The sequence below is a fragment of the Elaeis guineensis genome, chromosome 1 (assembly GCF_000442705.2).
Source record: "Elaeis guineensis isolate ETL-2024a chromosome 1, EG11, whole genome shotgun sequence".
Classification (NCBI taxonomy): domain Eukaryota; kingdom Viridiplantae; phylum Streptophyta; class Magnoliopsida; order Arecales; family Arecaceae; genus Elaeis; species Elaeis guineensis.
In genome coordinates, this window is record NC_025993.2 from 131,049,366 (window position 1) to 131,121,454 (window position 72,089).

Below are 72,089 nucleotides of genomic sequence, written 5' to 3' on the forward strand. Positions count from 1 at the left end.
TTCTAACAAATTTCAAATTTCAAATTTCAAATCTTTTTGAATTTTGAATTTTGAATTTTGAATTTCAAATTTAAACTTATAGATTACACCTTAATCTACGCATGCATATGTATATCATATTCTAGAACCATGCTCTGATACCATTTGAAGCGAAAATTTAGTGCAGAGGCAAAATGGTAATTTTAAAACTTTTTCAAAATTATTATTTTACAGCAGAATTATTAATTAATCTCATTAATTAATACTAATTAACCCTACACTAGGATCTAAATATGATACAACAGCATGCATTTAAATTTGAAATTCAAATTTGAATCAGTAAACGTTTTACAGTACTGTGTTCAGAACACATCACCTTTTGCGGGTAGTCGATCACCGCAATCTGATCACCGTCGGGGGGCTCTAATCATCATGTCGCAGCTACACAAATGTCTGGCCTCTGTGGATCGTCCACACGAAGCTCCCGTCTGATCAGCTCCTCACGAATGCTAGTTCGTGATTTCACCCTTTTGATGACAGATGTTGATCGAACTCCTTCGATCGATGTGTGCCGACTTCTCGGATGCTTCGGATCATCTGCACAGTTGCTTGAGAGGCTGATGGATCTCTTCCTAAAATTTGGTGGACTCACGACACTCGTGGCACACCAATCTCACTTCCCGAACCCTAGGTAGAAACCCTAGGGTACACACCAAAACCCTGCGCCCAATTTTCTCTCTTTTCTTTCTTTTTCTCTCGAAAGGTTTTGGACCTTCACCTTGTGCAGAAGCCTTCCTCACGCCTCAAAGTTTCTCTCCTAAAATTTTTACACACGTCCCACCTTTCTCCTCTTTTTAAAACAACGTCGAACGTGTCTTATCCGCGTGAGAGGATAAAGACAAGAGGTTACACATTTGAATTCAAATCAAATTTGAATTCAAACGAAAACCAACTTATCCCTATCCTTTTGGGCGTGAGAAGAGAAGGGGCGTGGCTCTTTGTGCGTGGAAAATGTTTCACGAGAAACCTTTTCTCGTGTAAGTAATGTGGCGCACAAAATGGATAAGGATGAAAGGGCTAGTGATAAGTTATCCATTCAAATTCAAACATGCTTTGAATTTGAATGGCTAACTAATTATTTTATCCATCCATATGGCGCACAAATGAGGGCATGGGGAAGGGTTTTGCGTGAGAAAAATTTCACGAGAAGTTTCTTCTCGTGAATTCAAATGGGTGCAAGGAAGTTGGGTGTCGCAGGGAATTTAAAACAAGGTGGTTTGATTCAAATTGAGCCAACCTAATCTAAATAGGTTAAGCACAATTAGAATAGATTAAACCCAACATAATTAGGCTTAATTAGGCTCAATAAAATTTTAATTAAATCAGGAATTAACTAAGCCTAACTCCTGATCAAATCAGGGACTAAACCACCTTAGCGATTAGGTCAACATTTAACCTAATCGGGTCAATCCAAACTGAATCAAATTCAATTGGACTTGATCCAAAAATAATTACTCAATCAAATTGAGTTAATTAATGATCAAATCACTAATTAAACCTCTCATAAATATTGAGTCCAAATTCGATGGGCAATCAGGCATCAGAGACCATCAATATGAAACCCTGATCAAAGAGTTCAAATTTCAAATTCAAAATTTGAAATTCAAAATTTTGACCCTGGTACCCAAAATGTGTGGAACTCATGATTAGAGAATCCTAATTCTCAATCATAGAGTCCCAGATAGATAAGACTCATAATCAGCCATCAGATCAGAAAGGAACCTCTAATGTGTGTGACCCCGCAGGTTCGAACCTAAGCCGGTAGTACAGGAACCAATTTCTGTACTAATCGAAGTGACCATCTAGCAATGGTACCCGACGATCGGATAGGTCGAATAATCACAATCGCAACATTCAGAACCTACGTGAATATGGTTACCGTATAATTCATCCCTTTTGACCCCTGTGTTTAGGACGACTCAGGATTAAACTGTCAACCCTGATGATATCATCCGAATCGTGCTCAACTCAATTAGTCCTGTGACTCCTCACTAGGACTACCCTGGCCAAGGTTTTGCTAAATTGAAACACGACTGTACACAGCTCCTAAATTGGAGTGGTCAATCCCATCTTGACACACGCACCGACAAGTCAAGTACTTGACTACACCCAGCAACCTTCCGTCACTGAATTAGAAATTTAGGTAGTCCAGTGCCTAAGTGTAGTGAGTTGCTTGCAAGTCACCGTGGCGGTCTCAGGTCGGAGGGACATTTATACCCATATCCCATCGGAGCAAATCTTGACAGCAGAAATAGCTCCGGAGTTGGTCACGTTCAGTGCAGATGTACCATTACATCTCACCTGTATGCCATACCAGTGTCTCCACACTCTTTGGTTATGAAGACAACCAACCCATATGGCACACAACGACCTATGCTCGATAAACGTTGTCGTCCTTGGTAACAACGTATCATTTGGTCGCGAACATGTTTAAGGACTAAGCGACAAATCCTCCTTTATCGAGTCTAAATAGTCCTAAGGACTTCACCACAACACAGGAGTTCATTAGAAGATGAAACATTTGTGATGAAAAAAATATCAAAATAACTTTTATTTATTTATAATTCATGTACTAATACAAAAAGGAGCACAACCGTCAACAGGCTGACGATTGGCTTTGGGACACTATTCCCAACACTTGACTGTGCCCAAAAGCCTTCCGTCGCTGAATTAAAAATTTAGTTAGTCCAGTACCAAAGCACAGTGAGTTGCTTGCAAGTCACTGAGGTGATCTCAGGTCTAAAGGATATTTATACCTATATCCCATCAGAGATATTCTCGACAGCAGAATGTTCTGAGAATATTCTGGAGTTGGTCACGTTCAATGATGATGTACCCTTACATCTCATCTGTATGCTATACCAGTATCTCCACACTCTTTGGTTAAGAGGACAACCAACCCATATGGCCTACAGCGATCTATGCTCGATAGAAGCTGTCGTCCTTATTAACAGCCTATCATTTGGTTGTGAACAATTTTAGGGACTAATCAATAAATTCTCTTTTTATCGAACCTAAATAGTCCTAAGGACTTTATCACAACAACGGAGTTCATTAGAAGAAAAAATTTATGATGAAAATATCAAAAATATATTTTATTTATTAACAAATCAATTACAATACAAAGTTGCTCAACCGTCAACAGGTTAACGATTGACTTTTGGGACATATTTCTCAACAATCTCCTAGTCAACATGGTGTGTTGTTGTTGGCCACCAATCTAGTGCCATGGCCATGGTCGGGTGAAGAGAAGAAGAGAAAACAGGGGTTTGGTTGCTCTATTTAAAGAAGAACAAGAAGAGAGATAGAGAGAGCCTCTTTTCTCTCACTTTCTTTTTTTTAATTTTTCTCTAACTAGGTTGAGGAAAAGGAAATAATAATTAAATTAAATATATGGAGACTTGGAGTGGACCCCTAGTGAGCTTAAGAGAGTTGAATTAAATAATTCATATTTTATTATTTTAATATTGAGATTGGCTCTATAAGAGAATAGTCTTCCAAACAAGAGATCTTCGAGCAGGTTCCTTTATTATCTGATTCATAAATTGGGGTGTGGATGAATATTAGAAGGTTAATTTATCATCAATAGAGGTAAGGATTCTTGGATATGAACATCAGTGTATATATATATATATATATATATATTCTTGGATATGAACATCAGTGTATATGTATATATATATATATATATATATATATATATATATATATATATATATATATATATATATATATATATATATATTGTGCGGCATGATTTGATTTCTTCTGACTGATATTCATTTTATGAATGTCAATATAGTTATTTGTATATTTTATATCATGTTTTGAATCAAATATCGATGCTTTTGGATTATTTGGGTGATACCGACTCTTGAAAATCTTGAAAAAAAATACTATGGTACATTATCTTTTCTAGTCTAATTAAGAAATGATGATCAAGAAAGGGATATATTTGGACTAGCTACATTAAACTGAGAATAGCCTTGGCACGAGCAGAAATATGGTACTTGAGTTTGCCATCGTGGACTGAATTGCAATATTCTAAGTTTGCCACCATGGGTTGAATCGCAGATATTCTGAGTTTGCCATCATGGGCTGAATTATAGTTAATTTGATTTGTCATCATGGGATAAAGCATGGTTATCATGGATTGCCACCATGGGCTGAAGCATGGTATATAGTTTGCCACTCACGAGCTAAAATGTGATCGTGATTAGTCTGAAACTCTAAAGATAATTGGTTGATCTGAATCAAGTTTATGAGATATGGATAATAAGATATGAAATCACAATTAAGTAAAAAGGAGTTTTACTTAAATACTTACATATGGTAAATTACTTTTGAAAAAGATGGATATATGATGGTATATAATGCATATTTTGCACATATCAATATTATGTTGTACTGGATACTCGACATGAGATTTTGTTACTTTTATTTTCTTTTATACTATTTATATATTATTCTGAAATTATTATCATATACTGGTGTAAGTGTATGGGATTTTTTATTGGACTGTAAAGCTCATCCCCCCTCGATTTTTTTTTCTTTCAGAGTCCAAGAATGCATAGTTGGTCGGGTTGGGCATGAAGTTCGAGAGTTGGATTTGCTAGTTTATTAGTTATTTGAATTTTTGATACTATGAAATATTTCAAATAGTTGTACTTGAATCAGTTGGCTATTTGTGCTGATGGAACTATTTAATTGAGAATGTTTGATTTTTACTTATTAATTTTAAAAAATATTAAATTATATTTTAATTTAAGGCCTTGCATGATATTTAGGGCAATACTTTAGGGTTCATATGGCTGTGTTATATGATCGAGTCAAATGTTGGGTTCGGGGTGTGACAAATACGGCAGCCTATAACAATCTAACCACAATAGACTCATCCCTGGTCTCCACTAGGGATTGCAATAGGTTGGGAGTAGGAGGCTTCAATTGGGTACTCCTCACCCTCTTAGACGAGGACTCCCCATCCAAGGAGGTCATCTTCTTCTTCACCATCAATTTGATGGATGATACAGACAACTTCATTATTTCAGGATAAGGAAAAGAGAATTTTTCTTCGACGACTATAGCAACAAAAGAGCAATTGGTAATTGGATGGTAGAAAATCTAATCGGATGGATTGGCTATTTATATAGACTACCGATGGTATGGATGTGGCCATCGAATTGCCAGATTTCACCATTCGGCCAACCTTGGAAGCAACGAATCTCGTGGCTCTTCATCACATCCTTCTCTCATTGACCAACGTAAGGCAAGCTATAAAGTGTACCTCGGGACTTACCGCCACTTGCCATGTGACAAGTCCCAGCAAGTCCAAAGACACTCCCTAGATTTCTTCTCTCCAGAGAACCATTCTGCATTTCCTTACACTCCCTCTCTAATAATGGCGGCACGGGTCATGACATGATACATCATTAATTTTCAGAAGCTCCTTCAAAACACAATACTACAAATGCATGTGTGAGGTGAACCGGATCGGTGGTTCGACTACCAAGATAATTACTTCTTTAGTCTGAAGTTGTAAGACCACTTTAAACTCAAAAGTGAAGGATCAGTATTGTAGAGAGGTGATCCATGATCGGATCAACCATTCCCATAGTGAGCACCAAATGCGACTTGGTGAAGCCACATCAGATGCGGGCTCAAGATCTAGACCCTACGCTTATTTCAAATTGCCAACTTAACTGGCTATCCGAATGAAGCCCATATAACGAATGCCCACCACTAACAACCTTGATTCTATGATTGGTGGACAAATTTTTCTTCAAACAAATGATCAGAACGTGGTCTAATAGTCTAGAAAATCAGGCCTGGCAAACCTACAGATTCTGGCTAATAGCCAAGGCTCACCCTCCAAATAAAGGAGATATAAAAGAGACTCCAAAAAAGGTAAGCAAGCTAAACTAGGAAGAGAATCAGGAGAAAAGTGTTCTGCTTTCCTGTAACCTCTCTCACTTTTTTCTCTATTGTTCCCAAAGCTCTAGTTGATTTAAGCATCAGAGAGTCTCCTGCTGGAATATCTCCAACCAGTGCGGACTTTCCTTGAAGGTTCCTTTTAGTATCCTAGATCTCCGATGGTGCCTGTCTTCAGCCACATCAGCCATCTTTCAGAGCCTTATGATAATACTATTGATGTAGGGTCTGATCTGGATTAGCTTGAAGCCATCTGGTCTTGGATGATTATGGCAACTGCAAAGCCAATGCAAATACAAAATTTATTTGGGCAGCTGCTGAATTTATTGTTCGGTTTAGGTTGTAGGACTACTAGAAGATTTTCTTTTCTTTTTTGCGCATGTGTTAAATGTTCATAGAACTTAGTTGGAAACCAACAAAATCATCATCATATATGGAGAGACTCTTGAACTCATCAACCTTGTCCTCTTTTTGGCAGTGGAAATTATGAAAGGAACAAAAAAAAGCTGCAGAAAGAAAAGATTCCTACGTTTCTTATTGTTTAAATCATTCGGAGAGAAAAAATTCTGTTGTTTTGAACAGGAGGGGAAGAAAAAAAAAAAACTAATAACCAGTAGAGCAATGATTTCACAAACTAATAAGTATTATGATAAGTTTTTGTGTTATTCGACGAGGAAAATAATACATTATCGCAAGTGGGTGAACTAGTTTTCAATTGTTTTTTTTTTTTTGGGAAATCAGTTCTGCTGCTAGAATATTATTATAAATGAACGTCAAAGCTACTGACTCTAATTCTTATGCTTGAAATGGTTAACTGGCAAGGGAGCTGAACCAAAAGGACTTGTTGAGACAAATATGCACGACAGAAGTGGAGGGGCCACCGGGAAATTTTCTGCTGTCGCCATGAATAGGATTGAGTATTAGCTAGACCGCTGCGTCTACTGCCCGTCACCATCCATCTTTTACAGTGATCCAGCTCCAATCAAATGGTGGATGAACCATGGAGTGGTAACTCCTAAGTGAGAACTAATCATAGCAGGAGTACGGAATCTTTTTCAGTGATCCAGTTCCAATCAAATGGTGGATGAACCATGGAGTGGTAACTCCTAAGTGAGAACTAATCATAGCAGGAGTACAGCATGACGTTTGTCTGTGGCCAGTTTGGAGAGGATTTGGCTGGTCGATACAGTAGCTACTTCTTCAGTTCAGGGACGCTCCAGGGAAAGTGATGATCTCTGCAACAACACATTACGAACCTCTCAATATTCTGGACTTACGTGATCTTTGTCTGAAATTTTCACCGATCGGGGGAAAAAAGGAAAACGGGGACAAAGCAGGAGATACAGAAGCCATATTTTGGTTCTACAACTCCCCAAGGGGAAAAGAAAACTGGAAAACAAAAATTCCTTGTCTTGGAAAAAAAAATTAGACATACAAAATATCAACAAAAATTATCCTGGATGTGCAAAATTTACATAAAATAACCATCATCACCCTTTGATACAACACTACGAACAACTCCAGCTCATGTTCTAAATTTTGCATTTTCCTGTTTCTTAAGAGTTGAAGAAACCCCTTTGGCTGCTGGTGGAGGACTCTAAAGAATCTTCCTTACATGAAACTAAAGCCAAAAAAAAGAAAAAGAGAGAGAAAGCAATGGCTGAGCCCTTAAAACGTTGCCTCCCTTTTATCTCTTTATACCTCTCATTCTACTAGTACACAAACACTAGTGGCTAGCAAACACGGCATGAACGTTGCGGGAGTTTTGATGGATGATGACGCTTGGCTCGTGCTTTATCATCGACGACGCTGACGAAGAAGAGTTGTTGATAGAAGAAGAGGAGGAGGAGAATTTCTTGCGGTTATTCTCCAACGCCTCATCCATCTCTATCTGCTTCTTCCTACACTCGTTGCTACAAAACGGTTCATTCCCTCTGTGACATCCAACCAAAAAAAAAAAAATATATATATATATATTATTTCTGTAAAATTGAGATGTAACAACAACTAGCTTGATAATGTTGAGAGCAATTTTTTTGTTGAATAAATAAAAATTTTTCGTCATGTCCTCTGAAACATTACTTTACAATTATCCCTTAGATGGTGGTTGCTTTGGTTGCACGTCTAACCTGTACATGAAGATGTCTTCGTTGGCAGATATGGGCTTCTTGCAGAGAAAACAGGCGTCAAGGAAGTGGTGAGTGTCACCGCCGCCACCGAAGGATCCAAAAAAGCTGGAGGGTGAGAAGGATGAGGAGGATGACAGGGGGGTGTCCATGTCCATATACACATAGAAGATATCTTCTAAATATTACTTTTGCTTGACGGCTGGATCAGTGGTGGTGGTTGAAGCATATATTGGGGAGGAAGATGGCGAGAGGTTATAAAGAGTGGGAGAAGGGGAGTGGGTTGGGAGAGGGACAAAAGGAGTGAGTAAAGCGTGGCTTAATTTGTTGAACTGTGGGTGGAGGCTGGAAGCTTCAGGAAATCCATTGGCTGCTTACCACCACCAACAGCAAGAGCGGTAACAGCAACAACAAAAGTAATATTTATATTAATTAATTAATTAATAATATAAATAAATAAAGCTAGGAAAATCTGATCTTATCTGGGTTTGGGAGACATTGAAACTTTGCTGAAAACCAAGAGCGGAGAATCTACCATACCATTGTCTTCCTTGAAAGGACAACTTTTTGATTCTTTTGGGACCCATGCCAGGATGAAATCCTTGTTTCAACTACCAAGTATCACGAAGGGATTGAGACTTTGTACTATAGCAACTAGATGCAATGCACCGAGCTATAAGCTGTACCAATTCTCGTACTAGCAATGCAATAATTTTATTGGTAGGACGTCATATTACACTATCTTTTTTCGCTTACTTTGCAAAAGGAGACTAGTTTCAGATAGTAAAATATAATATTTTTATAATAATGTTAGGATTGTCTTTCAATATATCATGAGTCGGAAAGCCATCAGGAAACTGACTAACGGATTGGATGGTAAATTTTGCAGTGGACGACACAAATATCTTTACTTGAATGGAATTTTGTTCATAACTTTTTCTAATTTGAAGAATTATCTATACACTCTTGCTTCGTATGAATTAATGATTGTACCAAAATATATTTTTAAAGTATCTTATTGTATTTCAAATATTAATTTAGTCCGTGGACGACACAAGCATCTTTAGGATGCAATTCATCCCCCCCACCCCCGCGCCCCGCATTATGACCATTTTCATTTCCAGAATTATCTATATACTCTTTCCTGGAATCAATAGTGGGTTGTACCAAAAGATTTTTAAAGCACCTTATTACATTCTAAATATTAATTTCATTATTCTTGGATAAGAGCAATAAACTATTACTAGACCAAACCTCATAATACTGAACCTACCACATTAGCTAGACATTACTGAAACCCTTTAGTTTTATTGGTTTGCGGATGGTGAAACTAGGTTAATTGAATTAAATGGACTAGCTTTAGAGAAAAGTCAAGGGATGACCAATAAATATTAGCCAGTCTCACCCTCCTGGTGTAGTAGTGTTGTCTACGTTTGTTCATGTTAATTGGTTTTAAAGATCTTAATCATTTTTACAACAAATTTAGTAATACCTTTATAATTGTGGTAGAATTATAAAGTTATTCATACCAATGGAGAACAAATTGACATGTTGAGTGACATTACAAAAAGGACAATATAGGTACGAACACAAATCCTCTGGTCCACACACTAGAGAAGATAAAATAGGAGCCTCTTTTTTTTTGCCGCATAATTCTAGCTCAGATCTTGAAGCAGCAACTAAACAGTCGAGATGGGAGGGGACTCCTACTAATTGAGTCCCTCCATCCTGGTATTGAAAAAAAAAAATATGAATATATTTGTCTGTCCTATAGCTCCCCATATTCCTTTTCTTTATCCTTCTTCTGAGGTATCAATCCTAGAATTGATTTTGATGATGTCAAAAGGTATTGGAGTACAAATTATGTTTACTAATGAAATGGTTGAGAATATTTGTAGGTTGCCTCAAAATGCTTGATAATTTTACTCAAAAAGACTATATCCTCAAGAAACTTAAAGACAATATCCTCAAAAAAATCTAAAGGTTATATCCTCAAGAAAACTCAGTTTTCATAGTGTTAAGATCCTCTAAATTGGAAGCAAAAGATGTTTAGCATTTGAAGGGATAAATCTAATCTACATGCACTTGTTAATAAGTATAAATTATATTTAAGAAGATAAGTCTAGCCTAGAAACAAGTTGAATCAGGAAATACTATCTAAAGACAACTCAAGAGGAGGGGGGTAACTTAGGTTTTCAAAAACTTAAACAACTATGTGCTGTCTTCAAAAATAGTGAAGTGAGTAGAAAATTATGCAATAAAGTAGGCTAAGATGAGAAGCAAATGTAAGACGATCAAAGAAGCAAGCAATACACAAATACAACCAGCTTTTATAGTGGTTCGATGCACCCCAGCACCTACATCGACTCCTCAAGCACTCAGAAATTTTCGCTATAATCTATCTAAGATTATAGTCAGATACTTTTTTCGAACTCACTATCTAAAATTCAGTTGATTTTACATGGAACCATCAACCAAAACCTAATCCCAAGCCAATCTCTGGCTTACAATCCAATTTCAAGGTTTGGATAAACCTATCCCCCAGCTTCAATCTCCAATTAAAGTTAGTTACAGTAGAATGATTGAAATAAGAGCAATAAAACTATAAAAAGCTCTTTTAATCAGCTGATGAAGGTTGATAAAGCTCGAAAAATCTCTTTTTCAGAAAGCTTTTTAGATGGTGAGCTTGTCTTCTTGCTAGAAAGGCTCTTGTGAGTTGATATTTCAGATAGTTAAGGAATGATTGAACACACTTCAATATTTTTTGGTCTTTTCTCTTGGTTTCTTGCTTTTTTTTTTTGATTCTCTGTTGTTCTCTAGCTTTTTCAATGTATTTCGTGAGTGGTTTTTACTATTTGGAATGTCAAAAAGTCATTTATGATAATTGGAATTCAAAAGATAGCCATTCTGTAAAGTTTTGAAAATTCTGCGGAGCTGGCTGTTAGACTCCGAGTCGACTCAGATAGGATTCATTGACTCGAATACTATGCGAGTCTACTCAGCCAACGATGAGTCCACTCGAGTCAAATTTTTCAAAAATACGATTTTCTATCTTTTTCTAAGAACTTTGACTCAAATGATTTGAGTCGACTCAAGCTATCATGAGTCCACTCAAATCCTATGAGTCCACTTAGATTTTTTGGTTCTGAAAAAATCTTTTTTATTCTTTTTCTTGAAGTCAACTCAGATGACACTCGAGTTGACTCGAAAGCATGCCAGCTGAAACTCTAGCGCATCAGAACGTTCTTTTCTTTTATTTTTCCACTCGAATAAAATTTGAGTCCACTCAAACAACTTTCAATTGAAAATTTCTAAATAAATTTCTGCATAAATGACTTTTCTGCATAAATGACTTTTTTGCCTTTAACTTTTGGGGGCCTCTTCTATTTTGATTTTTATGACCTTTCATAGCAAGAAAGCTTCCAAGACATCTTGTTTGAGATTTATTTAACCCTTTAAATACCTTCATTTGATATTTTGAAATTTTTTTGAAACATTAATTTTATCAAACTATTAGTTCTATTATATACTCAAATATTTTATTATTCATCAAAATTAATCTTTAGGATCAACAATCTCTTCTTTTTTGATGACGATAAAACTTTAAATATATGAGCAAATAATATAAAATGTGATATATATCAACTTGTATTTCCAAAAATTATGAATCAATGCAAGCATTTTAAAGGATTAATCAAATGCATTTTAATGATTGAATATCAAACCTAAAATGATATAGAGATTGAATATTAGAGCAAAAGTTTAACATCTTTGGAATGTTATCAGAATAAAATGAAGCTTAAATTTTCATTAATAAAATCAGAGAATGATTCCTTTTTGTTTATAGTTCTTGCTCCCTCTTAGTTTGTACTTATTTACTTTGTTAAAATTAGATCAATCTCACACTTAGGTAGAGTTGGAGCAATATAATGAGTATCATGTATCAGAGTAATATGGTAATGAATATCATGTATCATGAGCAATATAGTAATGAGTAATATTATCATTTATAGCTCATATACATAGTCCTCTTTACTCCCCCTTTTTGTCATGAATCAATATATAAGAAAACCATAAGTGAGTGCAACAATAAACCATAAGAGATAAGAAGACAAGATTCATTAGATTAAAATAGAAGTCATACAATGTATCAGCAAAATGAATGTATTGCACAAAATCGTGTAGACAGTACACCAAGATACAGTCATCCAAATACATAAATATGTCTAAAGTTAATACAGAAGCAACACAAGTAAAGATCAGTACATAAGCAGCTCAAGATCCTAACAATCAAGCTAATCGGACCTAAGGCACTAGCTCTACTCCTTATTAGAAGGAACCTCTAAAAGCTCAGAAGAACTAGCCCCAGAGGTGGAAGGTCCGACCCTCCGACTCCTAATCCTACTGGATGGACCAATCACCTAAGGAGTTGGGAACCCTACATCAGCCCTAGTGCAAACTTTGAAGGGTGGTCGGGCCTGATTAGTGGAAGGCTGACTAGTAGTATGGGATGGAGACTGAGTAGAATGAGATATGAATGTTTTAGTTGGTATAGCTATTGCATTTATTGCTGTTGCTGGCACTGCTTCTGGGGCTATCCTGTATATCATACCAATCAAGCTGCCCATGGAGGTATGTACAAAAAGAATCCACTCTTGCTGAGCTTTATCGAGTCCTCAAACAGCCATCTACATCTTAGGACCCCTGGACTCGAGACTCCCCTTGAGTCTAGCAAGCTCTTTGGCCACATCTGATAGGTCAACAGGTGCATCTGGCTTGGACTACCTCTGTTCCATGGCAGTTAGTCTATTAGAGATAGGCCTAATTGGTGGAAGGCTGACTAGTAGTATGGGATGTAGACTAAGTAGAATGAGATATGAATGTTCTAGTTGCTATAGCTATTGCATTTATTGCTGTTGCTAGCACTGCTTCTGGGGCTATCCTATATATCATACCAATCAAGCTGTCCATGGAGGTATGTACAAAAAGAATCCACTCTTGCTGAGCTTTATCAAGTCCTCAAACAGCCATCTACATCTTAGGACCCCTGGACTCGAGACTCCCTCTGAGTCTGGCAAGCTCTTTGGCCATATCTGATACGTCAACAAGTGCATCTGGCTTGGACTGCCTCTATTCCATGGCAGTTAGTCTATTAGAGATAGCTCTTATCTCAATCTGAAGTCCATCAACTTTGTTAGATAAAGCTCTCACATCAGCACTCACTCTCATTGAGATCAAATTAGCTAACCTCTTAAGAAATGATGTGTCAGAAGCTACTAGATTAGGAGTGAAAATCGCAGAAGGTGAAACAGGTGGTGCTACGGGTGATGTAGGTGATGCTGGAGCAGAAGCAGAAATAGATGAAGGTGGAGAGAAGGATAAAGGTGCTGAATGTATGTCCTAGAAGTCAATCTTGACTGATGCATATTATATCTCTAAGACATGATTTTGTACTTTATGGATATTTATATTATCATTCATATTTTATATGTTCACGAATCATCCAAGAGATTAACAAGATGATGACACATATTCTTAAAGAGTTAAGAATTTGAGACATGTGTCATTGATGGTTAATTCTTAAATTACTCTTAGTCATAGGATCATCATAGGGATGGTGATTGATTCAAATAGATCGATGCACGGATCACTTCCTTCGAATAGATGGATCTCGAGTCTATGGTGTAGTAACACTGGAGCCAGAGTGCAGGTGGTTGTTAGAGAACAACTAGCATTGAGCATGACTAACACGAGAAGTTATATGGATGTCTGCTCACTTGTTAGTGACTTTCTCAATGCTGCAGTTGCATGATTGATCTTTTGACCTGCGGTGCTACAGCTACTCCCAGTGAAGCTGCTGGAGTTTGACTGCATATAAACATAGATCTCAATGAGCCTTTGTAGTAAATATTGACGATAGTTGGTCTACTATAGGAGTAGGATATACACCTAGATGGGATCTATCGATCCTAGTAGAAGAAAGTAGTCCTATGAGATTTATAAAGCTGAGTCCTTAAGTCTATTACCATAGCAGTGTGATTGATGGAAAAGAATTTTTATGAGAATCATATATAGATTTGAGCTGATTGAATCTATCATATGATTGATGATGAGATTTGACAATTCATCCATGACCTGCCATCTGGTCGAGACTCACGATAAAGAGACTATATCATACGTTAACTCACCTAAAGTTTATCACCTTTTATTCTACTGAGTTGTCACTACATACTGCTAGGTATCATTGGTAGATTATAAGACTCACAAGCATCATCTTGATGATCGATGATCTTTGATAGATAAAGTTAGAATGGTTCCAATCTATTGAAAAGAGTTTCAATGATATTGTGATAAAAATCACGATATATCTCACTACCAGACAGAATAGAACCTATGGGATCACACATAAAGAGATTTTTATTTGATCAAATGATTGAATTATAATTATGAATCATAATATAATTTGATTATCAATTTGATTGATGATTAATCCAATGCAAAAGTTACAATCAAGTAACTCGCTAAAGAGTTAGTGAGTTATAGGAGGATTAATTGGCAATTGAATTGCTAATTGGCTCAATTTGATTGAGCAATGGAGCTTGCATCAAGTATAATTAAATAAAATTTAACTTAATTTGATATGAATTTGATTTGATCAAACCTAATTGGGTTATAAGATAACCAAATTGGATTGGAGGATAATTCCTAATTGAATTAAGATTTGGATTTGACTCAATTCCTAATTAGACTAGGATGTATAAGTTTCTATTTGAACTAAAAATTCTTATCTTTTTGGATGCATCAAATTTTAATTAGATTAGGATTAAATTAAATTTGACTCAAGCACCAAGAAAGAGTCCAAAAGGATTAGGACTTCTTCTCTAATTATGTGACATCTAATCTAAATAGTTTGGGCTCCAAATCAAATTTGAATTTTCATCTATTTGGATCTAATCAGGTCTTAATATGATTAAGATTGGTTGGAGTTTAAATTAGTTTAAACCTGCCACCTAAATAGGAGTCCTAAGTGGACTAAGATTCTTTCTTTCATGCATCAAAACAGCCCCTACGTTAAACCAGATTTCATGCCACAAATAACCCATGCCCACCAGATTTTTAATTCCATCCTTTCTCCTCTTTTTAGTGTAAAATCTAGGCGCAAAACCTGGTTGTGGGCGGCATAAAAAATTTAAGAGTCCTAAGTTGTTTGGACTCTTATCTCCTACTCAAAATCAAACTCCCCTTTGCCTATTTAAACAAGAGAATTATGGGTCGGTTAGTGTGGCTGATAGAGATCAGATTTGACACCAAAATCAGAGGAGATTTGTGCATGGAAAATTCATAAGGTGCAACATGAGGTTGGAGGGCATGAGGTTTGTTCTTGCTTCATATCCATTCTTTCTTACACAACCAAAAGTTGGTTGTTAGGACAATCTCCTTTCTCTCTTTTATGTATATTTAGATATGGATTTTCTCTTTTTTCTTTATCCAAAAATTGGATAAAAATTCTTTCATCTCTATTATAGAGATTGATGCATGAGTTTTAGAAAGAAAAGAGAAGAAATGGTTCTTCTTATGATCTCTAGCATAGAGATCAACATCCTCCTACTTCTTCTTCTTCTTTAAGAGTATCTTGAGAGAAAAAAAAATTTTCAACCATCAAGATATGATCTCTGTAAGGGAGTTAGCATCCCGATGAGATCAAAAAACTTCTGATCAGATCAAAGTCTCATGTAGATATCCGTAAATATCGGATGCTTGTGTGGCTATAAAGAACTTTTAGAAGACATCCATGATCATCAGTTTATGGTGAAGATCGATCCATGCCATGGTATATTCTAGATTTATTTTTCTCTATTGAATTTCTGTATCTGAATCTTATCTTACATATGATGATCCTGTTTATGGTTTGAAGATTTGATCTTATATATGCTTAGATTAAATTAGATTTAATCTAAAAAATTTTAAAATTTTATTGCATACTCATTTTGAGAAATTTTGCATGTATGAAATCATGAAACTCCAATAGTAGTATCAGAGCCACATCATATGCATACGATTAGGATTTAGATTTAAAATCCATAGAGAAAAATTTCATATCTGAAAGTTTTTTATGTGGTTCTGATATAAGGTTATCCTGGCATAACTTGTTATATTGTATGGTTGTCTTAGAATGATGTTAAAATTTTTAATTAAATTAAAATTTTAGATCTAATTTTTGCAGCATATATGTGATATATGTTTTGTTATTTAGATATGAAAAGAGTTTTGAGGTCTATTTTGATTCGTATATATGATATATGAAAGCATGTTTAGGACTGAAATTTATTTTTATAATCTGAACTTATTCATGTATATGATATATGTTTATATATATGATCTGAAATTATTTCAAGATCAAAACATACTTTTCATGTAAAGAATTTAGATCTAAAAATTTAGATTTAAGATCTAAAATTAGTGTTTATGCATGAAGGATTGGTCATGGGTAGATCAAATTATGTCATGTAATTGGATTACATGTAGGATTTTTGATTTAATCATATTGGGTTTGAATTGATTTAGCAGTTGATCGAACGAGTCAAGTATTGATCAATAAAGCGAGATCAATAGAGCTTAAGATCATACAATTATTGTTGATCGAATCGATTGACATCCATATGTAGAATCGATTAACCTAAGGATCTAATTCAGTTCTATGGCTCGAATTTGATTCACCTAAGCTAACATATTCGGATCAATTAATCAATTGGTGTTTAAGGCAAGTAATTGAAATATGATTATTTAATTGATTTCATTCACTGATCTGGCTAATTTATTGATATTTAAGGAAAACAACGGAGGGACCCCCATCAATCTTCATTTACCTAGCCAATTTGAAAGATTGAGTCACAAATAAGATTGCTTAGTATTTTGATTTAGTCCATACCAATTAGATCAATCATGTGATGACAATTAGATGAGACCTAAACTCAAATCTCTCCATAAATATTAAGTCCAATGATCTTCCATCGTTGTAGATGTGCGGGCGTGCTACCGACGTTGATTATTCTCGGCTGACCATAGTGGTTCAGTTACATCGAAAATATGCAACCACTCTATTAGCAAAGAGTTACTCTAGGATAAAGATAGAGTTGGGCCCAATAACTGTTAGGTGAGGGATCCAATGATGATTTTGCATCTGCTTATGAACAGTGGGTTTGATTTAACTAAGAAGTATGGGCAATAACTGTTAGGTGAGCCTACATGACTTAGAGACCAAGTAGCTGCAACATGCTTAGAGAAGCATCTGGACAAAGAGTTGTCTATGCATCGATGTTTGTTCGTATTATCAATAACTGTTAGGTGAGGTGTACAGTATCGATGGGACTGTAGTACCCATTAGAAACTCAGTTGTCACATTAAAATTTTTGTTTCTTCATCTGAAGAGTGTGGGAGATCTGATAAAATAGTGAAAGTCTCTTTTTGCATCTAAAATTTTTTAAAGTAAATTATCAAATAAGTACAAATATCTAATTAAAATCTTTACTGTCTGCTGTTTATTGTGTCAGCTTCCAACCCTCTAGCTTGAATCCTAGATACCAATCAATTAATTGAAACCAATTATATAGACTAGCTCACAAACCTAAGAATCATTCTTAATTTTAGAAAATTAAGTAATGTTCTCTACCAGGTTATTTTGATGTTAACAATCCATCCAACTTATAGTCAACGAGCACTACTTGATGAGTGGATGGACAATGTCAATAAAGATAGGTGTTATATATTGAAGTCTATGAACTCCAACGTATGCATGAGCACATGTTCATAGTCAATGATATATTGATTCATTTACAAGTGTTGTGAGGTGATCAGAGTCACATAGTGCATGTGATGCATGATGGACAGTCAGTCTATGATCGTTATTTGATAATGATCAAAGACATTAAGAAGCTTAAAAAGCTCGACATGATCATGCACAAAGAATTTCTTGTGAATTTGATCCTGCAATCTTTGATTAATTTATATAAATAGTTTATAGTAGACTTGTTGAAAAATATATCCTAAAGCCAATCATCTAAGTGGTAGATGATTGGAATTAGTATATGAATTATCTAATAATAATAGTTATTTGGCAAATTCATCATAAAAGTTCTATTTTTCTTAAATAAACTCCTAAATTATGATGAAGTCCTTAAAACCACAATCAATCGATAAAGAAAGATTTATCGGATGGTTCTTAAATTATTCACGATCAAATGATAAGTTATTAACAAAGATGATAACTTATCAAGTGTAGGTCGCTGTATGCCATATGCGTTGGTTGTCCTCGTAATCAAGTGGTGTGGAGACACTGGTATGGCATCCAAGTGAGATGTAGGAGTATATCTACACTGAACGTGATCAATGCAATACTCTACTGTCAAAAATAGCTAGCTAAGGCCAATGGGTATAAGTGTCCCTCTGACCTGAGATCACCATGGTGACTTACAAGCAACTCACTGTCCTTTGGTGCTGGACTACCTGTATTTTTAATATAGGTTTGAAAGATTTTTAGGTACAATTAAGTACTTGTGAAGTCGGTGTGTGAGTCAAGATGAGATTGACCACTCCTGATTAACTTCAAGAAGAGAATATCTCGCTGTGTTTCAATTTAGCAAAACCTAGGCCTGGGTAATCCTCGTGAAGAGTCACGAGATTTGTAAAATTTTGAGACACAATAGAAATGATTTGTATAAGTGCTGAAAGCATACTCAAAGTCGTCTTGAGCATTTTTGATCAAAGAGATGAATTATACGGTAACCATGGATCAGGATTCTTAGAATGTTGCTTTGCATACATTCGACCTATCTGGACGTCAGGAACCATTGCTAGATGGTTACTTCGACTGATACAGAAATTAATTTCTGTACTACCGACTTAGGTTCAAACCTATAGGGTCACACACATAAAAGATTGTAACCTAATCAGATGGTTAATCGATGATTGAGAATCATTCTAAGGTTAAATGATCAATGTGATTGATATTTGACCTAATGTAAGTGTTGCAGGAGGATCAATTAGCAATTGAATTTCTAATTGGCTCAATCTGATTGAGCAATTGGGCTGAGATCAAGTCTAATTGAATTTGATTCAATTAGAATTGGTTTGGACTTAATTGGATTAAGTCTAATTGGTTTATTAGATAAGCCAGTTGCAAGGGAGAACAAATTTCTGTTCGACTAGGACTTGTATGCACCTAATTCTTAATTAAGTTAGAATTTAAATCAAAATTAAATATGATTTAATCTAATTTAATTGGGCTCCTAGTTGGACTAGGATCATCCTTAATTAGGATGCAATTAATCTGGATTGGGTTCAAAGAGTTTGACCTAGTCTACATGAGAATCCTAGTTAGACTAGGATTCCATCTTCTCCCTTGCACCACCTAAGAAAGCCCACGCCCACATATTTATTTTAGATATTTTTTTATGATATCCATATCTAAGGAATGTAATCTCACATCACTTATTCTAGAGATTTGAATCAGATTTGATTTGGTTCATTATGGAAAGTGGTTTGGGTTTATTTCCTTTGAAAAAGTCTCTCTTAACAAAAACTCCTCTCCCCTCTCTTGCGCCAACTTTCTCCAGGCCTACCTTTTCTTTTTGTCACCTCTTTTGTGTGTGGTTTTCTGATCTCCATGCAGATAATAAGGAAAGGGGCATCCAAGAGTTGGACGCCCCATGGTTTTCTGTTTGACTAGGTCATTTGACCTAGTCTACCTTATCTAGTGGTGCCTCCTATATGATAGGAGGTGGGAGTCAGAAATCTGTAGTTTTTTCCATAGAAAAGGCATAGAAAAAGAAGATGGCATAGGTGTTTTGAGGTGCCAGTTTTCTTGGAGGAGAGTCTTCTATCAAGACATCAAAAGTTGATGTCTTGTAGAGACAAAAGGTAAGAGAGAAGATTATTTTCTCTTATTATTATTTTTTTAATTTATTTTCTCTTTATTTTTGTGATTTTTATGTGATAAAAATTTGAGAGAGAAAGAGGGATGGCATGGTGGATCTATGCTCCAATGAGTTGGGACATGGTGATCTGATTTTGGACATGATCTAATCATATCCTGATGAGAGAAGAAGAAGAAAAGAAGGTCATCTCTTAAAGTTTCTTTTAGAACCTTTCTTCTCCATCAATCATGAGATTTTTCTATAAGAAAAATCAGATAATATAAGATCTGAAAGTTTATGAAACATTTAGAGAAGAAGGTCTCCTCATATCCTAGCATAGAGATGTTCTCAAGACATCAATCATTGATATCCTGAAAGAGAAGATCTGTCTTCTCTTAGGACCTTTTCTATTATATATTATTTTTGATTTTAGAGAGGTCCAAGGGTTTGACTTCTCCCTTATTCCTCCTCATATTCTTCATCTCTTAGAATGTTCATGAGATCCGAAGAATATTTTTAGATTAACCATCCGAAGGGATCCGCAAGAAGCTAGCACTTCGAGCGAAATTTCGTTCAACAAACCTCTAATTTTGTTGCAGCCTCATGTGGATCTCTTGTAGAGGCCGAATACATGTGCGGCTCCAAAGATAATAAAAAAAATCAACAGCAGAGTTCTTGACCCACGCGAAGGTAAGAGATCAGATCTCTTCTCTTACCTAGATGTGATCTAGGTTTTAGATCTAAAACTGTTTTAGATCTAGGATATTGATTTGATCAATACCAAAGCTTTTATTTTCTAACTTATAAATGCAATATAACATATTATAGATCCTAGTTGTAGGGTTTAGTAATCTGATTACATGCATTTATAGATTAAATTATTTAATTTACATATTCTGTTGCATTACATTTCAAAAATATTTTAAAATTCATGCATGAAACCCTGTACTTTTTCCATCAGTGGTATCAGAGCCAGGTTCTTTTATAACATGTTCATGATTGCATTAAAATAAATTTAAAAAATAAAATAATGATCGCACAGACTGTAGGTTGTCCTGTTATAAGATTTACCCCTTATAATGCAAAGGTTGTCCTGATACGTTGCGATCTAGAAAATTAAAAAAAGTTTAAATAAATCTTGTCATGAATGTTTTAGATTAGGTTATTTTATTTCATGAATTTTTATATAATGTACATAGATTAAAATCAGCCAAGAACAGGATCTTATGAAGGTTTTGTTTGCTGATCGAGCCGGTGCTCTCAAAAATTAGGCTGACTCGACCAGCATGCTAGCTTGAAACTGCATTGTAAAATGCTGTTCGGGCCGGCTCGGTTAGGAAGCGAGCCAGCTCGCCTGAAAATTGGGCCGGCTCGGATAGGATCTGAGCCAGCTCGATTGAAAAATTGGTTGAATTATTTTTCTCACTGATTTTAATTATTTTAACCTACAATTAATGTTTGTTAGTGAAATAAGCCGATCCATTTTTGAAATGAGTCGACCTATTTAGTGAAACAATACTAGATTGTATTAAATCTTTCAAAAGTTGAAAATAATTTTCAAAATGCCGAACCCCAACCCTCAGCCATGAACTTAATTAAAAGAATTAAGTGATTGTTTAGGATCTAGATTTATGATTTAAAGATCCTAAGATAATTTCAAAAAACATGGGTTAAAGGATAATGGTTAGCTTTGATCAGGTCATTAACTGGGTTAGACCTAGGGTTAGATTAAATATGGACTAAGTTAAAAATTGATCAAACCTAATTAAAAGTTAATTAGGATTAAGTCATTTCTATAGATCACTTCAATAGTTGTAGTTGATCAAAGTCCATATATCTAACAAACGGACACTGATCATGGCTCAGCGGCTGAGCTCGAGTCTTTAGGCAGACCAAATCAAAACTGATAAACCAGTTGGTGTCTAAAGTAAACCAAACCGGTGGTTTTTAATTTGCAGCCTGCTTATCTGGCCATTTCTTATGGTGTCTTAGGTAAGCTTTGGCAGACCCTCCCATCAATCATACTTACCTAGCCAATGTGGTTAATTAGGTCTTGATTAAGTTGCTCATTGATTCATGCTAACCCATATCACATAGGAAATCAATGAGTCTGATTTCATTCAGTGAGACTGATTTAGGTGCCCATGAACTAAATTTGATCCTAGTCCTTGTTAATGACTTGAGAAGTCAGTGGGAGGACTTGACTTGGTGAAGTCAATGGGAGCAAACTTATCCATGTCCTTTCTATCCTTAAATCACTAATAATTTTAAATTTTCTAAAATTATTAGGTCCTTAAAATGATAAAGTTATGAAGATAACTGAGTCATAGCCTCCCATTAAGATGTTTGATAATGGGTCCATTAACTCAATAATCATTGCAGACCCAAAGGCCTGGTGCTTGTTGACTAATGAAATTATCACTCATCATATGATGATTTAGAAGTATCTCTCTAATGGTGGTTAGGTTGGCCAACCAAAGTTGGGCTTAATCATTCATTGGTTAGATGCACCAAGTATGGTCATGTTAATGGTTGGACTTAACCGGATCTTTACAGTGGAGGCCAAAGCCTACTGATTAGGTTTCTGGGATAAAATTAAATTATTAGAAGTTGTTTGGAGAAATAATTGGTTAATGAACCTACCCGTAGATGCAGATGGGTTGGCCAACCAAAGTCGGGCTTGTGTGTAGTCTATGTGGATTCTAGTACCTACTAAAAAATTAAAGTAATTCTCTGAATTGGAGGTAGAGGCTATTAATTTGAATAAAATAGTGAGAGAATCTTGAGACTAAAATCTAAGTCTCTAGGCTTAAAATAATTCATATACATTAGGTCATTGTTCTCTTTTCTCAAAATAAGGCTAAACCTTAATTGCTCCAATCGTTGTTAGACATTGATGACTTATGGGATCCAACTTCGATAATTAGTATCAAAAGTTGAATTTGGTTCAGCAGTATGAATGGGTTCGTATTGGGACTTCTTAGTCCAGTCAAAATAATTAGTCCAAAATTGATCCAAATCAGGCATGTTGCTTCTACTGTTAGAAGCAGGGTCATAGGAAGAAGAATTGTCTTGCTTCCCTTGACCATAATAGGCTGAACAAGAGAAAGAAGCAAGAGTTGCTCATCAAGGATGTTATATAATAACACCTTAAAGTTTCTCTATGTAATTCTACTACCTAGGTATTAGAAACCGATAGTCTTATGCAATTTATTGCTAGGACTACAAGTAAGTGGAATGTTTGAAAATGGTGAGAGATTCTTGAATATTAGGGATGGAAGTCTTATTTCAATCCTAAATTTAGGAATTATAGAGTTTATTTTTAAATATTATCATTTAGAGTAATTATTACTATTGTCCATTGTTTATGATGAATGTAATCTTTGTTGGCCTTTTGGCCAAAGATGATCATCATTCATTAATAAAGGAAGATATTATAATATTATTATGAATAATGTTACAATAATACATGGACAATAAGAAAATGACATTTAACATTTACACAGTTTGTTAAGTGTAATGTACACATCCAAGTTAGATAATATCATGGATGTCTATCTTTGGCATTATAGGCTTAGTCACCTTGACAAGAACAGGATAAACAGATTAGCTTGAGAGAAAAATCTTGACATCAATGATTGTGAATCATTGATAGCCTGTGAGTCTTATCTTCTTGAAAAGATGACAAAGTCACCTTTTAATGAAAAAGGTGAAGGAGCTGATAAAGTTTTAAGTCTCATACATAATGATGTATGCGGACCTATGAACTTAAGTGTCAGAGGAAGATATTAACATTTCATTACAGATGACCTATCTAGGCATGGGTGCGTCTGGCCTGAATCATTTGAAATGTTCAAATGATTCAATAATGAAAGATAGAAACAAACTGGATAAGGTGTTAGAACTCTTCGATCAGATCAAGGAGGTGAATACTTATCAGTGAGTTTGTGACATATCTCAGAGAGAATTGGATTCTCTCTCAGTAAATTTCTTTTCGGAACACAGTGTATCTGAAAGGAGAAGTTGAACTTTGTTAGACATGGTTCAATCCGCGATAGGGTTCACTTCTCTGTCTGTTTCAAGATTGGGCTCTTGTGTGACTATCTGTTTTACTCTGAAAATATACTGAGTAAGTCTGTTGTGCAGATTCTATATGAGATATGGATCGGGCATAGACCTAGACTCTCTCACCTTTGGGTTTGGAGTTGATCGACCTATGTCAAAAGTTTGCATACAGATAAACTTGATTCTTGGTCCAATAGATGTTTAAGGGTTACTAATTCTAACATGCTGAAGAACATAAGATGCTCATCAGCAGTAGGGCATTCCTTTTGGAAAGGAGTTCCTTAGAGAAGGAACTGATGCCTATCAAGTTGAACTTGAAAGTTTGACTGGTAGAAAATGAACCGACATAATCTAGTAAACCTACAGAACCGAATTTGATTAGATCAAACTCGAAGCCCATTAAAGTAACACCTTTAAGGAGATCTGGTAGAGTACCGCATTAATCAGATAGACATTTCAGTGTCTAGGTCTGGGATGGCGATCCTGTTGAGCTCGATGAGATTAACAAGGATCCGATCACCTATAGGGATGCAATGCAGTGGCCTAACTCTGAGAAGTGGCTTGGAGCCATTAAATTCAAATTGAAGTTCATGGAAATCAATAGTGTATGGACACTAGATGATTCACCTGAAGGGATAAAACCCATTGGGTGTGAATGGATTTTTTAAAAGGATCAGAGTAGCGCAGATGGAAAGGTGGAGACCTATAAAGCCCATTTCGCTATTATTCCAGAGTTGGAACATACGTTTTGAACATATATCTTTATTATGAACAAAGAGGAACCCTGCATTTATAAGTAGGCAAAATGTTCTATAGTGTTAGTCCTTGTGTTGTCTGTGGATGAAATTCTCTTAATCAAGAATGACATTCCAGCATTGCAAGGAATAAAGGTTTGGGTGTAATCTAATTTCTCCATGTTCAAGATCAGATATGGTATACTGACTAATGGTAGTGAGTAGATACCAGTCTAATCTAAGTAAGAACCACTGGAAGATTGTATAGACAATCCTGAAGTATTTGAAAAATACTAAGGTTCAGTGACTCAAATATGAAAATACTGACTTTAAACATGTGGATGTTTCGATTTCAGTCAGATTAAGATGACAACAAGAAAGTATCAGATCATACCCTAATTATAGGAGCGATCTGCTGGAAAGGTTCCAAGCAGGATACTTTAGCCTACTCAGTTAGTGATGTAGAGTACATCATAGCATATAATGCTGCCATGTAAGCTGTGTAGTTGCTGAGCTTCATTAGCAGGTTGGAGTGGCACCCTCCATCAATGGTCTAGTCCTATCGTAGAACTGGAGCCATAGCTCTGGCTAAAGAACTGAAGGACTAGCATACTCTGTATTGCTATCACTTTTGATTTTAGATTAGGGTGACATCGATCTTTGGAAGATCGATGAAAAAGGAGAATTTGACCGACCCATTTGCTAAGGCCTCGGAACTAAGCAGTTCTACGAACTCAAGTGAAAGATAGAATATTTGATATCATTCTGATTGACGTTAGTACAAGTGGGAGTTATTGAGAAATATATCCTAAAGCCAATCATTCAAGTGGTAGATGATTGGAATTAGTATATGAATTATCTAATAATAATAGTTATTTGATAGGTTCATCATAAAAGTTCTATCTTCCATAAATGAACTCCTAAATTATGATGAAGTTCTTAGAACCATAATCAATCGATAAAAGAAGATTTATCGGATGGTTCTTAAATTATTCACGATCAAATGATAAGTTATTAACAAGGACGATAACCTATCAAGTGTAGGTCACTGTATGTCATATGCGTTGGTTGTCCTCGTAACCAAGTGGTGTGGAGACACTGGTATGGCATCCAGATGAGATGTAGGAGTATATCTACACTGAACGTGACTAATGTAATACTCTACTGTCAAGAGTAGCTAGTTAAGGCTAATGGGTATAAGTATCCCTCCGACCTGAGATCACCATGGTGACTTGCAAGCAACTCACTATACTTTGATACCAGACTGTCTGTATTTTTAATATAGATTCGAAAAATTTTTAGATATAGTCAGGTACTTATGAAATTGGTGTATGAGTCAAGATGGGATTGACCACTCCTGATTAACTTCAGGAAGAGAATGTCTCACTGTGTTTCAATATAGCAAAACCTAGGTCTGGGTAATCCTCGTGAGGAGTCACAGGATTTACAAAATTTTGAGACACAATAGAGATGACTTGTATGAGTGTTGACAGCATACTCAAAGTCATCTTGAGTATTATTGGTCAAAGGGATGAATTATACGGTAACCATGGGTCAGGGTTCTTAGAATGTTGCTTTGCATACATTCGATCTATCTGGACGTCGGGAACCATTGCTAGATGGTTACTTTGACTGGTACAGAAATTAGTTTCTATGCTACCGACTTAGGTTCGAACCTATAGGATCACACACATAAAAGATTGTAACCTAATTAAATGGTTAATCGATGATTGAGAATCATTCTAAGGTTAAACAATCAATGTGATTGATGTTTGACCTAATGCAAGTATTGTAGGAGGATCAATTAGCAATTGAATTGCTAATTGGCTCAATCTGATTGAGCAATTGGGCTGAGATCAAGTCTAATTGAATTTGATTCAACTAGAATTGGTTTGAACTTAATTAGATTAAGTCTAATTGGTTTATTAGATAAGCCAGTTGTAAGGGAGAACACGTTCCTGTTCGACTAGGACTTGTATGCACCTAATTCGTAATTAAGTTAGAATTTAAATCAAAATTAAATATAATTTAATCTAATTTAATTGAGCTCTTAGTTGAACTATGATCACCCTTAATTAGGTTGTAATTAATCTGGATTGGGTTCAAAGAGTTTGACTTAGTCTACATGAGAATCTTAGTTAGACTAGGATTCCATCTTCTCCCTTGCGCCACCTAAGAAAGCCCACGCCCACATATTTATTTTTAGATATTTTTTTTATGATATTCATGTCTAAGGAATGTATTCTCACACCATTTATTCTAGAGATTTGAATCAGATTTGATTTGGTTCATTATGAAAAGTGGTTTGGATTTATTTCCTTTGAAAAAGTCTCTCTTGACAAAAACTCCTCTCCTCTCTCTTGTGCCAACTTTCTCCATGCCTACCTTTTCTTTTTATTCCCTCTTTTGTGCGTGGTTTCCTGATCTCCATGCAGATAATAAGGGAAGGGGCATCCAAGAGTTGGACGCCCCATGGTTTCCTTGTTTGACTAGGTCATTTGACCTAGTCTACCTTATCTAGTGGTGCCTCCTATATGATAGAAGGTGGGAGTCAAAATCTGTGGTTTTTTCCATAGAAAAGGCAGAGAAGAAAAAGGATGGCATGGATGTTTTGAGATGCCAGTTTTCTTGGAGAGTCTTCTATCAAGACATCAAAAGTTGATGTCTTGTAGAGACAAAAGGTAAGAGAGAAGATTGTCTTCTCTTATTATTTTTCTTTTAGTTTATTTTTTTTTATTTTTATGATTTTTATGTGATAAAAATTTGAAAGAGAAAGAAGGATGGCATGGTAGATCTATACTCCAATGAGTTGGGATATGGTGATCTGATTTTGGACATGATCTGATCATGTCCTGATGAGAGAAGAAGAAGAAAAGAAGGTCATCTCTTAAGATTTCTTTTAGAATCCTTCTTCTCCATCAATCATGAGATTTTTCTATGAGAAAAATCAGATAATATAAGATCTGAAAGTTTGAAAAATATCTAGAGAAGAAGGTCTCCTCATGTCCTAGCATAGAGATGTTCTCAGGACATCAATCGTTGATGTCTTGAAAGAAAAAATCTATCTTCTATTTGGATTTTTTTATTATATATTATTTTGATTTTAGGGAGGTCCAAGGGTTTGATTTCTCCCTTATTCCTTCTCATATTCTTCATCTCTTGGAATGTCCAAGAGATCCGAAGAATATTTTTAGATTAACCATTCAGAGGGATCCACAAGAAGCTAGCACTTCGAGCAGATCTTCGTTCGACGAACCTCCGATTTTGTTGCAGCCTCATGTGGATCTCCTGTAGAGGTCGGACGTATGTGCGGCTCCAAAGACAATAAAAAAATCAATCACAGAGTTCTTGACCTACGTGAAGGTAAGAGATCTGATCTCTTCTCTTACCTAGATGTGATCTAAATTTTAGATCTAAAACTGTTTTAGATCTAGGGTATTGATTTGATCAATACCAAAGCTTTTATTTTCTGACTTATAAATGCAATATGACATGTTATAAGTCCTAGTTGTAGGGTTTAGTAATCTAATTACATGTATTTTTAGATTAAATTATTTAATTTACATATTCCACTGCGTTACATTTCAAAAATATTTTGAAATTCATGCATGAAATCCTGTACTTTTTCCATCAAGACTACCATATGAAAGATCATCTTGACATCTTATCTCAATTGGTCAAAGTATTGGTAACAAAAGAACCTTGAAAGAGTTCAGAGATAAATACTTGGAAAGCCTAAAAAAATAAAGACACACCTAGAGTAGACATGTCGAAATTGCTCAATACTATTCTTACAATTTTCTCTTCTCTCAGTTGAGTTATAGACTTTAGTGATTTTATATAGAGTTGATGGAAAGTGGAGGGTTGAGGAAGTAACCCTTAAATTTATAATTGGGCAAGTTGCTGCTGTGACCATGGGTATCTGTCCTTTATGATTATCGTTTAGATTTAGTTCTTAGAGATGGTCTCTATTATTTGTATGGTGATGCATCTGTGAACTTAATTGAGCAAGCAGTGAATACCATTGGATCTGAGAGATCCAAAATTAAGATAAACTTAAGTATATGTAGAACCTTGGGCTAAGTCATATTGGAGAAGAAATCATTAACAAACTAAAGAAATATAGGCTTTTGGGCTCATTAACTATTAAGTCATATCTAGTTTGTGCATCATCTCTTTGAGAAAATATGATCAAGCTATTCTTGTGGAACAAGAAGAAAAAGACTACTGATATACTTATCCTTGTACACATTTGATGTGCGTAGCCCATATGATGTGCTAATAAAGGAGTTATCTCTATTTCGTTGCCTTTATCGATGTTCAGTCATGGTATGGGTAAGTATATGTGATACAAATCTGAAAATTTTGAAAGGTTCAAATAATTCAGATGTAATGTAGAGAAGCAAATCAATAAATTTTTAAAGGTACTTTGATCGGATCGAGGATGCAATATCAATGAAAATTTTTTTTTGATTATTTCATAAAATAGTATTGTTTCATACTGGACTGCTCTTAGTACATCTCAGCTCAATGAGATAATTAAGAAGAGTTATGGGATTATATGTGTTGTGGTCCGATCCATAATGAAATTCACTGATTTATTTTATTTCTTTAAGGACATGCTTTATTTCTATAGAATTGGATTCTCTCTAAATCTATTTCTATCACACTGTATGAGATATGGCACGGTGAGAACTGAATTTTGGTTATTTGAAGATCCAAGGATGTCCAGCCTATGTCAAGGATAACAAATGGATATGTTAGAGGATAGGTCTATAAAGTTCATCCTAAAAGAGTTTGGGATGTTACTTTTCTTCTTAAAGGATTATAATATGATTGTGATCTGACATGCTATTTTAAAAAAATATTTAACTAGGATGAAGCAGTGAAAAAAAAAGTTAAGCTCGAAGAGAGTGGCTCTGAAGAGCAATGAGCCGTAGGACCTAAAGAACCTATTCATGATGAGCCAGTAGATGTATATTTTTTCTTCACCTCGTACATATAGTAGGATCTTCAATCCTCTCGAAAGGTACTTGGGTATGCTTAATGGAGGATGTAGAAAAAATATTTCTCATGAAAGATTGAGAACATAGAGATGATCTCAAAACCTACAATGAGGCAATGTTAGACATCGACTCCAAGAAAGGATATGAATTAGCTTTTCTGACTAGATATCTTTTAAAAATTTTTATATGAAGTAGCTTATGGATTTCACTTCTCGTGATATGAGATTACAAAATCTGTAATAATCTTGGAGTTAAAATATTCATTTCGATGATATGATTAAATTATTTGATCAGAAATGAGAAATTATGTGTTTCTAAAAAGGGTCAGTGGGAGTGTCCAATACTAACATCGGTTAAAATATAGTTGTATATAAATTTTTTCATAAAAAATATAAAGCAGACGTCCTAAAGATCTATAGAGATAGATGCAATTGGATGCTTGTATTTTCATAGAAAAAGTACAGAGACTAGATGCTAAAAGGATTCAGTATAGAAATCTCGGAGAGCGGTCTGCTATCCTCTTGGGCATAGATGTATGCCAAGTAATGTACTTAAACTGATATAGATAATACTGTGAATGTTACGAGTAAATATCAGTTGTATCCTGACTGAGAGCACTAAATTGCTATGAAAACATCCTTAAGCTCTTGAGAAGAACTAAGAATTTATTCTTAATTTGGAGAAGGATTAAAAATAGAAGTGGGATGATACACCAATTTAGATTTTATGTTTGTCGTTGATGGTAGAATGTCTACATTATAGGTATAATCATATCGATATTTTAGAAGGGTTCCAAGCAATCGATCGATGGAAGCTGAGTACACTGTAGATATGTAGGATGCATTCTAACTCTAATATTAGTTGCAGAATTGGATGTCACGCCATCAGATACCATGACACTATACTGTAAAGACAATGGTACCATAGCCCTTGCTAAGAAGCTTAGGTCTCACCAGATATCCAAGCACATAGAGCAGCAGAACATGCGACAATCTCAAGTAGAAATACATAGAGGTGCAGAGAGCAAACCCTATATGAGATATGAATAACCCACTGGTAAGTCACTTGGCTAGCCAATGACTAAAGCCTGTCTTGTAAAGATGGAGCTTGGTACTTGGCAGATTGACTTTAGTACAAATGAAAGATTATTGGATGTATGTCCTAGAAGCCAATCTTGGCTGACGTATATTATATCTCTAGAATATGATTTTATACTTTATGGGCATTTATATTACCATTCATATTTTATGTGTCCATGAATCATCCAAGGGATTAATAAGATGATGACACATATTCTCAAAGAGTTGAGAATTTGAGACATGTGTCATTGATGGTTAATTTTTAAATTGCTCCTGATCATAGGATCATCATAGAGATGGTGATTGATCCAGATAGACCACAACATGGATCGCTTCCTTCGGATAGATGGATCTCGAGTTTGTGATATAGTGACACTGGAATGAGAGTGCAGGTGGTTGTTAGAGAACAACTAGCACTGAGCATGATCAATACGAGAAGTCACATGGATGTCTGCTTACTCGTTAGTGACTTTCTCAATGCTGCAGTTGTATGACTGGTCTTTTGACCTGCAATGCTACAGCTGCTCCAAGTGAGGCTGCTAGAGTTTGACTATATATAAATATAGATCTCAATGAGCCCTTGTAGTGGATGTTGACGATAATTGATCCACTATAGGAGTAGGATGTACACCTAAATAGGATCTATCGACCTTAGCAGAAGGGAGTAGTCCTCTGAGATTTATGAAGCTGAGTCCTTAAGTCTATGGCTATAGCAGTATGATTGATGGAAAAGAGTTTTCATGAGAATTACATATGGACTCAAGCTGATTGAATCTATCATATGACCGATGATGAAGTTTGATAATTTATCCATGACCTGCCATCTGGACAGAACTCACGATAGAGAAATTATATCATACGTTAACTGCACCTAGAGGTTCATCACCTTTTATTCTGTTGGATTGCTACTACATACTGCTAGGTGTTATTGGTGGATTGTGAGACTCACGAGCATCGTCTTGATGATCGATGATCTTTGGTGGCAGAGTAGGAATGGTTTCAATCCATTAAAAAGAGTTTCAATGATATTGTGATAGAGATCACGATATATCTCACTACTAGACAGAATAGAACCTATAGGATCATACACAAAAAGATTTTTGTCTGATCAGATGGTTGAATTATGATTATGAATCGTAATAGGATTTGATTATCAATTTGATTGATGATTAATCTAATGCAAAAGTTATAATCAAGATACTCGCTAAAGAGTTAGCGAATTATAGGAGGATTAATTGAGAATTGGATTACTAATGGACTCAATTTGATTGAGCAATAGGACTTACATCAAGTCTAATTAAATAAAATTTAATTTAATTTGATATGGGTTTGATTTGATCAACCCTAATTGGGTTATAAGATAACCAAATTGAATCAGAGGATAATTCCTAATTGAATTACGATTTGGGTTTGACTCAATTCTTAATTAGAATAGGATGTATGAGTTTCTATTTAGACTAAAAATTCTCATCTTCTTGGGTGTACCAAATTTTAATTGGATTGTGATTAAATTAAATTTGACTCAAGCACCAAGAAAGAGTCCAAAAGGACTAAGACTCCTTCTCTAATTAGGTGACATCTAATCTAAATAGTTTGGGCTCCAAATCAAATTTGAATTTTCATCTATTTGGATCTAATCAGGTCTTAATATAATTAGGATTGGTTGGGGTTTAAATTGGTTTAAACCTGCCACCTAAATAGGAGTCCTAAGTGGACTAAAATTCCTCCTTTCATGCACCAAAACAGCCCCCACGTTAAACCAGATTTCACGCCACAAATAACCCACACCCACCAGATTTTTAATGCCATCCTTTCTCCTCTTTTTAGCATGTAAGAAAATAGAAAATCCCCTCTTTTTTTCATGTAAAATCTGGGTGCAAACCCTAGTTGTGGGCGGCATCAAAAATTTAAGAGTCCTAAGTTGTTTGGACTCTTATCTCCTACTCAAAATTAAACTCCCCTTTGCCTATTTAAACAAGGGACTTATAGGTTGGTTAGTGTGGTTGATAGAGATCAGATTTGACACCAAAACCAGAGTAGATTTGTGCATGGAAAATTCATAGGGAGAGAGGTGTGATGTGAGGGTGGAGGGTGTGAGGTTTGTTCTTGCTTCATATCCCTTCTTTCTTACACAACCAAAAGTTAGTTGTTAGGACAATCTCTTCTCTCTCTTTTGTCCATATTTAGATATAAGTTTTTTTTTTCTCTTTGTCTAAAAGTTGGACAAAAATTCTTACATCTCTATTGTAGAGATTTGATGCATGAATTTTAGGAAGAAAAAAGAAGAAAGGATTCTTCTCATGATCTCTAGCGTAGAGATCATGATCCTTCTACTTCTTCTTCTTCTTCTCTAAGAGTGTCTTAAGAAAAAAAAAATTTCAACTGTCAAGATGTGATCTCTGTAAGGGAGCTAGCACTCCGATGAGATTAAAAAGCTTCTGATCAGATCAGATTCTCATGTAGATACCCATAGAGGTAGGATGCTTGTGCGGCCACAATGGACCTTCGAAAGACATTCATGATTATCAGTTTACGATGAAGATCAATCCATGCCAAGGTATGTTCTCTATTTATTTATTTTTATTTAATTTATATATCTAAATCTTATCTCACATATGATGATCCTGTTTATAATTTTAAGATTTGTTCTTATGCATGCTTAGATTAAATTAGATTTAATCTGAAAAATTTTAAAATTTCACTACATACTTGTTTTGAAAAATTTTGCATGCATGAAACTATGAAACTCCAACAAAAGGTGCTGGAGCAGCAGGAGTAGAAGGCTCTCTAACCTCCTCTGCTCATCGCTCTCACCTCTCCTGACTAGAAACTTTCTTAACCCATCTACTTCCAATTGACTTCTAGCCCATATGATTCAGAGTCTTGTCATCATATCCATCAAATTGGGGTAGCTTCTTACAAGTTTCATTTTCTAGAGAAATTTTCACTTCCAAAAAGACTCGGGTGAGAGGCATTCCATATGGTAGACAGACTTTTTTCTTTACAGCCACCTCCCTCCTTTGATGCATCATGATACAAGGTAGATTTAGGGGCATACCTCAAACAATGTAAGACATAACCATGAGCTTCCTCTCAGATACAAAGTCAAATCAATCAAGTTTAGGAATGAAAATCCTATTGATCATATGATGCAATAACCTCATTTCTAGGGGTAGGGTGTTGGCTAAGACATCTCCTAGAATGTCATCTCTCCCCCCAATAAATCATGCCTCTTCCTTCTGATCAGATAGCCTTTCAAATACAATTCTATCTTTAGATAGTCCAAGAATCTGAGCTAGCCTATCTTTAGAAACATCAAACCAAATTCCTTTAACTGATGAAATAATCTCTCCTGATCCTCTTCTCAAGTTCCCATAGAACTCTCTAACTAGATGGGGATACATAGGTAGATCTAATTTACAAAAATTTCTTCATCCCATGGCTTCAATTCATTGACCCATCAGAAAATCATATCTCTTAAAGAAATTGAAGTAATTTTTTCTCCCCATTGCAATCACCCTGGCTGCCATTTTCTCTATTGGAGAGGGCTGAGAAGGAGGGGTAATGTTATATTGATCGTCAAGTTCACGCTTAGGTTCTCCTTCAGATTTAGCTTCGAGTCAACTCACTTCTGTTGCATGAAAAGAATTCCCTTTTGTTTGAGCCCTAGATAGCCATTCCTCGAATGCCTCAAACAAAGAACACTTCAATTTGTGCACAACCCTCATCCATGGACCCATCCCACTAAATCTAAGAAGGAATCAAGGAACAAAGGACAAATGGAGGGTAAGGATCAAAGGAGACACTATTCCTAGGGTTTGGGAAAAGAAAACGATGGGTTTGGAACTGTGGAACAGAGTTAAGGCATAGAAGAGAAATAGCGGATTCCACCTTAAGAATTGTGGTCTCGACACTTGAGTTGACCTGAATTTTCATTCGAGTTGACCTAAATTTTCATTCGAGTCAACCCGAGCATGAGTCAAGAATATCCTATTTTTTTCAAATAAAAAAAATAGATGCTTAAGGACATCAAGGCTTTTCTAATGAGTTCAAATGAAGATAAATCAAGAAGTTTTGATTGACACGAGAGAGAGAGAGAATGATCTAGTCAATGGGGTTGCAAAATCCTAGCTCCCTCCTAAGCATACTAAATCCATCTTCATTTAAAGGCTTAGTAAAAAATCTATAAATTGACTATCAGTGCTAACAAACTCAAGCATTACATCACCATTATGCGCATGATCTCTTATAAAATTATGTCTTATCTCAATGTGTTTAAATCTTGAGTATTGAATTAGAATTTTAGTTAAGTTAATTGCAATTGTATTGTTACATCTTATGAAAATTTTGTGAAGTTTATTACCAAAATCTTCAAGTTATTACTTAATCTACAAAATTTGAGCATAACAACTTCTGACAATAATATATTCGGCTTCGACCATTGATACTATTATCTTATTTCTTACTAAACCATGAGATTAAGTTAACTCTAAAAAATTGATAAGTTTTATCAGTATCTTTTCTATCTATTTTACAACCAGCAAAATCCGCATCTGAGTATCCAATTAAGTCTATAGATGAAAGCTTAGCATACCATACATCATTATTAAGAGTACTTGATAGATATCTGAAAATCTTTTTAACAGCTAGTAGATGAGATTTCTTAAGATTTACTGATAGGGAAGAAAATAGATTTATAGATGGAATCAAATATGCAATATTTACAGAAAAAAATATTTGGTTATTAGGAAACAATCAATATACTTCTAATGTCGAATTAAGATCAACTAGGACAGAAATAAAGTATTGGATCAAACTCTTCTTTAGCATCAAGGTAATAGCTATGATCTAGCATATATACAAATACTAAATATGATATCCGACCTACTTACAGTAACATAGAATAGTGATCCTATCATATTTGTATGTAATTTAATATCTGCATTCTTACCATATTTATCTTTGTCAAGCTTATATAAGGGACTCATGGGTGTGCCAATTGATTTTGTAGTCTCCATTTCAAAATTTTCAGTATTTTCTTTATATACTTTATTTGGTTGATAAAAATTTTCTCTTCTGTCTAGTTAATTTGGAGTCTAAGAAAGAAATTTAGCTCTTTCATCATGCTCATCTCAAACTCACTCTACATTAATTTAGCAAACTCTTAACAAAGAGAATCATTAGTAGTATCGAAAATGATATCATTTATATAAATTTATAATACTAACAAATCATCATTTCTTCTTTTCAAAAATAAAGTTTTATCAATATTTTTTCTAGTAAATTCATTGTCTAGCAAAAATTTACTTAATCTCTTATACTATACGTGAGGGGGCTGTTTTAAATCATATAAAGCTTTATGCAACTTGTAAACATGGTTAGAAAAAATATGATTTTCAAATCTAGATAGTTGTTCTACATAAACTTCTTCAGTAATGTAATCATTCAAAAATTTACTTTTAATATCCATTTGATAGAGTTTAAAATCCATGAAACATGAAAATGCAAGTAACAATCTTATTATTTCTAATGTAGCTATCAGAGCAAAAGTTTAATCAAAATCAATACCTTCTTCTTGATTATAACTTTTAGCAACTAACCTAGCCTTATTTTTGTCAATAATATCATTTTCATTCAATATATTTTTGAATATCCATTTAGTTTCAATTACAAAAAAATCAATAGATCTATTAACTAAAGTTGAAACTTTATTTCTTTCAAACTGGTTAAGTTCTTCTTGCATTGCATTAATCCAGTTGACATGACTTTCATCTTCTTCTATGGATTTCGAATTTATTTGAGATAAAATGCTAAATGATCATACATGTTTATTAAAGAAGAATGAGTTCTTATCTCTTGAGATGGATCATCAATAATTAAGTCTTTTAGATGACCATGGCATACCTTCACTCTTTGGATAATTCATCTCCTTGTCTTGGAGTAGTTCTTCGAACCTTTTCTTCTTTATCCTCCTTTTGATCTTCTTCATTATTTTGAGAATCATCCTTTAATGTGAGATCATCCATCTTCTTTTTTATATTTTCTACATCATCATCTAATATATCTTTCTTTTTAGAAGATTTATCATTAGATTCATCAAAAACTATATAGATAGATTCTTCAATAATAAGAGTTCATTGTTGAAGACTTTATATGTCTTGTTGGATGTAGAGTATCCCAAAAAGATATCCTCATCTGACTTGGTATCAAATTTATTTAAATTATTTTTTTAATTATTTAAAATAAAATATCAACAACTAAAAAATAAAAATATACTAATACTTGATTTTCTTTCTTTCTAAAGTTCATATGGTATTTTCTTCAAAATCGATCGAATCAAAATATAATTTAAAATATAGTATGCTGTTTAATAGCTTTCATCCAAAAATATCTTGAAAGATCGCTCTCACACAATATGATGTGTGTCATTTCTTCTAAAGTATAATTTTTTTTTTTACTATCCTATTTTGTTGAGGTGCCCTAGGTGTAGAAAAATTATGTTCAATTTTTTTTTCATTGCAAAAACTTTTAAAATAATTATTTTCAAACTTGATTCCATGATCACTATGAATGCATATAATAGACAAGTTTTTCTCATTTAAAATCTTGTGATAAAACTTAGTCAATGTAGAAAATACTTCATCTTTTGTGCTAAAAACATAATCCATGTAAAGTATGAAAAATCATCAATAATTACAAGGTCATATCTTTTACCTCCAAGGCTTGTGATCCTAGTTGGTCTGAATAAATCTATATGAAATAATTTCAAAGATCTAGAAGTTGAAATAACACCTTTCAATTTGAAAGAACTCTTAGTTTGCTTTCCAAATTGATAAGCAACACAAATTCAATTCTTTTTAAATTTTATCTTTGATAAACCTTTAACAAAATCTTTTTTATTAAGTTTTGAAAGTAAATTCTTACTGGCATGACCTAGTCTATGACACCACAACCAACTAATCTCATTAACTTTGGCTTCCATTGCAACAAGATTTTGACCATTCTTCATAGAAAGATCATCTAGATCAACTATATAGATATTGTCATATCTTTATCCAATGAACATAATACCATGGTCATTGAGATTAGAAATAATGCACAATGATCATTCAAAAACAACTCTAAATTCCTTATCACAAAATTGATTAATGCTAAGCAAGTTATATTTTAACCCATCAACCAATAGAATACTTTGAATAAAATTAGAAATGGTGATATGAATGTTACCAATATCGATAATATATCCTTTTCTATTATTCTCAAGGATAACAACTCCCCCATCCTTTGCTTCAATGCCGACATATCATGCACCAACCGAAGAGAGGAAAAGAATAGTTAGAAAAAACAAATAGAAGAAAGGCAAGAGGAAAAAGGGATATTGACTTATGCTGAGGATTGTCAGGTAAACGATGAAAACATATTACACACAGTTTGACTCCTATTCTCTCAGTTTATCGAAAGAGTGCAGCCTCCAAAAGCTACTTAGCCAGCTTCGAATTCTACAAGGCCGACTCCCCAGTAGGTACCCGAATATCACAGTGCTCCATAAAATCTTTCGGAGCATCCTCGATTGGTGCCTTCCCGTGTTCCTAGTAGATGATTGACTGACTGGCACCACCATCCATTCAGGTGTAGATGGCACCTAAGATGGTGACGGCACCCGAGATGTCATCGGTGTTGTTCTTACCGGTGGTGGTTCAGCAATTATGGCATCATCACCACCTATCTGCTTGACTAGCGGAGGCACTTCTAATGGTGGAAGGACCGTCAGCTGGTAGCACTATGATAGAATTAGTGCCGACCTCAGAAACCACCACTGATGCCACCAAAGGAGTTTCGATCCGACTCTTTTTTGGACCCCGAGTTGACCCGCACAGATAGGCCTCTTCCTAGCTGCAACCTGTCGAATCTTATAGCTGATAGTCTCATGTCTATTAAAGAGATGACAATGACTTAGCTACAAAGTTTTGAAGTCAAATAAAAAAAAAGAGCCGAAGCACATTATGCTATACCTATGGAATGTGCCCAACTAAGTTTGGCATCATACAGGTTCTGCTTCTTTAGTAGCTTCCATTATGGAGGGACTTTCATATCTTTCAGATGCAGAAAATCTTTTCAATCGATGACATCGACTCGATTATTTTTATTTGGGCCCAATCTAGATGCACCCTAAGAAGTTGAAAAATTTTAAGCCGAAAAAGAAAAAGCAAAAAAGAACTGATTCTTCCATCCATGAATGGAAGAAGGGAGAACGGTGATGAAAGATAGATTTTGTCTCGGGCCAAAAAATCACCACCCCTTGGCCTTAAGGTGTGGGCAAAGAATGAAGAAAGCACAAAAGAGAGACAGTCAAGGATTGGTCAAATCATATGACACAACAAGGGAAAGCTGATGATGAACTGAATGGAGTTCGGGGCTAATTGGGTAGGACAAATCCTATAATAATCAAGAAGATTCCGAACAAAGTCTGGAATCAAAAAGCAAAGACTGGCTGAAGGTCCCCTACATAGATCGCTACCTGATCAAAAGGAGGAGAATTCATCCAACCATCCGGACCAAGTACAAAAAGCTGAAATCACTTCAAGATGCAATATTGCTCTTGGAGCTGAAAGACATTGGGTTCAGACAAGGAAGAAGCTTCCACGTTCAGATTTGAAAGAGAATCATCAACCAGACCAGCCGGTCAACTACCTCGAGTGGTTCAAGGCTAGAAATTTGGTCTACAGGTCTATCCTCTTCTCTAACCTTAGTTTTGCCCTTTCTACTGCTACTAGCCATTGATAATGGTGGAAAAGAAACTAAAAGAAAGAAAAAAGGAAATGAGAGAAGGACAAAAGGCCAACCTGAAATCCTAAAAATCACAAAGATGGGGAAGAAGAAGATGAAGCTCTCAACACCCAAGGGAAAACTCTTGATTATAGAATGGTTGTAGACAGTTGAGTGGAAGATCGAAAGAGGAGAAAGCGACCTTATATATATAGAACCCATCGATGGCCGGCTAGGTTTGCTCAAATCAAGATTGTCCCAGATTCTAATGCATGGCAACATTCAAACTGACCATTGTTCGGATCTTTCAACGCACCTATCGCCTGATCAAGACACATCGGCATGATCTGCATTAATAGTCAGGAGCCAATGATCGTTGGATGTGTGGCAACATCCGATTGGCCAAAATCAAATCAATCGAATCGTCCGACTGTCTAATCGACTGCAATATTAATAACCATTTCCTTGACTAGTCATCCTAATGATGATTGCATGACCATCGAAATAATAAAACAGCTGGAGACTTTTGATTTTCAAGGAGATCATTAATGTCTGCAGCTGAAATAGTTGCAGAATCGGAGCTCGAAATGACACTCCCATCATCCAGTGTGTCAAGCCACCTTGGACTTGGGAGTGAAGGACAACTGTTGGGGCAATCAAACTTGCTTCCCTCCCTGATTCAACGATAGCTCCCCCAACTTGTGGTCAGTCAATCCAACTCAGTGTCAGGAACAGGTGATGGACCAACAAAATGAGATCTTCAAAAAAGTTACCGATTCGACTGTAGCATTTACATGATTCATCATCCGACTTTCTATCAACATCGTAGAATATAGATAGCCGACTATCAATCGATAAGCCAATTGCTTATCGATAATTCCTGACCACCTTCCCAGGCAATAGCAATCCATCTCAATGGCCTGTACAATCAATGGCCAGTTGGTTTATCAGAACTACCGATCGATGGCTAGTCGGTACACCAAAAGCGCTGATATACAGTCGGTACATTTAGATTATCGACATCCAATCGATATCAGAATCTACAATTATAACATTACAATCATGGATAATTGCTCTAGACCACGATCATTAGTAGGTACAAACCACCCACTAACTCCATGATCATGACCCGATAATAGAGATTAACTACCCTATCATGCCACAATAAATGGAGCTCCACGTATTCGATGGTTATGTCCGAAATGCTTATAAAAGGGAGGTAAGGAGACAACAGTGTTAAGAGGCTTTTTGACTGGGCAAAACTCTACCAAATTCCATTCTTAATTCTACTGTTCATCACTCTCTGTTGATTTAAGCATCAGAAGATCTCCGTTGGACATAATTTCGGTTAGTGTGGACTTATTTTGTGGGTCGCTCATCACCAGACTCAGGCATACTCGAGGATTGACTGCAACAAGCTCTATTTCTCTTGAAGCTTAAAAGTACTTATTTGAAAATTTGATTAAAAAATTATATTCATTCAAAAAGAAGGAGATCATTGGTATGTGAATTCAAGTTGATTTTTGAAAAAAAAAAAGATATTTTAAGCATATTTTGAATCAAAAGATAAGTTTCTTTGAAGGGGAGATAATTCATTTGAATCGATCTGAATTTGATACATCTTTGATTTTGATACATTTTTGTTGATTTTGATGATTCATTTTAAATTATTTCCCATAAACTTTTTAATGCTGTCAAAAAGGGAGAGAGATAGGATGAGTATATGCTAAAAATGCCTGAAATGCTCTTAAATTGATTGATATACTCATGTACTTACTTGAAATCATATAAACGAGTATTTTGATATTAAATGTGTACTTCGAATGAAGCATTCATAAAGTGTGCATTCATGCATTTATTCTATTATTTCATGATACATATTAGCAAAATATATTGAAGCATATTATTTATTTTTAATTATGCATATACTCAAAATTTTACCATCATAAAAAAGGAAGAGATTGTTGATCCTATGATTGATTTTGATGATTATCAAATTTTGAGTAATTATGATTCAAATCATATATTTCAAGATTAGAGTAGGATTTTTTAAGTATTGAAAATGAAAAATTTATCTTAAGAAGAAATCCTTTTAAGATACCATGCCAAAACACTTAAAAAAACAAATTCACATAAGTTTGGATGGATCGATAAGAAGAAAGCAAGATTAGAAAAAGAGAAAATGAAATTGAAGGAAGCAAATATATTTAGATAAGATTGGGGTCAAAAAATTTAAATTTGAAAGATAAAAAATTTAAAAAAATAATATTAAAAAAATTTGAATCAACTCTAGAAAATTTTGAGTCAATTTCGGTATGTTGGCATACTTGGCACGCTAGCTGAGTCGACTCAGTCTCAGAAGGCAGCAAAAGATAGAAAGCTGAATTTTCTGACAATAGTAACTAAACTAACTCAGTAAAAAGTTGAGTCGATCTAGTGACTGTAACGACTAATTTTGAGCCGACTCAAAGAAAAGTTGAGTTGACCCGATGACTGTAATGGCTAGTTTTTCGGAACTGCAGTTTTTTGCCCCCAATCACTCCCAACGGCTATTTTTTTCACTCCAATTATCCAAACTCATTCTTCAACTATTATTAAATCTATTTAAAGGTGAAGAATCAAAAGAAAAAAAAAAGAGATGAGTGGATTTACAAAGAAAAATCTTCAAATTTATGAGAGCTCCATTGAATATCCAAGAGAAAGAGAAAAGAGATTAATCTGAGCATCATTTCAGAGAGCACTCAAGAGCATTCTTCGACAATATCTTCAACACTCTCTCAGCCTTTAAAGAAGAGTGATCAAACTTTCAAAGATCAATTTTCAACCTCTTCTTCACACATTATAAGAGTTTCTTTTATTTTTATTTTATGCTGAATTTATTTATCTTTGTATTTTGATTTCTTTACAAGTTTCTTTAAGAAAAGAAACTTGAGATTAAGGCTCGTCCAAGCCCGTAATTGGATGTTGTAAGTTTTGGTTGGTTGGCCTGAAAAATTAATTAGATTTAATTATGATCCTAGAAAATAATTATATAAGATTTTAGTTAGTGAGTCCGAAAAATCAACTGGATTGATCGTGAGCTAGAAAAACTATCGATGTAAAATTATGGTTGAAAATCTTGAAAAATTAACTAGATTTGTTTGTGAGCCCAAAAAAATAAACATATTGTAATTAGAGGGATTATAGTAAAATTTTCAAGGAGAACTTAGGGAGTGGATGTAAATGCAGGGTTATATCGAGCCACTATAAATCTTTGTGTGTTTGTGTTGTACTTTAGCTTCTTATTTGTTTTATTTTCTTAGCTTGTATTCATTAAGTTATTTCCATTGCTACATATTGTAATCACCATACAATCACTCAAGTTAGGTTTAAATTGAAGTACATAATTACCTTAGAGTTTAATTTGGCTAAAAGATTTAAAGAACTCAATTCATCCCCCCGAGTTGCTATCTCTGGGCAACACTTGATTTCTCGAGCACATATGCACGAGTTATTCATGGGCTTTCTTTGGATTTGCGTCGAGACCATAATAGGTGCATCTCGATTTTTGGGTGTCTGTCTCTTCTCCTCCTCTCCTGGTCCACCGCTTCTGAAAATTATCTCTTTGCTCATCCCGACTATGGTAATTCTTTTCAGCAATTTACTTTTACCTTCCAGAGGTTTGCAAATTCATATGGTAATTTTGTTCTCCGAGTCGAAACTAAAACTAGTTGAGTTCGTGTAAGTTGTGTTCAAAGCTTAGGATCCCTAGTTAATTCTTGACCATACTATATCTCTGTTATCGCCTACCTTCTCCTTTATCCACTTCAAACATAAAACATCGGCCAGACCATACTTCAAGTTGCATTCTTTTCTTTTATCTTCTTTTTTCTTAAAAAAAAAAAAAAAAACTTTAGTTTTTTTGTTGAAAGGTGAACATACTCAGCTGGCATTGTATCACTGTTTGGGTAATCAGTATCATGTGGAAATAGTTTAAGTTCAGACATTGGAGATGATTGTCAAATTTTTAAGTCAATACGCCCCAGCTAGTGAAATTGCTTGTGCTGTTGCGCAGGCCTTGTGACAGTTCAGGCGTTTACTAGAACCTATGGAATAAACTATGGCAGAATTGCTGATAACATTCTTCCACCTGAAACTGTTGTGGCATATTTGAAAGAAGCAAAGATAAAGAATGCTAGAATCTATGATGCAGATCACAGTGTTCTGGAGGCATTTAAAGGATCCGGGCTTGAACTGGTGGTGGTAATTCCCAATGAATATCTTAAAATATGAGTACGAATGAAGACCAAGCTGTCAACTGGATTGAGGAAAACGTGCAAGCATATTTGCCTCATGACACACATATCAGAGGGATCGCTGTAGGGAATGAAGTGCTGGGAGGATCAGATCAGGATCTGGCAGAAGCTCTTTATGGTGCTACTAGAAACGCATATAATGCTCTGAGTGAGCTTCAACTGACAGATGTCATCGAAGTCTTGACTCCACACTCTCAGGCAGTGTTTGATAATCCTATCCTCCATCGTCATGTACTTTCAAGGAGAACGTTCTCTAATACATGAAACCAATCTTGGATTTATTCTCAAAGGCTGGATCTCCCTTCTTTATCAACACATATCCATTTTTGTCTTACCAAAGTGACCCCAATAATATAGATATTAATTATGCTCTTTTCCTGCCAAATCGTAGAGTGTATGGTGCAAAGGCTGGTTTGCACTACGACAATATGTTTGTTGCTCAGATAAATGCAGCATATGCTGCTTTGGAAGCAGCAGGGTATGAGGAGATGGAAATCCGGGTTTCTGAGACAGGTTGCTTCGAAAGGGGATGAAGATGAAACAGGAGCTACCGCTCAGAATGCAAGAACTTATAATTATAATTTGCTCAAGAGGCTAGACAAGAAGAAAGGGACTCCACGCAGACCAAAGATGGTGGTTTGGAGATTGGAAACCTCATTGAAGAGAGGACGGCGGAAGGATGATGGAAGGATGGGTTTGCATGACTGGGTTGTCTAGAATTCGTCGGAGAAAGGATGACAGAAGGACAGAAACCCAACTACAAAATTTTGGAATGGGAGGGACGTGGGCGAAATCCATTTCAAACGGTCTCCATAAGGGAGGTATTTTTGTCCATTGTAACGAAAAGCAATACCGTCAGTGGTTAAGTGACCATCCGGTTTTTCAAAATTTTGAAAATTTTAAAAATTTATTTGATACTTTTTAAAGTACAAAAGGTGTAAGTATAACTGACCTAAACTTAAGGGGTATTAGTGTAATTTACCCAAAAATAAAAGTGAATAACATGAGATCATGCTAAGGAATGCACTATAAAAAAAAAGACTATTAGTGATGGCTAATTATCTCGCTAATGGTCAGTTTTCTATTAGCGACAGACTCTTATCGCTAAAAATCAGACGAAATAATCTCATTGCTAATTACCATTATTAGTGAAGGTAAATCCATCATCGCTAATGAAGATAATTAGTGACAGCATTAGCGATAAAATTTCATTGCTAATAATTTTAATTTTTTTAATTAAATTATTAGAAAATTATTAGTGACAGTAGTTTCGTTGAAACTATTAGCGATGGTAGTTTGCATCGCTAATACCGTCACTAATAATTTTTTATTTTTTTTAAAAAATTATAATTAAATATTTTAAAATATACTTTAATCACAGTAATAAGCAATAATATTTTTTAAAATTTATTATAAATAAATAATAATTATGTAACACAATCATAAATATAAAATTAATTATATTATATTAAAATATAAATTATATAATTTTACATATAGATACGTTTTACAAGTATCAAAATTACATACATATCAAAAAAAAAATCATATACGATCCTCCTCGTCATCTTTCTCATCCTCTTCCTACTCCTGTATATCCTCTTCAGCAACTGGTGGATGAGAGTCGGATGTCTCAGTATCCTATAACAGAAAAAATAAAGTATTATTAATAAATTTTGATACGAAAGAGTATATATCGATGCAAAGACGTATATTTTGATATACTATTTTGATTCTGAAACAGATTATTTCTACACATTTCATTCGATGATATGGAGCTATAGACACTCTCGGCCCATCATTTAGATGGTTAGATTAATTTTTATCCCTTAGATCTTCTTTCCGAACTTAAGTCTAAACATGTGAAGCTTTTAAATATAAAAATTTAAAATAAGTAAAAAAAATTATTAATAGACTTATCTACTATGATGGCTATGACAACAAACCCAGCTGACTGTGTAGATACGGATTTCAAAGAATCTCAACGACCATATCGCAAATGATTTCTCGAAAGTTTGAGGTCGCTGGCTCAAAAGCCTCTACATGACCTCCACATATGCGTCAGCCCATGCCTGGGTCGTTGAGCCTTGAGAGGAGGACGTTGATGAAATCCTCTAGCTGGTGGAGGGTCGAAGCTGTGGTCGAATCCTATGACCCGACTCCTACTCACCCTTTCGTGGCTCTAAGCCATCCCTCGAGATCAAGAAGGGGCTGAAAGGATGGATCATCGCTGTGCTGCGATATAAGAGACTCCGTATAATCCATCTATATAGTTTAAAAATTTATTAATCTATATATATCAGTATATATAAAATTTAATAAATAATATTTTAAATTATTATCGTGATCTATCGAAAATGAATAAGTAATCACTAGTCCTCCTAGACTCGTGTGTGGCTTCCATATCTATAGCTGTCCTGGTGCACAGCCTAGCTACCTATCTATTATAAATAAATAATAAAATTAAATTAATCAAAATATATATATGATCAATTCAATATGAAATTAATTTAAGGATAGAATTTTTACCAATCTGTCAGCCATAACATATGTGCCAATAGAGCCGCTAGTGTGCTTGATCAGATGCTGCTGGGTAGATCGATTCTACCTTGCCCTCTACCGCCTATCAGAATACTTCTCAGTACTCCATTGATCGCAGAGGATCTCCCATATATCCGTCTGTATTAGTGACCTGTGTAAGACATCCAATCTGATGGTGACTTGAAACTGGAGTGCTATTTGGCAGACTATCTAAGACTGTATAGCCCATCTCAGAATCTACTGGTGGCCACCTTCTCGAAGATCCAACGACCAGCCTCCTCATCTTGAGGAGTCTCAAATCGATATCCTACCAGCTTCTGGATTGTCCTCCATATTGACATCAAATTCAAGACTAGCCGCATTCATAATCATGTCTACCATTCTATCTATGTTCCTGTCCTACTGATCACTTCTAATCTTGCAATTGTCTCCCACGTCTCTCCATATAGGTACCAATACTTGTAGTTTGACATAAATCTACTTTTATATAAATGGATAATTATTGTATCCCCATCAAGCATTTCTCTATTAGCACATCTCTTATAAGGACAATGAGTTCATCCTTGAACTAAGAGCGCAGTATTTTCAAAATCATAATCACAGAAGTACTTGACACCTTTCGTATATTCAGCAGAAGTCACCCCGTCTACTCGATAGTCCATCCAACTATGGTCCATGACACATTATCTAAGAATTCTGCATGTATAAATACAAGATAAAATACGTATCAAATATTTTATCATTTAAAATAGTTTACATAATAAATGCATCCTATCATCAACTAATAGGTATATAAAGTCTTATCCTATTTAGGAATTACATTAATTCTATAGATTAATTACAGTAATCAAACGATATGCAATAGGAGTCGAAAAAAAATTGAATAGCATTTTTTCTTAATTCTCCCCACACAGCTGAAGATATATGAGGAGAACTAAAAAAAATACTATCCAAAATTTTTCTCAAATCCTCAATATATCATTTAATTACTGTAATTATGTATAGAATTATTTGCAATTTCAAACTATCCAAACTGGACAGTCAATTGACCAATATATATAATTCTCCTACTTATAAAAAATATATAAATATACGATGTCATAGAATATATACATTAATCAAAAAATAGATCTATCGTTATATGCAATATAATATTTTTAAAATTTTTAAAATACTGAATTTCTAAGTAAAGGAGATCATCGCAAATGGGGACGGTCTGGACGTGCATCCCGTGCATGTGAACTTGGAGCATGCCAAATGATTAGGTACACGAGCATACTAGTATGGCGTCCAAGCATTCCATCCTGGAGGTTCCAAAGTACCAAGCGGGATTGTAAGTAGAACTGAAAATGGACTGGACTTGGCTAGGCCAACCCCTCCTTGAGTTTGATCTGAAAATTTATTCAGATTTCGGACCTGACTTAGGACTTAGAATCCAATCATTGAGCTATTCTGACCGCCATCGAAGTAGATCAGCGGACCAGAGCCGATCCGACGGTGGCTCACCTCAAACCCCTATCATCGAAGGCAGTAGGCACTACTCTTATCGGAGAGCTTCCCAGAGTGATTCCACCTCTTTAGAATAATATTAATTTAAATAATATTAATAATAATATTATTAAAATTAATAATATTATTAATAATATTATTATTAAATTAATTTTAAATTTAAATATTTAAAATTTGAAAGAATGAAAATAGGATGTGGCAAATGCGATGGAGCCATCATGTTCGCCGTCACTAACACTTATAGTGCGATGGCGGCATGGATCCGGCAGCGCGGCACTCTGATGGTTCGGTGCTTCGAAGGAGGGAGATGGGGCTGTAGGTCCGGTCTGACGAGAGAAGGGGTGGGGAAAGAAGGGGGAGATAGCGGGGGGTCTGATCTGGCAAGAGTAGGGGGAGAAGGTGGAGGTCGTCACAGGTTCGGTCTGACAAGAGAAGGGGCGGGGGAGAAGGAGGAGGTGGCAAGGGGTCCAAGCCAGCAAGAAGAGCGGTGGGGGGAGAAGGGGGAGGCGGTGGGGGTCCGATCCAGGAGGAGGAGGGGCGGGGGGAGAATGGAGAGGTGGCGGGGGGCCCGATCCGACAATGGGAGGGGTGGGGGGAGAATGGGGAGGTGGTGAGGGGTCTGATCCAAAAAGGGGAGCGGCGAGGAGAGAAGGAGAGGCAGCTCCAGGAGGTAGATGGGAAGAAGAGGTGAGCTTAAGAAAATGGGGGGATGCCAGATTTGAGGCAGCTGGGGGGAGGAGTTCGGGGGCTGGGGGGAGGAGTGGGGCAAAATGGGGATCTGAGGTGGGGGAGGAGAGGGGAGGCGATGGTCGATGGAATCAAGCCCATCACAGACTTAGGGATATTTAGGGCATCATTATTAGTGATGACTAAGTTACGTCGCTAAAGCTGTCGCTAATAATGATTTAATTTTATAGCGATGGCTTTTCATCGCTAATAATACAAAACATCATTGCTAATAAGTCACAGGATAGGGAGAGAAATTTGGGAAAAAATTTAGGATTATTAGCAATGACAAATTACCGTCACAAATAAAGTAAGTCCATCACTAATAATTCTAAAATAAATTAAAAAAATAAAATTATTTGGTTATTAGAGACAGCAAAATACCGTCGCTAATAAGATAACCTCATCGCTAATAATTTTAGAACCATATTAAAAATAAAATAAAATTATTGATTATTAGCAATGATAAAATACTATTGCTAATAAAATAACTCCATCACTAAAAATGCTGGAATCAAATTAAAAAAAATAAAATTACTTCTTATTAGAGACACAACTTGCCATCACTAAAAGCCAAAACTACCATCGCTAATAATTTTTTTTTTGATGGCAAATTTGTTGATCGTCATTTGCCATCAGTAAAAATTATTATTAACAATGATAAAATTATCATCGCTAATAGCCGTCAGTAAAAAAGTATTTTCTTGTAGTGATGCTAGTTACTAGCCATGAAGTTTGGGCATCACTTTCCAACTTTGATTTATATATATATGGGTTATATATTGAACATTACATATGCTAATTATCTTCTTTTAATAGGCAAATCCCAAACTTAAGAAGTGGTAACATAAGTCATTCATCCATAATGATGCAGTAGCTAGTTTGTATAAAGGTATACATTTTCTTTTTTCCTTTTTAATATTCATTACTTGAACATAGTTTACTAATGATAAAAATTTTCTAAAATTGAAATTGTAAAAGGATAGAAATTTCATCAAAGTTGAGTGGTAGCAAAAAATAAAAAATTGACGGCATGATCACCCATTCATCAAAGTTCAAGTGTTAGAGAGTCTTATGAAGAAGGAGATGAGCATATGAAGAAAGATGAAGATTTTGACTACATGCTTGCTAAATCAAAGCCACAATGCCAACCACATCTTACTAGCTAATGTAGAGCATCATCTATTTCTCCATCAATATTGAATAGGAAGAAGAGAAGGCTAACTAAAGAGAGGATTGCAGATGTAATGAAGACATACATCAAATTTAGTGAAGGAGAGAATACTAGAGAGAAGTAATGAAGTATGGAGGTGGTTTCTCTATTCCCAAATGTATTGAGGTGCTAATTAGATTGAAAGACTTTCAATTTCTGAAAAGACAATGGCAGCTAATGTTTTCATTCAACCATACAATTGAGAAACTTTTTCTCTCTAAAGAAATTCAAATTTATTGGTTAAAGCTTCAAATGCAAAGATATCAATTTTGTTAAATATATTTTTAAAAAAAAATTATAAGACATCCTCTAAGTTTAGGTATTTATGCTTATCCCAAAAGTTTAAAAGTGTCAATTAAACCCCAAAACTTTAAAATCATTGCAATATGGTCCAGCCATCTATCCATTATAGAACGTTACCACGTAAGGATTACTGATAGCTTAATTTTTATAAAATTTTATAATTGTCCTTGCCACTACGTAGAGAGAGACTTTTGTTTTGGTCAAAATGAAAAGGAGATAAAAATAATACTTTGAGATCTGTGAGACAAATAAATGATAAATGATGAAGTACTTTAAGATACATGCAAGCATATGAATGATAAAAGAGTGAGCACTTTTAGATTTGTGCAATAGATGAATAATAAATGATAGAGTGTGATAGAGTGCTTTAGATTTGTGTAGATGAATAGATAATAGATGATCAAGTGGTTTGAAATCTTGCAAACGGATATGGGTGATAGAGGATGGGCTACTTTAAGATTTTATAAGTAAATAGATAACAAAGGATGGAGCACCTTGAGATCTATATAAGCAGATGAATGATAGAAATGGAGTACTTTGAAATTCGTACAAATGGATATATAATAGAAAATGAAGTGCTTTGTGATCTATGCAGATTGGTGGATGATAGATGGAACGTTTTAAGATTTGTGTAAGCAAATAGATGATAGAAGATAGAGTATTTTAAGATTTATATGAGCCAATATCTGATTGAGGATATAGTGCTTTAAGATATGTATAGATGGATGGATGATAGAAGATGAAGAGTTGTAAGATTTATGTGGGCAAATACATGACAGAGGATGGATGATATAGAATAAAGTATTTAAGATTTATATAAATGGATAGATGACAAAGGATAGAGCATTTTAAGATTTGTACAAGTGGATAGATGATATACTATGGAGTGCTTTAATGTTTGTATAGTAGATGAATAACTGAGGATAGACTACTTTAAGATTCATACAAAATGGATGGATAATAGAGATAGAGTTTTTTAAGATTGTATGGGCAAATGGATGATAGACGACTAGGTGCTTTGAGATTTGTACAAATAAATGAATCATAAATGAAGTACTTTAGATCTATATAGATAATGGATGACAAAGAATGAAATTCTTTAAGATCTGTGCATGTGGATGCATAATTGAGGCCGGAGTATTTTAAAATCTATATCAATAAATAAATTACAAAGGATTGGATGCTTTAAGATCTATGCATATGAATGAATGATAGAGAATGGAGTGCTTTGAGATTTGTGTAAGTAATAGATCAAAAGAACAACTTCTTTAGAGTAAGGATATTTTTATTTTTTTTTATTTCATTAATGATGATAAAATCTAAATAGACATTGGATCATTTGCAATAAATTTGAAGTTTTAATGGCTAATTGACACTCTTTAAGCTTTGGGATAATGGCCTAAACCTAAAGAGGTGTCTCTATAATTTTTTTTATATTTTATTAGATTTATGTATATTTCAAAATTATATGCAGCATCAATTGAATTCAATCATCTTCATCTCTCTTCTTGTTAACATATCATTGTCCTTCATTAGAGTCTATTGTGTAGAGTAGCCAAGATTTTTATTTTTGATGCAAAAATAAAGATATAGATATTAAAGACAAACTAATGATATCCTACTATGTTGGTTAGTCATATATAATACATGCCATTCATACATTGTAAGTGCTCATTCATACTTACTACCATATGGTTAAAATCATACATGATACATGCATATCCATGTTTATTGTATGTGCCTACTCACAAGTTAAAAAAAAAAGAAATAACAATATCTTAGCTTAGTGGAGGGTATTTTAAGAATAGAAGCAAAAGACTAAATTTAGAAGAATATTTTAAAATTTAATTTTTTTTTTATTAAGTCCAATAAGAGAGATTAACATGAAAATAATAGCAGCTGCATCAGCAACGGCAATAAGAAAATATATACAACCAATAATGTCTTGATTACAAAGCGTTTTCAACTACAATTTTCGGCATTGAAGCTTCAGTTGACTTAACAAAACGAAGCTTCACTCGCAGCCTAGAATCTGCTCTTGCCTTCTAGATTCATAACGAATGTGCTTGTCATATCTGTACATCAGTCAAACACAAAAAGATTACATACGAACTGCTTATACATTAGCAAGAAATATGACCTACAAACTTTGCATCAGAGAATGGCTCAACAATTGGAAGCGGATAATGGATCAAGTCATGCCTGCGATTCATCCTCTTCTCTTTGTATCGCAACATGGCATTGCCCCTGGACTGAGCCAATAACTGTCTGTCAACTTTCTTAGTTTCTTTTGCTGTTTCATTTCTGACATGGTGGGGTTGTTCTCCAAAGGAAATTTCCTTGCTTTTGCCTACAGGTCCAGGATCATATGAGGAACCAGCATGCCAAACCATAGTCAAGGTTTTTGTCCTTTGGCTTGCTGAATTGGTTACATTATTTTGCCATTGCTCCTCGGTGCTGTGTTCAGCTGAAGAGGAGAGAGGAGCGCAAAGTAAGGGTATCTTTGTTTTGCTTTTAAATAAAGTGATCTATATGCTTTCTTTTACACTCTTTCGCTCCACATGTACGAAAGGTTGCCCAGATAATTATCCATAAAACAAAGAACACAAAGTAGTCTTTTATTTACTTGCCTTGAAAGGTTTACTCCACCCTAATTTTTTCTCCGTACAATCCTCTGACATCTAACAGAGTACTATGCAATCAAGCATAAAGTAAGTAATCAAGCAAGTTGCATCTAAACTTCCCCAATACAGTGGAATGTGTGATACTAAGTGGCCAGCTCCAAAAGGCTAAGGGTTAACTTTTAAAGAATACTCAAGGATCAAATTTCATCCGCAGAATAATGCACAATCATCTGTCATGGTAAGTGCAGTCGAAGCAAACAGATTGACAAGCTTGGTTAAGAATAAGATTTTGTAAAGGTACATCCTTTCTGCAGTCTTTATAAACCATGTGATTTTCTGTCTTCCAGAATTCTTTTACCATCAATGATAGATATGGATGTTGTCGGGCTTGGAAACATGCCGCATATGTAATTGCAGCCAAGACCCACTTAATGACATTTTATGACTTTGTTAAGTTCCCAGCCAAAGTCTGCTTTCCATTTATGATTTACAACAGCTTCATTTGTCTTCAAATTGACATGAATTGATCTTTTACATTTTGCATTTGAAAGTTTTAAATATCTCTGCTATTAGGCGGTGTGTTGTCCGTATATTTGTAAATTTTCCAGTTTCTGCCATGTATAATCAAGCATATGACATAAGATGCTGGATATCTGTGATTAACAAACTAAACCTACTCATCCAGATGCTTCTGTTCCAATTCTTCAGAATTGCTAGTAGGTTTGTGATAAACTCTTCTTTTCAGCTTTTCTTTAAGTTACTCTAATTGTCGAATTTTGTTACTTCTAAAGATAATCAAGAGAATTAAACTGAAACTGTAATGAAAGAACAGTTGCCTGCCATATAAACTTAAAATTCCAGCACTGAGCTAGACTATTCATGAGTTATTATATAAAGAATGAAAAACACAACCAGTAGATAACTTCCTCTACCATGCAAGTATTCTAAACTACTAAGATAGCAGAACCAGATTTTTTTTAAAGCAAACAAAAAAAAAGCATCAATTTAATTTTTAGAAGCGACACCAATGCCTCATCAAAAATTGCCTGACTTAAAAGCATGTCAGGAAATGAAACGATCAGAAAATGGAACAAGAATGATGATGAAAACAATAGGAGCTTAGAATTTATAGTTCCATGCTTTCTTTAACTGATGCTACATGCTTGTCTTTTAGTTGGCAATATATGCTTTTTACTGGTCATTTGTCAGGACATGAGATGAATTCCTACTGGAAAATAGACATCCTCAAGCATATAAATTCTTCACAGATACCACAAGGTCATCAGATGTTCCAATAAATAAATATAATAGATGCATGACTTACATTATGAGATGAGATGGGGCAATTGTAAGTAGATAAGATATCCTCAATTGCTGACGGGCAATCTGTGTCATATACATCTTCCAACACCATTGTAGTTGCAAAGGAACAATCTTTAAGAAGATCACTGGAACTATTAATCGTAAAACTAGCACTCTTTTTACAATATCCAACTTCATGGGGAGAACATTCATCATGACTTCTTAATGTTCCTAAATTAAAATCCCATATCTGCAAGGCAGTAGATAGAATGGGATTCAGTAGTATAACAAGACTGAACTTAGAAGGCAAGAAAAAATGTGAAATGGAGCCAAATAGATATAATAAAACAAAAAAATGGAGCCAAATACATTTCTCACTTTTTTTTTTAGAAAAAAAAGACAAAACTCAGAAGGTAAGGAGACGGCAAGAAAAAAGAGAAGATGAAGCCATACAGATATTAAAATAAATGGAGCCAAATATATATTAAAAGAAAAATAAAGCAGACTCAGGCAAGAAAAGGGTGAGAAAAAGAAAAAGAATGAGAAAAAAGGGTTAAAATTCGCTAGAAGGAGGGCTTGAACCTCCGACCTTGTGGTTAACAGCCACACGCTCTAACCAACTGAGCTATTCCAGCCTGTGGGATGAATGTTACACCATTCCAATATCACCTAAAATCTAAAACATGTCTCTAACAACAATGAATAACTAAGACAACTTGTATTGATGACTAATCCCTCAAGTCTTGCAATCAGGATGTGCTTGCCATGTGCCTCCAGGACTTATGGACATCACAAGTGCATTCATGAAGGAGATGACTACTAGGAAATAGTTACTTCAATTCATATTATTACTCATGTCCATATCAGAAGAAACTTAAGAAAACCTTTGCGGAAGAGGTTTTTCTATAATGTACTTATTGAGCAAAGCACTCCATAGGCTCCAATAAAGTTATCTAACCGTGGCTTTATGCTTATCTTATAATTTTTGCTTAATTTATGTGATGATTCATAAGAGTGAGCCGATACATCACCCCTTTCTCCTCACCGGCTACTTAAAACCAGGATACGATCCAAGCCACAAGACAGATATGGCATATCTTATTCAATTAATAATTAAAGAAACTCCAGCACATACAATCAAGCATTTCCTATTTTATAATCTGGAAGAATGCGCTAGTGCCTGCTCTAAATTTTACATTGTGAACTAAATCATGATCAACCATTTGTCTTTCTCCATTGTTTTCTTTTCTCCTGAATCCAATAATGTATGATAAAGAACAAAATTCTCATAAATCCAGAGAAATAACTCACTACTTGAAATCTAAATAACATAAAACAGACCAATTCTTAAAATGCGGACCTTCCGCTCAGATTGTCTCATTTTGTTTGGACAAGGAGAGATGAAATATTTGAATAAAAAATTTAAAAATTGATTCATGAGAACGGTGCTAAATTGACAGAATTGGCAAAGAGTATCAAACCTGAGTAACATGTTCAGAAGGGCTACAATCCCATATCAAGTCCTCATCTTCCACAAGCCTCTCATTTCATTTGAGACCTTTGCTTGCTGACAAGTCTAAGTTCAGCAATCAGGTGAACTCCATCTACTCCACTGCCTGGCCCTCCTCCTCCTCCTCCTCCCAACCACCACCATTCCTGCTCAGCGTTCTTGGCTCAGGTCGCTGGGCACCAGCACAGCAACCGGTTCCCTTCCAGCCAATTCCACCAGCTGCCTCAATAATTCCTGCCTCCCCCTTCCGCCACTCGACGAGCTCTTCGGGTGCTTGGCATAGGGGGCGTAGAGATTCCCGAGCACTGGATCAGCGGCAGGAATTGAATCAAGAGCCGTCAAGTTGTTATTCCAGTGGGAGAGCTCATGATCCCGGAGGGTGAAAGGTGGGATTTTCCCCGCGGAGAGACCAAGGCCCCAAGCGGCGGAAAGATCGAGGGCGGAGGGGCAGCCGGAGAAGGCCTTGACGGGGTCCGGAAGTGGGGGGAGGCGTGGGCGTCCCAGTCGCAGTCGGAGCAGAGGGCGAGGCCGTCGGCGGTGCAGAGGGCGGTGGCCGCGGCAGCGGCGCAGTTCAGGCAGAGCAGGGCGCGGGTGTACCGGCGGGCAAGAGGGTTGGCCACGTGGATGAGGGCGTCGCAGGGGAGGCAGAGTCTCGCCGCGTTGGGTCGGCAGTCGAGCACCGCCGCCGCCTCGCCGCAGTGGTCGCAGAGGGCTGCCCGTCGATCACCGCCGCCGTCCACCATTTCCGGCCAAACCCTAGAAATCTCGGAAACCCGAACCGAAACCCTAGAATTCAGAAAGAATCTCTCTCTCATCTTCTCCTCCTCCTCCTCCTCCTCCTCTCTTCGACTTAGCCTTTACAGTTAAGAGGAACGAGGGCGCAAGCGCGAGGATACAGAGTGGAGATCTGATCGTATAGAAGAAGCTCACACAGAAGCTGTTTTATGAGCTTCTGCTAGATTCTTGCCACGTAATCTGGAATTTAAATGTAGAATGAGCTTTGGAGTAAGTGGACGGTCATGATTCGGTAAAACGCTTACGTGGGGAAGATCTGCAAGTTATCTACAATTCAGTATAAAAAGGGACTTGCAGTGTGGTTTTTGTCATACAATTGGAGGGAAAGCAATTCGTGCGTTTTGCTGAGCTGGCGGTCCGCGGGATGAGCGTATCTCATGGCATATTAAACTAATAACTAGCTTATAAACCTATGAATGGGTTGCGATTTTTCAAAATAATATTTTATTTTATTTTATTTGTTTATTTTATTATATTTATTATATATATATATTAAAAATAATTAAAATAATTATATTTTGTGCATTGTATACATTATACACTATCGGATAAATCTAACGAAGAACTAATGATCTTGATTTCATGAAGCTTTTTTCTAAATTAATCATTTATTACTATTTTATATTTAATTATTTTAAATTTTTTCATCTCTTCTTTCTCTTCTCCTTCGATCTTCTTCTTCCATATCTCTAACTCTTCCACTGGCAGCACCAACAATATTATCCGTTGGCCACTATTACTACTAATGGTAGTAATATCTTCAAACTTGGAAGGAAAGAAAATATATCAATATACAGGATTTGATCATAAAAATACCTTGAACGATCATATTTAGTCTAGATTTGGCATCTACAATGATACCCTATAGCTGGCCCCTTATGTAATCTTGATAATTAATGAAAATAATTGTAGATGTTCTCGGTACATGATTGTTGCAGCCAATCTCCTGTCACCTGTCACTGGTAAAGAGCACTTGCAAGACAAAATCCTCACGGACCGGAGTTGTGTCCTGTAGGAACCCTCCGATGCTTAAATCAGAGAGGAGGTTGGTGAATAGCTAATAAAAATATTGAGAGTGGCAGAGTCTTAGCCCAAATTGCCTTATCCATTCTGTTTATTTATCTTCCTTTTATAAATAATTCTGATGTAATTGTTGAGCACGTGGTCTCACCTTTTATAGTGCTAAATTATCGGACCATAATCGTGAAGTTATAGGCTGTTTATTCTCATTAATGGCCATGATACATAGTCGATAATCGTTCATAACGGTTAGAGTGTATTGGACAGATAGGCCGACTATCCATAGGTAATACTAATAAGTCGGTAGAAGATCCGAATACGTATCGGTTGGAAACTCTGATATGTAGATAGTGTTCGGTCAGAAGTTAACCAAATTGTTAGCTGATGGTTGATAGTAGCCGACTATCGGTCGGTCAGTCGATTGTGAGTCAGCGTTATGTACTCATGCGGTCGATGTAGAGTCGGAGTTGGGGGTCGGTTGACTTGTCCCAATAGTTGCCCCCCACTCTTAAGTTCAAGATGGTCCAACATGTATATTATCACGTGATCTGTCACGTTGGATGAAGGGAGTCATCACGTGCTGTCTCGAGCCCCGACTTGCTGCTAGTCGAAAGTTCTCCGGCTGTTTTGTCATTTCGGTAGTTGCAGATATTGGAAATTGTATCCCAAAGCCAATCGTCAGCCTGTTAATGGTTGTGCTTATCATTGTAATTGTATATGAATTATTTAATTAATAAATATTATTTAATTTTTCATCACTGTGTTCATCTCATTTTGAACTCCAGTTATGTGATGAAGTCCTTAGGACTATTTGATTCGATATAGGAGGTGAAGAAAAAATGGATAGTTTAAAGCATGTATTTTAAAATTTTATAGTGAAATAATAAAAGATTAAATATTTTAATCTTCTAAAATGCCTTAGATCAGATCTAAACTATCATTAAGGATCTATGATATAAAAAATTTACATATAAAATTTAAAATAAAATAAAAAACTGCATCGATCACATCGATGTCCTGAATTTGATCTAACCTTTAGATTATGTCGGTAGAGTTTAGAACTCATCACCTTTTCATAGATTGATGATCTCCACTGCTGGTAAGCATGGTATGAAGCTCTCACTGATGTCAAGTAGCCGCACAAATGTCCGACCTCTACGGATAGTCCACACGAAGCCCTCGACCAATCAGCCCTTTGCAGGAGTACTAGCTCGCGCAGTCGCTTTTGATGGTAGATCTGACTTGATCTCCTTTTTCGATCATCTTGAACCTTTCTGATGTCGAAGATGGATCAGAGAAACATGTGGATGGTGGAGAAAATTTAGATGAAGACTCTCTTCTCTTTAGTTTTTTTCTCACCCAAAAATCTAGAACAGTCCTAGGTCTCTCACCTAAGAGGAGAACGGTCTCTTTTTTTGTTCACGTCAAGGAAGAAGAAATCCACCCAATCCTCACATTCCAAAGAAGTACTTTTGACCCTATTTTTCTTTGGTATCTCATGGTGAAAGTTCTCTTTTTTTTTGACATACAAAATTGTGGCCTTTTTATGGTTGTTACATAAACCAGATAAAACAGGATAATGGCTGGACTTTGTTGCAATTCAAACTCTTTTGAATTTCAATTCGATCTAACTTTTTCTCACCCTTATAAACTTAAAGAAGACTTATCAAAAAAAATTGAGTATGAAATCAGTTGGGAAGATCTCCTTTTCTCGTACACAATAGACTCCTTCAAAAGCAGCCAACGTATGGAAGGATATGGATAAAGTTTTAAGTTAAAATTCAAACTAATTTGAATTCAAATCAAAACCAACCAATTCTATCCTTAATGAGTGACAAAAGAAGGATTATTTTTTAGTTTTCTTATATACAAACTAATTTTATATAGTGAGAAAAGAATGAGATAATTTAGGTGGCATAAGAGATAAAGTCCTACTCATTTGGAACTCTAGGTTTAACCAATTGGATTTCTTTCAAACCCAACCAATTAGACCCAAATAAAATATGATAAACCTAATCTACTTAAGCTCTTATAATCTTAATTAAATTTAATCAAATTAATAAATTAATTGAGCCATAGATTCGATCAAATCAGGATCATTTCTCTCTTACCGATTAGGTCATCTCATAACCTAACCAGACTTGACTTGATTGAATCAAATTCAATCAGACTTGATCCAGACTTTAATGCTCAATCAAATTGAGCTAATTAGTGATCTAATCACTAATTAATCCTCCATTAAAGATAGAGTTCAAGTCTAGTGAGACTCTTCTCTAGAGTTTTCATCCAGTGAGACTCTTCAGCAAAGTCTCCATCCAGTGAGACTCTTCTGCAGAGTCTCCGTCAAGTGGGACTCTTCACCAGAGTCTCCATTGACTGAAACTCTTCAGATTAGTCATCTGATCAGAGAGAAACTTCTAATATGTGTGATTTCATAGGTTTGAATCTAAGTCGGTAGCACAAGAACTGATTTTTGTACCAATCAGAGTAACCGTCTAGCAATGATATCTGACATCCGGATAGGCCGAATGTATGCTAAGCAACACTCAAGAACCTATTTGAATATAGTTACCATATAATTCATCCCTTCAACCCTAATGCTCAAGGTGACTTAGGATTTAACTGCCAACCCTGATATGGTCATCCACATTATATTTTAATTTTTAAAATCCATCACATGGATTATTCTGGTCAAGGTTTTACTAAATTGAAACACACTGATACATTAACTCTTACTTATTCGAAGGGGTCAATTCTATCTTGACTCACACACGGACTTGACAAGTACTTAACTATGTCCAGAAATCTTTCATCGCTAAATTAAAAATTCAGATAGTTCGATACCAAAACATAGTGAGTTGCTTGCAAGTCACCGTAGTGATCTCAGATCGGAGGGACACTTATATCTATATCCTTTTAGAGTAACTCTTGACAGTAGAGTGCTCCAGAGTTGGTCACGTTCAGTGAAATATACTTCTATATTTCACCTGCATGCCATACCAGCGTCTCCACACTCCTTGGTTAAGAGAACAACCAACCTATATGGCACACAATGATCTACACTTGATATGTCTATCATTCTAGTAATAACATATCATTTGGTCGCGAACTCATTTGACGACTAAACGATATATCCTCCTATATCGAATCAAATAGTCCTAAGGACTTTATCACATAACAGAAGTTTAAAATGAGATGTACACAGTGATGAAAAAATCAAATAATATTTATTAATTCAATAATTTATATACAATTACAATGATAAGTACAACCATCAATAGACTGATGATTGGCTTTGAGATACAATTTTTAACAACTCTCACTTGGACTAAAGTCAATCGGTGCAGTATCATATATCCATATTTGATTTATAGTCTTTGAACTTCTTGATGCTAAGGGCTTTAGTAAATAGGTCGGTCAAGTTCTTCTTTTCGTTGATCTTCTGAAGCTTGACATCACCTCGATCCATGATCTCTCAGACCAGGTGGTAGCGATGCAAAATATGCTTGATCCGCTGATATGACTTCGGTTCCTTTACTTGAGCAATCGCACCAGTACTGTCGCAGTATAACAAAATGGGGCCATCAAGGGAGGATGCCACTCCGAGCTTGTTGATGAACTTTCGTAGCTACAGTTTCTTTCACAGCATCGGATGCCGTGATATATTCTACCTCACAAGTAGAGTCAATCACAGTGTGCTGCTTAAAACTTTTCCAGCAGATTGCTCTACCATTCAGGATCTAAATATATCCCAACATGCATTTGCTGTCGTCATGATCCGACTAAAAATTGAAGTCCGTAAACCTCACAAGTTTTAGATCGAATTCTCCATAGATAAGCCACTGATCTTTAGTATTTCTCCAATACTTAAGGATGGTCTTTACGATCTTTCAGTGATTCTCACCTAGATTGGACTGGTATCTGAAGGAACCAGATCTAGGGTTTCAGGGTTAGGTCTTGAAACTTTTTCAAGATCATACAGCGGAAGACTAAAATAAATCAAAATTTATTTTTTAAGATCAGAAAATCCTAGATCTAAGATCCTATTACATGATTATTACATAGCATTAAATCAAAAATTAAAATATATAAATATAGCATGAACTACATGTTGATCATATCAACATGTTTCTATACTACATCTAATGTATGTATTAAACAATAGATCAGATCTATTACCTTGCAAGTTAGACGTTCTAACCTTGTTGATCTGGGCTTGAGGATGATGTTGCAAGCCGCACACGCGTCCGCCTCTAGGAGTCGTCCACACGAGCCCACGAATCTCGATCAGAAGTCCTGCTTCAGGAAATCAGCACAGTATGCTAGTACTGCGCTGATCCTTCTTTGATGGTTGATCAGGTGCCTCCTTCTTCTTGATTTGGACTCTTCCAAATATGAAAAGTAGAAGGAGGAGTTTCAGATCTGAGACACTCTCAGAAAACTCAAGATGGAGGGAGAAAAGATATGAAAACAAAAACCCAAGAAGAAGACCCTCTTCTTCTTCACGTTTTTCTCTCTAGACACCTAAACTTGCGTCTTTTATATCTCCACGACCCAAAGGTATTTCTCTCTGATTTTTGGATGGCACAAAGACCTCTCAAATTTCTAATTTTTTCTAAAATTTCATGAAGAAACACATCTTATATAGAGAGATGATAGAGTCCTTGTCTAGGTCAAACACCTAGTCAAGGCTTATCCAAACATGGAAAGTTAAGGGACGCCCAACTCTTGAGCACCTCCTTCATATTTTCGTGTATGGATCAACAGAAAAGGGTACACAATGTATACCCTAAAAGCCACAAAAATTCCAAAAAAAATTTGGATAAATTCTGTGCAAAATTGAAAGAGTTTTGGATTTCTAAAACTCTATCTCATAGAATTTGAAATCCAAACTTATTCCTTTTAGATTTGATCCAAACCACCTTCCATGTAAGAAAGAAGAGAGGAGACCTTTTGTGAACGTGGGAGAGATCTGAGAGAGGGCTTTTATCGCACAAAATAAGTGGAGATTGGCGTTGAATAAGAGAGAGGGCGTGGAGAAGGCTTATGTGGCGCAAGGTGGAATCCTAGTCTTACTAGGATTCTGTCTTATGACTTGTTTTAATTTGGTTTCTAAATCAAATCAAATCAAAATTAGATCAACCCAATTAAAATAGGTCTTAACCCAATTAAAAACTTAATTTAATCAGATTAAATTAGATTTAAATCTGATTTAATTTTCTAATCAAATTAGAAATTAGATTGACCCAAGTCCTAGTTGAACTAGGACTAGTTTTTTCTTGCACTTGGCTTATCCAATAAACCAATTGAACTTGATCTAATCAAGCCCAAAATAAATCTAATTAAATTATATTTAATTAGACTTAATCTCAGCCCATTGGCTTAATCAAATTAAGTCAATTAGCAATCGAATTGCTAATCGATCCTCCTGCAACACTTGCACTGGGTTAAATGTCAATCGTATTGATCATTTAACCCTAGAACGATTCTTAATCGTTGATCAACCATCTGATTGGATCATGAACTCTAATGTGTGTGACCTCATAGGTCCGAACCTAAGCCGGTAGCATAGGAATAAATTTCTATACCAATCAAAGTGACCATCTAGCAATGGTACCCGACGACCGGATAGGTCGAATGTGTAGAACAACATCCTTAGAACCCATGTGGATATAGTTTTCATATAATTCATCCCCTTGACCAAAATGATCATAGGACACCCCAGAGTTTAACTGTCAACTCTGATCAGGTTGTCCACATTGTATTTCAAAATATCAAATCCATCTGATGGATTACCCTGGCCAAGGTTTTGCTAAATTGAAATACAGCGACTCATTCTTCTCCAACTCTTGGAGTGGTCAATCCCATCTCGATCACACTCTAACTTCGCAAGTACTTGACTGTGTCCAGAAGCCTTCCGTCCCTGAATTAGAAATTCAGTTAGTCCAGTACCAAAGCACAGTGAGTTGCTTGCAAGTCACTGAGGCGATCTCAGGTCTAAGGGACACTTATACTTATATCCCATCAGAGATATTCTCGACAGTAGAATACTCTGAAGTTGGTCACGTTCAATGATGATGTACCCTTACATTTCACCTGTATGCCATACCAGTGTCTCCACACTCCTTGGTTAAGAGGACAACCAACCCATATGGCCTACAGCGACCTATGCTCAATAGAAGCTGTCGTCCTTATTAACAGCCTATCATTTGGTTGTGAACAGTTTTAAGGACTAATCAATAAATCCTCTCTTTATCGAACCTAAATAGTCCTAAGGACTTCATCATAACAATGGAGTTCATTAGAAGATGAAAGCTTATGATGAAGATGCCAAATATATTTTATTTATTAACAAATCAATTACAATACTTGGTTGCTCAACCGTCAACAGCTTGACGATTGGCTTTTTGGGATACATTTCCCAACAACTCTCACTTGTCCTAAAGCCACTCGGCACAGTATCTAATACCCATCTTCGACTTGTGGTTGTCGAACTCCTTTATTGCCAGGGCTTTAGTGAAGGGGTCGGCTAGGTTCTCCTTTCCGTCGATCTTCTGAAGGTCGACGTCACCTCGATCCATGATCTCTCGGACCAGGTGGAAGCAGTGCAAGATGTGCTTCGTCCGCTGATGTGCTTTGGGTTCCTTCACCTGAGCTATGGCACCAGTGTTGTCGCAGTAGAGCAGGACTGGACCATCGAGGGAGGGTGCTACTTCGAGCTCAGTGATGGATTTTCTCAGCCACACAGCTTCCTTTGCAGCATCCGATGCTGCGATGTACTCCGCTTCACAAACAGAGTCCGCCACATTATGCTGCTTGGAACTCTTCCAGCAGATGGCTCCATCATTCAGAGTAAAGATATAACTCGACACGCTCCTGCTATCATCATGGTCAGATTGAAAGCTAGAGTCTGTGAACCCCACAAGTTTCAGATCTGACTTGCCATAAACCAACCATTGGTCCTTAGTATTTCTCAAATACTTAAGGATGGCATTAAACACTTTCAGTGATTCTCTCCAGGATCAGATTGGTATCTACTCACTACTCCTAGTGAGTATGCCACATCTGGTCTTGTACATGTCATGGCGTACATGATAGATCCCACGGCTGAAGCATATGGGACTCTACTCATACGCTCTCTCTCTTCAGAAGTTATCGGACAATCCTTCTTAGAGAGAGAAATTCCTTGGCCTATCGGTAGATAGCCCTTCTTGGAATTCTCCATGCTGAACCTCTTCAGCACAGTATCTATGTACATGGACTGGGATAACCCAAGTATCCTTTTAGATCTATCCCTATAGATCTTCATCCCTAGGATGTAAGATGCTTCACCCAAGTCCTTCATGGAGAACTGTGATGACAACCAAACTTTTATTCCCTGTAGTGCGGGGATGTCATTCTCGATTAAGAGAATGTCATCCACGTACAAGATAAGGAATACCACAACTGGACCATTTGCCCATTTATAGATGTAGGGCTCTTCTCCATTCTTAATGAAGCCATACGTTTTGATCACCTTATCAAAACGCATGTTCCAACTCCGAGAAGCTTGCTTCAGTCCATAAATGGATCTCTGAAGCTTGCACACCTTAGACTCATCTGTGGATGTAAACCCTTCAGGTTGGATCATATACACCTCTTCAGTCAGCTCTCCATTCAGGAAAGCTGTCTTTACATCCATCTGTCAGATCTCATAATCCAGATGGGCAGCTATTGCAAGCATTATCCGAATAGATTTGAGCATTGCCACAGGAGAAAACATCTTGTCATAGTCAATACCATAACGTTGACGATACCCCTTGGCAACCAGACGGGCTTTATAGGTCTCCACCTTTCCGTCTGCGCCCCTCTTCCTTTTGAAGATCCATTTACACCCAATGGGTTTAACCCCTTCAGGTGGGTCAACCAATGTCCATACATCGTTGACCTTCATGGACTCCATTTCGGATTTCATGGCTTCAAGCCATTTCTCGAAATCAGGTCTCTGCATAGCATCCATATAGGTGATCAGATCCTCATTATTCTCATCAAGTTCGATGGGATCACCGTCCCGGACCAAGAAATCGTAGTATCTGTCCGGCTGATGCGGTACTCTACCGGATCGCCTTAATGGTGCAGGTATATTAGGCTCTGGATGTGATCTAATCATATCCGACTCAGGTTCAGCTATTGATGTCGGTCCTTCTATCTGTTGAACTTCATCAAGTTCAACCTTAGAGGCAACGGTTCCTTCACCAAGGAACTCCTTTTCTAAAAAGATTGCCTTAAGACTGACGAACACCTTTTGTTCATCAGCATGGTAGAAAAAATATCCTTTTGTCTCTTTGGGGTACCCTATGAATGAGCATTTGTCAGACCTAGGTCCAAGTTTGTCTGTGACTAATCGTTTGACATAGGCCGGGCACCCCCAGACCCTAAGGTGTGAAAGTACTAGCTTACGCCCTGTCCATATCTCATATGGAGTCTTAATTATAGACTTACTTGGAATCCTATTTAACAGATAACAGGCCGATTCGAGTGCATATCCCCAGAAGGATATCAGCAAGCTAGCAAAAACCCATCATGGATCGGACCATGTCTAACAAAGTCCGATTCCTCCTTTCAAACACACCATTATGCTGTGGTGTTCCTGGAGGAGTCCATTGGGATAGAATCCCATTCTCTCCTAGATATATGAGAAACTCACTAGAAAGGTATTCTCCTCCTCGATCAGATCGAAGAGTTTTAATACTCTTCCAGTTTATTTTTCTACTTCACTTCAGAATCGTTTGAACATTTCAAATAAATCCGACTTATGTTTCATCAGATAGACATATCCATATCGGATAGGTCATCCGTGAAAGTTATGAAGTAGAAATATCCACCTCTAGCACTGGTGCTCATGGGCCCACATACATCAGTATGTACTAGGCTCAAGAGCTCAGTAGCTCTCTCACCTTTTTCAGTAAAAGGTGACTTGGTCATTTTACCAAGAAGATAGGACTCACAGGTTGGAAGTGATTCACAATCACTAACTTCGAGGATTCCCTCTTGAGTCAACCTGTTTATTCTGTTCTTGTTTATATGACCTAGCCTACAGTGCCATAAGTAGATATTTGACACACTATCTAATCTAGGGTGCTTGCCAGTAGAATAGACTCTTATCAGGCTTGACCTTTTTGGTCTGGCTCTGCACTGATGTCCTAGCCTGAACTTGCACCTTCTTTACTTTCTTCTTCTTGTTCTTCTTCCTTTCTCAAAAGGTCGAGAACCAGAAGACGAACCTTCCACTGAGTTCACCGACTCCTTGAGGAGTTGGTGATCCTTCTCAAAGTTCTAAAGCAACCCCAGTAACCCATGGTAGTTCTCTTCAGGCTTTGTCATTCTATAATGAGTGAGGAATGGGAGATAAGACTTGGGCAACGAGTTCAGTATTGCATCTTTTCCAAGCTGCTCATGCAAGGGAAAGCCGAGCTTGCTCAATCGTTCCATCAGCTCGATCATGTACAATACATGATCAGTGACTGAGACACCATCCCGTATTTTGGCGTTGAAGATGGCACAACTAGTCTTGTGCCTCTCTACGTCATCGGGTGTGCCAAAGGCATCCTCCAACACTTGAAGCATGTCCTTTGGCTGAGCCGTCTCGAATCTGCGACTGAACTCGTCGCTCATGACAGCCAGCATGATACAGCGCACCATGGTCCGATCACTGAGCCACTTCTGTTAAGTGTCTCTGACTGTTCCACGTGCATTGGCAGCTGGCTCCTCAGGTGCAGGATCCATTATCACATATAGGATCCGTTCATGCTCCAGGACTATCTTCAACTTTCGGTACCAGCTATCGAAGTTGGGTCCCACCAACTTATCATTGTCCAACAATGATCGGAGTGATAGGAAAGTGGCCATATTTGCACAAAGGAGAACCATAACCTAATTAGTAATTGATTTATTAAACCTAAAGATTTGGACTTTAATCAAAAGTTTCTCCACTATTTTATTCGAATTGGTAGCCTCTACCTCCAATTCGAGGAATTACCCTAATTCCTTAGCGGGTACTAGAATCCACTTAGACTGCACACAAGCCTAACTTTGGTTGGTCAACCCATGTACATCTAAGGGTAGGTTCATAACCAATTGTTTCCTAAACAATTTTAGTAATTTTAATTTTGCCCCAGAAACCTAATCAGTAGGCTTTGGCCTCCACTGTAAGGATCCAGTTAGGTCCAACCATTAACATGATCATACTTGGTGTATCTAACCAACGAATGATTAAGCCCAACTTTGGTTGGCTCACCTAACCACCATTAGAGAGACACTTCCAAGTCGTCATATGATGAGTGATAATTCCATTAGTCAACAAGCACCAGGCCTTTGGGTCTGCAATGATTATTGAGTTAATGGACTCATTATCAAACACCTTAATGGGAGGCTATGACTCAGTTATCTCCATAACTTTATCATTTTAAGGACCTAATAATTTTAGAGGATTTAAATAATTTAGAGGATGAGGTCAGATGAACCAGCTTATCATGATCCTCCCACTGGCTTGACCAAGTCAGCTTAAGGGAGACCAGGGCTGGTCTAGGAGCATCTAAATCAATCACACTGATTTACCTAGCTGATATGGGTCAGCTCGAATAGTCAAGTGATCCGATCAAAACATAATTTCACCAAGAGGCCAGGTAAGTTCGATCAGTGGGAGGGTCTGCCAAAGTTGCCTTAGACACCATCAGAAATGGCCAGGTAAGCGGGCTCCCAATTAAAAACCACCGGTCTGGTTTACCTTAGACACCAACTGGTTTAATTAGTTTGATTAGATCAACCTAACAGTTCGTGCTAGATCGCTTAGCCAAGAATCAAGTCCATTTGGTTCTCGTTAAAGACATGGACTTGACCAACTACAACTATTGTAATTGATCTAGAGAATCCTTGACCTAATCTAAGACAACAATTGATTAGATTTAGTCAATTCTCTAATTAAGTCCATCTTTAATCTAACCATAGGTCTAACCCAATTAATGGACCTAATTCTCACTAACCCATTAACCCAATGTGTTATGATTTGTGTCTTAGGTTCTTCAATTCACAATCCTAGAACCTAATCAAACAACTTCTAATTCTTAATTAAGTTTTGGGCTGAGGGTTGGGTTCGGCTTTTCAAAAAATAATTTTCATATTTGTAAAATAATTTTAAATATGATTCTACCAACCATATTGCATGTTTGATTCATAATCAAGATGCAAGTGAAATAAACATGAAACTACTTTAGATCTAATCTAAACAGGTTCATGTAATTGAAACAATTTTAACTTTAAATAATTTTTTGCACAAAAATTATTAACAAAGAGATTTTATTTTAGATTTAAATATCTTTTAAATCTAATAAATCATAAATTTAATCTAGATCATATCTAATAAATTTATGATTAAAGATAGATCTACACAAACTAGGACAACCTTTGCACTGTAAGGGTAAACCTTACAGCAGGACAACCTTGCAGTTTGTGATTGATCTAAAATTTTAATTTTAGATTTAATAATCAGATTATAAATTAGATCTAATCTAAAAAATAATCTAAGCATGTATAAATAATCATGTAATAAAGAACCTAGGCTCTGATACCAATTGAAGGAACCAGATCTAGGGTTTCAGGGTTAGATCTTGAAACTTTTTCAAGATCATACAGCGGAAGACTAAAATAAATCAAAATTTATTTTTTAAGATCAGAAAATCCCTAGATCTAAGATCTTATTACATGATTATTACATAGCATTAAATCAAAAATTAAAATATATAAATATAGAATGAACTACATGTTGATCATATCAACATGTTTCTATACTACATCTAATGTATGTATTAAACAATAGATCAGATCTATTACCTTGCAAGTTAGACGTTCTAACCTTGTTGATCTGGGTTGAGGATGATGTTGCAAGCCACACACGCATCCAGCCTCTAGGAGTCATCCATACGAGCCCACGAATCTCGATCAGAAGTCCTGCTTCAGGAAATCAGCACAGTATGCTAGTACTGCGCTGATCCTTCTTTGATGGTTGATCAGGTGCCTCCTTCTTCTTGATTTGGACTCTTCCAAAGATGGAAAGTAGAAGGAGGAGTTTCAGATCTGAGACACTCTCAGAAACTCAAGATGGAGGGAGGAAAGATATGAAAACAAAAACCAAGAAGAAGACCCTCTTCTTCTTCACGTTTTTCTCTCTAGACACCCAAACTTGCATCTTTTATATCTCCACGACCCAAAGGTATTTCTCTTTTATTTTTGGATGGCACAAAGGTCTCTCAAATTTCTAATTTTTTCTAAAATTTTATGAAGAAACTCATCTTATATAGAGAGATATGATAGAGTCCTTGTCTAGGTCAAACACCTAGTCAAGGCTTATCCAAACATGGCAAGTTAAGGGACGCCCAACTCTTGAGCACCTCCTTCATATTTTCATGTATGGATCAATAGAAAAGGTGCACAATATATACCCTAAAAGCCACAAAATTCTAAAAAAAATTTGGATAAATTCGGTGCAAAATTGAAAGAGTTTTGGATTTCTAAAACTCTATCTCATAGAATTTGAAATCCAAACTTATTCCTTTTAGATTTGATCCAAACCACCTTCCATGTAAGAAAGAAGAGAGGAGACCTTTTGTGAACGTGGGAGAGATCTGAGAGAGGGCTTTTGTCACAAAATAAGTGGAGATTGGCGTTGAATAAGAGAGAGGGCGTGGAGAAGGCTTATGTGGCGCAAGGTGGAATCCTAGTCTTACTAGGATTCTGTCTTATGACTTGTTTTAATTTGATTTCCCAAACCAAATCAAATCAAAATTAGATCAACCAATTAAAATAGGTCTTAACCCAATTAAGAACCTAATTTAATCAGATTAAATTAGATTTAAATTTGATTTAATTTTCTAATCAAATTAGAAATTAGATTGACCCAAGTCCTAGTTGAACTAGGACTAGTTTTTCTTGCACTTGGCTTATCCAATAAACCAATTGGACTTGATCCAATCAAGCCCAAAATAAATCTAATTAAATTATATTTAATTAACTTAATCTCAGTCCATTGGCTTAATCAAATTAAGCCAATTAGCAATTGAATTGCTAATCGATCCTCCTGCAACACTTGCACTGGGTTAAATGTCAATCGTATTGATCATTTAACCCTAGAACGATTCTTAATCGTTGATCAACCATCTGATCGGATCATGAACTCTAATGTGTGACCTCATAGGTCTGAACCTAAGCTGGTAGCATAGGAATAAATTCCTATACCAATCGAAGTGACCATCTAGCAATGGTACCCGACGACCGGATAGGTCGAATGTGTAGAACAACATCCTTAGAACCCATGCGGATATAGTTTTCATATAATTCATCCCCTTGACCAAAATGATCATAGGAACCCCAGAGTTTAACTGTCAACTCTGATCAGGTTGTCCACATTGTATTTCAAAATATCAAATCCATCTGATGGATTACCCTGGCCAAGGTTTTGCTAAATTGAAATACAGCGACTCATTCTTCTCCAACTCTTGGAGTGGTCAATCCCATCTCGATCACACTCTGACTTCGCAAGTACTTGACTGTGCCCAGAAGCCTTCCGTCCCTGAATTAGAAATTCAGTTAGTCCAGTACCAAAGCACAGTGAGTTGCTTGCAAGTCACTGAGGCGATCTCAGGTCTAAGGGACACTTATACCTATATCCCATCAGAGATATTCTCGACAGTAGAATACTCTGGAGTTGGTCACGTTCAATGATGATGTACCCTTACATCTCACCTGTATGCCATACCAGTGTCTCCACACTCCTTGGTTAAGAGGACAACCAACCCATATGGCCTACAGCAACCTATGCTCGATAGAAGCTGTCATCCTTATTAACAGCCTATCATTTGGTCGTGAATAGTTTTAAGGACTAATCGATAAATCTTCTCTTTATCGAACCTAAATAGTCCTAAGGACTTCATCATAACAACGGAGTTCATTAGAAGATGAAAGCTTATGATGAAGATGCCAAATATATTTTATTTATAACAAATCAATTACAATACTTGGTTGCTCAACCGTCAACAGCTTGACGATTGGCTTTTTGGGACACATTTCCACCAGTATCTTCTTACTACTCCTAATAAGTATGTCACATCCGATCGTGTACATATCATAGTGTACATAATAAATCCCACTGTCGAAGCATATAGAATTCTACTCATACGCTTTCTCTTGAGGAGTTGTCAAACAATCACTCTTCGAAAGAAAAATTCTTTGGCCTATCGGAAGATAGTCTTTTTTGAAATTCTCCATGCTGAACCTTTTCAGCACAGTATCAATATACATCAACTAGGATAATCCAAACAACCTTTTAGATTTATCTCTATAGATCTTCATCTCAAGGATGAAGGATGCTTCTCCCAAGTCTTTCATGGAGAATTGTGATGACAACCAAACTTTTATTCACTGTAATGTTGGGATATCATTCTCGATTAAGAGAATATCACTGACATACAAAATAAGAAATACTACTACAGAGTTATTAATCTATTTGTATATCAGAGTTTCTCTCCATTCTTAATGAAGTCATAAGTTCTAATCACTTTATCAA

General features: G+C 35.9%; 1 long non-coding RNA gene, 1 other non-coding gene and 2 pseudogenes across 2 annotated transcripts; 1 reads left to right on the forward strand and 3 right to left on the reverse strand.

Moving 5' to 3' along the window:
- Nucleotides 1-7,463: 7,463 nt before the first annotated feature.
- On the reverse strand, nucleotides 7,464-8,326 carry LOC114913284 (uncharacterized). The gene is made up of 2 exons (XR_003799284.2): nucleotides 8,097-8,326; nucleotides 7,464-7,901 (listed from the first exon to the last, which is right to left on the reverse strand). It is a non-coding gene; the product is annotated as an uncharacterized lncRNA (long non-coding RNA).
- Nucleotides 8,327-12,626: 4,300 nt separating this feature from the next.
- LOC105035277 (glucan endo-1,3-beta-glucosidase 14-like) lies at nucleotides 12,627-44,667 on the forward strand (annotated as a pseudogene).
- A 7,524-nt stretch (nucleotides 44,668-52,191) lies between these two features.
- On the reverse strand, nucleotides 52,192-56,470 carry LOC105035276 (zinc finger protein CONSTANS-LIKE 14-like; annotated as a pseudogene).
- TRNAN-GUU (transfer RNA asparagine (anticodon GUU)) lies at nucleotides 54,730-54,803 on the reverse strand. Its single transcript has one exon. It is a non-coding gene; the product is annotated as a tRNA-Asn (tRNA).
- Nucleotides 56,471-72,089: the final 15,619 nt, after the last annotated feature.